Genomic DNA, 72,089 nt, shown 5'->3' with positions numbered 1-72,089 from the left:
TAGCCAATTATTTTGAATAATGGTGGTTTGTACAGTGCTCACCACTCTGGTTTCACCTCATCACAGAGACCAAGGTGTGCTCTCCAGGGAGTGTCACCTCTCCCGTTGAGCTTCTCCTTGTGGAGAACCTTGACCAACAGTTTGTACACACATTTACCATTAACCACATCAAAAAACACAACAGAAGCATCTCCCATTACTAAAAGAGGCCCTGTGCAGTTTTTAAAATCAGGCTGCAGCTTAATTGTAGGAAAAAGATCCTCATCACTGGGATGAAGAGACCCATTTTTATACTCTGTCAACATGAGACGTTCTGTCTCACTGAGTCCCTCCCTCCATTTTCCCAGCATCATGCTGACCGTCCTGAGGGACTTCACCTCCAAACGTGAAGCCAGTGTAGCAGCATCGTCCATGTTTGCCCCTGTCAAGTCCACAACATGGCCCAGTGTAGTGATCTTTGACCTGCAGAGCTGCCCGGAAGCGTGAATGCCTTCTACAACAGAACTGCGTTTCCGCGTTGCTCTGATTGGCCACTGACCCCACGTGACCCTACCCTATTACTCGCCCCCTTATCGACGCACGTTATGCGACGCTCTACAGCTCTTTCGCTGACTTCCTCGCAGAACAGCTGTTTCCGTATTTATAATATTGGAAACGCCGCGCTGTGAGCGCTGTGAAGCACCTCTGTATTAAATATAAATGCCGACTCATCAATCAATCAATAACAACATTAACGATAACGTTAACACTTTGATCGCCATGGGTTAAATTCATAATTTACCATCCCTAGCCAGCTCTATTTGTCTATGGAGAAGTTCCCCTTCTTTGCAGGGCTATAACTTTTTAAATTCTATTGCTAGATTGCCATTATTATGGCCCATTCAATGTCCTATACCCATTGTTCAGGGTGTAGCAACGATATACTTTTTCATTCACATATTCATACTAAAATATGGTCTAAAGTATAAGTATGTTTTTATCGTTTTCTGCAGCTTTCTCCAGAACTTGATTTATAGCTCCAAATGCATTATATTGATGATGAAATACAGTTTGATAGCAATCGGCGCGAGATAAAAAATTTCAACTGGACGTGGTTCTAGAAGTTACTACGTATCATCTGATATTGACCGGATGGGCAAGGGGGCGTTTATAATTCCGTGGGCAACGTTATACCATTCGTCTAGTGTGGGTCATATGGTCATCAGAGCAGTTTATATGGAATAATTTTGAAAATAACGCTGGATCTTACCGTATGTTCCTCGCGCCGTTGGACGATCAGCGTGGAGTAGACCGTTTTCGATTATGGGATGTTGATCCTGATGAACCATTTCCAGGTTGTATAATACTATATACGTCCAAATAACGTTGTTTATTGAGTTAGGGCGAGCGATTTATCATTCAGTGTGTTGAGATGGAGTCCGGCTACCGATCGCGAGTGCCCGGACGACATATGGATGAGCACTTCCTGTTTGGCGCGCCCCTCTACCGATCGGCCACCAGATGGCGCTCTCGAACCGTTAGACAGTTGAGTGGAGCTCACCAGTACATCTCATGGCTCCGGAGGAGAAATATGATTTCGATCACAGATTTTTGAATTATTGATATCAAAGACGAGTTACGGCATCTTCGGCAGAATGAGCATGGCTAGGAATGACGTCTAAACACGTCATCTGCGATTAAAGTGTTAACGTTAGCATTAGGCTAACGCCAAGCTGTAATGTTACCAGTCTCGCGTCTATCTGCTAACGTTAGCATTAGGTAATAACCGGTTTAAAATGGATGGTGATTACCTCACGTTGTGTCTATTCTGCTAGCATTAACGTTACTAGTACAAACAATCAAACCAAAACATTGACATCTAACTTATCTTTAGATATTTACTCAACCTCTAATGTCTAACTATGAATGAACACAACACTCTAACTTAACATCTTTAGCTAATAAAGTACTCAACCTCTACTGTCTTTAACTACTGTATGAACAAACACAACACTCTAACTTACCATCTTTAGATAATAAAGTACTCAACCTCTACTGTCTTTAACTATGAACAAACACAACACTCTAACTTACCATCCTTAGATAATACAAAGTCGTCCTTGGCGATTAAAGGGTTAAGTTATCAGCATATCGCTGCTGGCGGGACAAAACGAAAGGTTATGTATATAACCTAGTTATATGAGTACTGGCTAAGCGTCCCGCTCTTAAGCCTATCGAGATATACCTCATCTCATGTACCTACTGTACTCCACTAACGAAAAACAAATACGCCCACACCTGCCGGGTCCCGCCCCTATGGAGGCGTAGCCTATAAGACACTAGGCATGGTCACCAAACACTCTTCCTCGCCAAAAAAACCTGTTTCCAGGAAAAGATTCCTCAAAAAGGGACTCAGGGCCGTTAAGAGCGGGACGCTAAGCCAGTACTCATATAACTAGGTTATATACATAACCTTTCGTTATATTATTGTACTTGGCCATCGCGTCCCGCTCTTAAGCCTATCGAGATATGGGGTAGAGCGGACGCGAGGCCCGACAGATGCACCCCCTGAGGACCCGTAAGCCCACATCAAGGGGTTGGGGAGTCCCGTCACCCCATCCTTCCTAATTAAGGGGGGGGCGCAGTCAACTCCACCTGAGTGCGAGCAAGAGGGAACTAGAACCCCTTGAACACACAGCACAGGCGGAACCACGTGTGACCTAACACACTGTGGCCCATACCCACACACTCCTGCTACCCTACCAAAGGACATATTCATACTAAAATATGGTCTAAAGTATAAGTATGTTTTTATCGTTTTCTGCAGCTTTCTCCAGAACTTGATTTATAGCTCCAAATGCATTATATTGATGATGAAATACAGTTTGATAGCAATCGGCGCGAGATAAAAAATTTCAACTGGACGTGGTTCTAGAAGTTACTACGTATCATCTGATATTGACCGGATGGGCAAGGGGGCGTTTATAATTCCGTGGGCAACGTTATACCATTCGTCTAGTGTGGGTCATATGGTCATCAGAGCAGTTTATATGGAATAATTTTGAAAATAACGCTGGATCTTACCGTATGTTCCTCGCGCCGTTGGACGATCAGCGTGGAGTAGACCGTTTTCGATTATGGGATGTTGATCCTGATGAACCATTTCCAGGTTGTATAATACAGTGCGACGTACCGAAAGAGCACAGAGCTCACCCACGCGTTTAGCGGAGGTGACAGCCAGCAAGAACGCGGTCTTGAAAGACAGCTGTCCCAACGGCGCTTGCTCAAGTGGCTCAAACGGGGCCAAGGACAACCGACCGAGGACCAATTAAAGATCTCAACTCGGAGCCAAAGAGCGTTGCACCGGCTTAACGCGTCGAGCGCCAAGCAGGAAACGCTTCACAAGAGGGTGGCTGAACAAGACATCGCCCTCAAACCCCTCATGATAGGAGGATATAGCTGCCGCATATACCCAGTCTACCAAGGAGAGACTGGAGATAACTAAGGACAGCATCCAGGGGGCAGGAGACAGGGTCACGGCCCCCCGCCTTACACCACTCTTGGAACATACGCCATCTGCCCGCGTAATGCGCGACAGTGGAGGGAGCTTGCGCATTCCGGATGGTATTAACCACAGAAGGGTCCATCCGCTCCAGACCTACCCTCCCACCAGCCACACCAACAGGCGTTGGCCAAACACCGGATACTGGAACAGCGACCCGTGTTGCTGAGAGAGGGCTGTCGCCGACCAAGATATAACCCAAGGCGGAGCGAGCAGTAGCTGGATCAAGACCGGAAACCACACTGCCGTGCCCCGGTCCGGCGCGACCAGGATCACCGTCCTGCGCTCCCTCCGTATCCGCTCCAACAGCTGACCCAACAGCTGTACAGGAGGAAAGGCGTACAGAAGACCGGGCGGCCATGGAAAGATCGAGAAGGCATCCACCCCCAAGGGGGGATGATCTGCTCGACTGACCGAGAACCATAAGGGGCACTTGTGAGAGCGTCGGCTCGCAAACAGATCTACCGAGACCTCCCCGAAACGATCCCAGATCTGTCTGACTATGTCGGGGCGGAGTTCCCACTCGTCGTAACGAGGACCGCCCCGAGACATCATATCCGCGCCCACATTCTCTGCACCAGGGATGTGGAGCGCCCTCAGACTGCGCAGCCTGCGAGATGCCCATAGCCAAAGTTCGACCGCCGCCCGGTGCAGGCGGATGGAACGAGTCCCACCCTGCCTGTTGATATACGCCGCTGCCGTCATACTGTCCGTCCTGACCAAAACGTGCTTGCCTACCACCAGGTGGTCGAACCGTTTGAGGACCAGGAGGACCGCCTTCAATTCCAACACATTGATGTGCGGGGTAGATGGGCCAGCATGGACCTTCGTCCAGCTGCCCCCCACTGCGTGCGTCCGACACGTCCCTCCCCAACCCGTGAGAGAGGCGTCGGTGAAGACCGTGACGTGTGAGCGCCTGCTGCCCATGGGGACCCCAATGGTGAGGATACCCAGCCTCCTCCAATGGGCGAGATCTCCCCATATCGACAAAGGAACCGTCAACCGTTTCCATTTGTCCCTCACCGGATCTATTCCCATAGAGAAAAACCACCTCTGTATCCTCCTCATGAAGAGGAGGCCAAGAGGAACCACCGTGTGAGCAGATGCCATCATACCGAGCAGGCGCATCATTTGCAGCACCGTGACCGTCCCTCCCAGACGGAAACCCCCGAGCGCGCGAAGGATAGACACCCGCCGCTGCTCCGAGAGGGTTACAATCATGGGCCTTGACCTCAACGTCAAGCCCAAGTACTCCACCTGTTGACTGGGAAGAGGCGTACTCTTCTTCCAGTTCACAGCAAAACCCAGCCTGGTGAGGAATTCCACCACCAGCCTGGTATGAGACCTGGCAACCTCCTCTGAACGACTGAGGAGTAGAATGTCGTCGAGATAGAACAGAACCCGTATTCCCCGACGATGTAGAGGCTCCAGCGCAGTCGCTACGCACGTGGTGAATGTGCGGGGAGCCAGAGAATAGCCGAACGGCAACCTCTGGTACTCGTACGCTACGCCCTGAAACAGGAACCGCAGGAACTTCCTGTGAGGAGGGAAAATCGGGATGTGAAAATACGCATCCTTCAGGTCTATGGAGGTGAACCAGTCTCCCCTTTTGACAGCAAGCAGAAGGAGTTTGACGGTCAACATCCTGAACGGTCTCGCTACAATCAACCGATTGAACACGGACAGATCCAGTATAGGTCTGACCCCCCCCGTTTTCTTGGGCACCAGAAAATAACGGGAGTAGACGCCTGACATCGCGTCCTCTCTCGGGACCACGACTGCGACCTGCTTCGCCAACAGAGATTGGATCTCGTCGGCCAGGGCTGTCACTGCTTCTGACCCTGACAATAGGGTCGGCACCAAACCTGAGAACGGAGGTTGGGGTTGCGCGAACTGCAACACAAGCCCCTCCTTCACCGTTCACTCTATCCACCCCCCCAAACGGCATTCTTGTCGCCATATGTGAAAATAATCCCACAGCGCACCCGCCGTCAACTGACGCTGGGCCGCAAGGAACAGTAGATAGTTGGCCCGGTCCCTCCCGCTGTGCAACGCACCCAAGGGGGGACCCCGACAGAAAGGGCCGGTTTGATACGGGAGAAGCTGTCATCAAACTGGTTGACACACCGCCCCCCCTGAACACCCCTCTAGCGCATGCTGAGGAGTTGTTCTACAGCTAGACACGCAAGGCATGAGGACCCCATGGGCTCCTACACGCCGAAGCCCTGCAGTGATATTGCTATCACCCAAATCACGCTCGCCTCTTCTTTGCAGACCACTGCCGCTCTCACAGGAGTGGGAGGCATCAGCGTGATACCCCGCCTGGCGAAGGCGAGGCCGGGGTAACCCTTGCTGTGCATTCAACAGAAGAGGCCTCGAGTCCCCCTGCTGACCACTGTAGCTAGTGGCAGCCGTAACACCAGGCTCCCCCATCACACAACGTGTGGTGCAGGAGCCACGCGACAGCACAACATTCTCACGGACAGACCCAGGCTCAGCCATCAACTGGGTGTCAGCCCCTGTCCCCATGAGAAGTGAAGAATGGGGCTGCATGCGCTTCAAAGAAGGTTCGCGGCCCGCAGCCAAAGGAAAACGATCAGAGCCCCTCTTCCGTGGGTAACAGAGAGAGGATTGAACGGGGAGCGGGCTGGTCGCGCCAGAATGACAACGGCTTGTTTTATCCAAGCCGCATACACCCAAAATGGCCGATCCCTCGGCCGCCAAGGCTGTCGGCCTTGTGGATCCCTGTTGACTCTCCGCCCAGGGCACCACTGGCGGGGGAAACATGGCCGCCTGTCGAGGGCCTCGCCACAGTCGTTGACGAGGCTGTGCTCCCACCTCTGGCTGCACAGCGTGAGGCGGTGTGGGACCCAGATCAACAATCGCCTGCGCCTCCACAGAATGACCAAAAAGACTTTCCGTGGAAAAAGGAGTCGTGAGGAGAGAAAACCTATCCTCTTCCCCAAGAGGAGAGTGCTCCAACCAAACATGCCTAACAACAAACGTTGATAGCATCCTAATCCTCCCCGCAGTTATAGCTTGCGACTGAGTCAAGATCTCTATAACACCACAAACATGCAACATGTTTACAATGTCGGCTGGACCCATAGCCCCACTACCCGACGCCAATGTGGATAGGAAACTAGCCAGCTGAGCCATAACACTGGCCGCCGCTACAAACCATCCTGCAGCAGTATACCACTCATCCGTCCATACTGCCACCCTCCGAGCCGATTCGCTCTCAAGCATCGGCCGGGTGGGTCATCGTTCATCCCCGCCGGGACACAGGATCAAAGCTACCTGGCTACGCAGCCACCGTACACTCGGCCTGCACCCTGTTGTTAGCCCTTTTACCCGTAAAAAAGGTAAATAACACTCAGCGAAACCCCCCACATTAGCAACCGACTGACCTTCATCAATGAACCGGGCAAGAGGAGGGAAAAGCGGCAACGTCCCGCGGCAGGGAATATTAGAACAACGACCCATTTCAGCATCAACATTAGCATTAGCAGTAGCATTAGTAGCATTAGTGTAAGCAGCATGCTCCAGGATAGCCAGGAAATCGTCCACTGCAGTGGAACGTTCACCAAGCCACCCCGGCCCTGGCGCCGAAACACACTTCACAGCATTACTAACACCAACATCAATGCCTGATGACACAGGGCCTACCTGTGTACAATCTGGCCCGATAGCCAAACCTTGTACGCTGCTCATTGGTCTGCTGCCATCAGACGAGGAAACATCAACATAGGCCCGACGTGTCGCTGAAACATGCCCCGAAGATTCCAGGGGTAAGCAAACCTCCGGTAAGCTTTCAACATTACGCAATTTCTCTAATCTTTTCATAACAACTAGTTACATAAGGCGCACTGCGACCGTTATGATGGAAACGAAATAGAGGAAGAGTGTTTGGTGACCATGCCTAGTGTCTTATAGGCTACGCCTCCATAGGGGCGGGACCCGGCAGGTGTGGGCGTATTTGTTTTTCGTTAGTGGAGTACAGTAGGTACATGAGATGAGGTATATCTCGATAGGCTTAAGAGCGGGACGCGATGGCCAAGTACGATAATATAACCTCATAACTCCAAAAACCCAACTTTTCAGCAGATGAAAAAAACGAACACAGATTTGAGGGCGAATAGAGTTACGAGGTTTAGACAGATGATTGGCTTTCCCATTGTGTAGACTTTGTAAAACCACACACACATGGAGGATGATCTACTGAGTTGATAACAAAAAAATTTAAAAGAAATATGGAGTTAGGAAGTTTTGTCCCACCAGCAGCGATATGCTGATAACTTAACCCTTTAATCGCCAAGGACGACTTTAGACGTCATTGCTCACCATGCTTAATCTGCCAATGACGTCGTACAGCGTCTTTGAGATCAATATTTCAAAAATCTGTCATGGCAATCATATTTCACCCACGGAGACTTGAGACTTGCTGTTGATCTCCTCTCAACTCTCCAACGGTTCAAGACCGCCATCTGGTGGCCGATCGGCGAATCGCCAAAACCGGAAGTGAGCGGCCGGAAGTGGTGCTCACCCATATTTCGTCCGGCCACTTGCTATCGCTAGCGGGACTCCAGCTTGATACACTGGATAGCGATCCGTTGCCAATAACTCGATAAACAACATGATTTGGACGTATAGTATTATACAACCTGGAAATGGATCGCATATATCAACATCCCATAATAGAGATCTTTCTGCTCCACGCTGATCACCCAACGGTCAGAGGAAGCTGCGGTGAGTTTCAGCGTGTTTGATTATTATTTTCGATACAAACTTCTCTGATCAATATATGACCCATAGTACATAAATGATTTAACGTGGGCCACGGACTTATAACCCCCCCCACCCCTCCGGTCACCAGCAGATGATGAGGCATGACGTTTAGGACCTTGTACAATTGAAATTTTGTATCTGACGTCAATCGGTATCAAACTACATTTGATGATCTAATATATGTATTTATGGCTATAACTCACGTTCTGCAGAATGCTGCAGAAAACGATAAAAACATATTTATACTTTATACCGTATTTTAGTATGAATATGTGAATGAAAAAGTAGAACGTTGCTACATCCTAAACGATAGATACTTGACGTTGAATGGGCCATAGTAATGTCAATTTAGCAATACAATTAAAAAAGTTATAGCCCTGCAAAGAAGGGGAACATCTCCATAGACAAATAGAGCTGGCAGAGGATGGTATAAGGATGGATATAAGCGTGGCAGAGAAAGGGTTAAGATGCATCCATCTCCGAGATGTTTCTAAAACGTGACCTCACCAGAGCACCCTGTGCTGAAATACCTACAGTAACAGGTCAGCCAGAGCAGACTTTTTAGCTTTGAGAGCCCCAATATGGCCTCGATCTCCTGTGGATTCTGCTAGCTCTTGAAGCTCCTCCACATCAATCTACAGAGCCTTCATATATCTGGCGATATCTCTGGTAACATTTTGAGTGTACTGTTGGCAAAACTGCTTAATCTCTCACTTCCCCACATCCCACCACTGCTGTAGTAAGGTCAAATTGGCATTTGTCTGCTTATGAACCTTCCATAAGAAAGTAAAAGCGTCCCTAAAATTTTGATCAGTTAAAAGAGACGTATTAAAATGCCAGTAAGCACTTTGTTAGCCACACTTGATAAAAACAGAGCAGTAGACAAGATAATGGTCAGTAAAACCAACAGGGGTTATATAACAGTTGTTAAAAACACTAAAATGGTGTTAAAAACAATAAAACCGATCAAGTCTGGCCATTGATAATAAATTATCCCTAGTGTGAACCCATGTGTATTGCTTCTGTTTTTGATGCAATCGTCTCCACACATCACACAGCTCATATGTCTCAATCACCCTAGAGAGACGACTACGAGATGCAGAGTGAGGCTCCTGGTGGTTCCTATCTAAAACGGGGTTAACAGTGCAGTTAAAATCCCCTCCCAGAAATAGAAACTCTTCATTATCACAACCCTTAATAACATCAGCCAAATAATCTAAAAAACACACTCTTTCCAAACCAACATTTGGGGCATATACAACAATAAATACCATTTTCACCTTCTCATATAATACTCTTACTTTTAAAAGATGTCCCTTTACAACCTCCTCAATCTCACATGACTGTGGCAAAAAAATTCTGGAAAATAAAATCCCCACTCCACCACTATTACGGGTGTTGTGGCTTAAAACAATTTCTCCCTTCCATTCTCTTTTCCAAGCCACTGTGTTATCCGCAGTGCTGTGTGTCTCTTGGATAAGCATCAATATTCTTTAAATCCATTAGTTGATAAAGAGATGCCCTATTTGCATCATCTCTTGCACCATTGGTTTAGGGTACCTACTTTAAATTCTGCCATGAGAAAATATCCAAACTGCAGGACATAAAGTAATAAAAAGAGACCAGATAACTTAACCATCATTGGAGATTTTTTATCTTTACCTTTGAACATGTTTCCTTAAACAATAAATCTCCTGATCAGAGAAACCTTCTTCATTCATGTCATTGTGTTTCATTAGCCACTTAGCCGACTCAACAAATAACTTTATGTCAGGGAAAAAACTTTCCACCTTAACTGCCCTTGAACTTTTAGTATCCTGTAGAACACTTTTTATTCTAGTTAAAGAATAACCATCCCTCCTGTCAGCCTGAGACTGAGTGGGAGGCAGATACTCCACATCATCACTGAAGTCAGAGTCTTCACCTGCTCACCCTGTTCTGCCCCCTCTACCAGGTATCTCCCCTCCCCCTGCTCACCATTTCCTGTCTCCTCTGCCAGGCCTCTCCTCTCCTTCTGCACCTGCCTACCCTGTCCTACTTCCTCCACCAGACCTTCTGTGAGGATTGGCTCGTTCCCCGCCACACGCTCCTTCAAGGTACTGTGTTTATTGGTGCATTCCCCGCCACACGCTTCTGGAGCGATTACCAATTCCATCACGCACCTGTCGTAGTTTGTGATTAGCGCTCCAGAGGCTTCATATACTGGGACCTTCTTTCAATCGTTGTCGGTCGTTTTGAATACTACTGCTTCTGCCTGCCTTCCCCCCGGTGTTGTGCCTAGTCTACTTTCCCTCCAGGACATCTTTGGATCGCCGCTGGTGAATATCTTGATCATCCGTTTGGAGCTGCGCCTCGTTGCCCGCTTTATGCGTTTGCGCTTTGGTGAGTTTTGGAACCAAACCCTTTTGGATTATCTGTTTTTGTGTGTTTGGATAACACTGAAGAAGTACCGTTTTTGTTTTGCACTGGACTCAGCTAAAGTGTGTGTTTGGATAACACTGAAGAAGTACCGTTTTTGTTTTGCACTGGACTCAGCTAAATTGTGTGTTTGGATAACACTGAAAAAGTACCGTTTTGTTTTGTACTGGACTCAGCTAACTTGTGTGTAGTTTACACCGAAGATCAAGTCACTTGTATTTCATACTGGACTCAGCTAAGGGAGGACTGAACTGCACTGCCTCTGTGTACTGTTGGACTGTTGTTGATCTCTCTCTCTCTCTCTCCGTTTCCACTCCGAGTTGGAGCTGGGAGTATCTGCAGAGCCGCAACGGCGTCAACGCCGATTCCCCACCTCTAACACCGGGAGGATCTGCAGAGCCGCAGACAACTCTGCCGAAGGCATTCTCCTTTTTTGTTGTTCAGAATTGTTACTTGACTCTTTTTGATTCTGTAAATAAATACGCCCTAGTGTTTGGCTAACTCTGAACTACCTGTCTGTGCCGTGCTGTTGAGGTCGGTTTCAAACCCTAACACCTTCTCATGTCCCTTTCCTCCCAGAGGTTCTCTCTCGACCCTTGTTGGTGATTGAGCCACTTGGGCCTGCCCTGGATGATGGCAGTGTTTGGTCAGTGGGCCCAGGCCTCTTATTAGGACAGGACCTAATCATGTGACCTTCCATCCCACACCCAAAACATTTCATTGTGTCTGAAGTTATATAAATAATATAATCAAAGTTATCCACTCTAAAATTCATGGATAAATTCAGATAATTGTTTCCATTTTTCAAAATCATGAAAACCTGTCTTCTGAAAGATACCACATGCTTTAACAGAGGGGATTTACATCCCAGATAAATCATTTTCTCCTGGGAAACTATCTGACCGTGTCTAGCCAGCTCTCTTTCCAGAACCTTGTTTCTTATAAAAGGAGGAATGTTGGATATCGTTATCCTTTGTGCTGGACTTACTAGTGGAAAAACGGGGGTAAAGGTGTCCTGAATTACCACTTCCTGCTCCATAATCAAATTCATTTTATGCCCACAATCCAAAAAAATGACAACTGCATTGTTCATCCGCGATGCAGATTTCACACGGTCATGACCCACCACAGCTCTGACTGCTAAACCACACTCCTCCACACTGCAATTTAGTCCGGGAGAGAGTTTTACAGGGTGTCTGCACTAGGGTTGTCACGATACCAACATTTTTGTTTCGATACTATACCAATATGAATTTCGATACTTTGATACTTTTCCTCAAAATCAGGGAAACACTCTCAGATGTCATTATTGTTCTTTATTTTAAAACACAACAATGAACAATGACAAGAATAAATTAATTAAATTAAAAGCAATGGCATTCAAAATGCTGGAGAACTTTCTTTGCACTCAAAACAGTTGCTGTATAAGGTTTCTGAACCCAGCTTTCTCAACTGTATATTGGAACTTGGTCCATACAGATGAACTCTGTGAATGCCCTGTTGAGCCTTTTAGCATCTTTGGACTCATTTGTGTACTTAATATGCTGCTCAAAAAAAGCTGGGAGGTTAGGTTGCTTCTGAGTGGGGGGAGTCACTCTGTGAGCCAAATGCAGCAGACTTCAGTAGTTAAAAAAAATGGAAGGGGTAGAAAAAGTATGGTTGTATTATTATTATTATTATTATTATTATTATTATTATTATTATTATTATTATTATTATTATTATTATTATTATTATTATTATACATTTGTCATATCAGAGGGCCTAATTATTGAGATACCATAATCTAGAAAACATTTTGATGAGTGAGACTGATTAGATATAGCCTATCATAATCTATAACTAGGTTATGTCATATTGTATACTGTTTAACAAAAATAAAATAGATTTCCGTTGTCTTTATACAGTATGTATGAACCATTAAATGGGCAATTGTCAAATGTCTCTGTAGACATAGAGATGCGCATGTGCATCAATTCATTTCTGTTGTGGGTAGGCAACAGGGGATGCTGTGTTTACTAGCTTTCAGCACGGCAGTTTAGGCTATGTATAGCTTATTATTAGGCTTTTCAATTTATTTTCTATTCTTGCGAATAGCATTGTGGACATTTTCTAATGATCGTATAAGGAACTGTAGTCACAAGAGCTAGCATAGCCTGTCCAACGAATGTTGGCATGACTACAGTACTGATAGGAGCTACTGTAGCATTAACGTAACGTTAGTTATCATAACCATCGGCAATCGCAGTGAGGATCTTTATTAACGTTAGCTAGCTAGCACATTTTGCATAGAATAAACTTGGCTAACATTAGCTTATATAGCTAGCAAACTATGTAATTCTAGTTAAAGCTAGCTAGCTAACGTTAATCAATAAAGATCCTCACAGCGATTGCCGATGGTTATGATAACTAACGTTACGTTAATGCTATAGTAGCTCCTATGGATAGCTTGGGATGTTTGTCCTTCAAATGTTTCGCCAAGTTTGACGTGTTGCCTCCCTTGGCGAGACAGACTTTATAGCACTGCAAGTTAACTGGTTCGCCTTTTTCATCAGATTTGAAGCCGAAATACAGATATAGATATAGAGGAATCCATAAAAACAAACAACTTCTGGGAAAACTGGAACAAACTAAACAAACAACACCACAAGGAGCTACCCATCCAAAATGGAGACGTATAAACCACTTCTCCAATCTCTTTAGCCCAATACAAAATTATGAACAGCAAAAACACATACAAGATAAACTACAAAGCCTAGAGGTAACCATAAAAGACTACCAGAACCCGCTAGACTCCCCAATTACACTAAAAGAACTACAGGACAAAATAAAATCACTTAAAACCAAGAAGGCCTGCAGAGCGGATGGTATCCTAAATGAAATGATAAAATTCACAGACTCCAAATTCCAATTGGCTATACTAACACTCCTTAACACTTTCAGTGCCACGGACGACATAACTCGTTTTATTAGGCCCCCCACTGAGTGCCCACGACGACAAATATCGTTTTATTTGTTTATTAGCGATCTGATTTCATATTTCATCAACGAGTCTCCCGTTGGTACAGCAATTCCTCCAGGAGCTCAGAATGGAAAAAAGCGGCCCCTATCGTCTATCCCTGTGTAACTGCAGGTCAATCGCTTAGACTGACCTGGGATCTGTAGATATGTAGAGGCGGAGCCAGTTGGTTCCTTGTGCTGGCAAGCTGTCTGCTCTACATGGAAGTCATCGCGGCACGGGAATCAGCCTGGAATATATATTCACAGTAGCCAATACTCGAGTGATCGATATTTGGAATGGTGATCAGGAATTGGAATGGTCTTTTTAGAGAACATCTGATCTGAGGTAAGGAAACTATTTTACCAGTCTTGGGATAATCAGAGTTGTATTCGCTGAGATCTCAGCGTTTGCCCTATGTGTGTGTGTGTGTGTGTGCGCAATCGCTGATGAGGAAATAAGAGAATCGATTTTTCAGCTCGCGTCTCTAGCGTGCATAGGTACACATATACTATCGATAATCTAGCGTTTATTTGAAAACGATGCATAAATAGGCCGAAAAATGACAATGTTTTTGTGTATTCTAGAATATTCCAGTAAATGTCTTTTATCATGGAATCTTTATATTTTCCTTGAAAACGAGGGCTTTTCAAAATGCTATCAAACGAAAATGAACCGATAAAAAAACAATCCGCTTCGACAATGTTGACTGTACGGTAGTCAGTGTAGCGGGAGGCAGCACTTGATTTCCATTGGCAAGAGTTTATCTCATTCTATATCACGGCACGAAAAATCTTTTTTTTGCTACCTTATATTAGAGACCGGCCTGTGTTTGTCTAAATGCATCAACACCCCCGTCCATTATAAGAGGCCCCTCCTTTATTGGAGGTCCCTCCTCTATTTGAGGATTTACGGTACTTACTTACTGTATTATGTATCAGATGTATGTATCAGATGCTGTGTACAATAATCCTTTTGGGATGACACCTCAGAGATTGTAGGGCTGATGTGGTCCACAACAAATATCAGGAGAACATTAGAAGTCTGAGGGAAAATAAAATATATTGATCTCATGATACTGTACATCACACACACACACACACGCACACACACACACACACACACACATATAATATACACACACACATATATTATACTATACTGTTTTCACTTCCTTGCAGTCTCAGCCTGCAGTTTAAAATGAAATATTTAATTGGACTTTAATTTCTAAATTACAAAAAAGGCACTAATTTGCTCTACAAGCACACAGCGTTGACACACCAATATACAGGTTGCTTTGTTGCCTTCTGTAACGTGAATGACACAAACTATACAGTGTTAGCTAGCTTATTTAGTTAACTAACTAGTGTTAGCAAACTACTGTATTACAGACCATGATGCTATGATAACGTTAGTAGCTAAAGCTACTGCATGTCAACAACTCGATTCGACTGAGGAAGTCGAGAAGGTACCACACGCTAAACCGTCCCCGGACACCACAACCTAGTGTAGCAGCCTGAATATTCTACAAAGTATTCAGTAGTGCTAACTAACTGTTACTTTCCCTGTGTGTGCATAACGTGTGATTTAAAGTGTTCCTTTGGATAGCCTAACAGTGTTCCTTTGGATAGCTCGCCCAGTCTAACGACGAGGTGAGGTGCTACTCTTCTCCGGCTGCAGTATGGACTACTAACAATAACATTGAGCCCTTTTTCCCTTTCTGGAGCGGTCCTTGAGTGGGACCAGTGGAGGTTGCCAGCAGGGGGCGGAGTGGCAGTGGTGGCAGGCGGAGCAGTGGAGAGAAGCAAGCAACGAGGAAGAGGGAGTTACCTGGAGGCAAAGGGAGCAGGAAGCTCTCTTCAGCATTGGACTTGGCCGTGAACAGTCACAGCCACAACGGGCGTGTGCTTTGGAATAGCCCCGTTGAAGAAGTTAATGAAGGAGAGCCCCGTCGGAGCGAGCGCCGGGTGATGAGAAATACTTGCTAGTGACGGGTTATCCTAGAAGCATCAGTGATAGTGTGTGAGTAAGAGAAACCGAACCAAAGGACTAACGTCTAGAGCTAACGAGACTAACGTCTAACGTTATCGGGTTATAGTAGTTACTGTGTGCGGTATAGTAGTATGCTGCTAACGGCTCCGTCTGACTTGAGTAGACTACCAGGCGCGCGGCGCTGAAGAGACCGGTGGTATAGCCAGCCACGTTGCGTTAGCAGTGCAACCGATATAGCAGGAGGGTGCGTTGAAACCCAAAGTTTAGCTGTGTTTAGGGTAGTCACAGTATTAGCTCGCGCGACAGAAGCAAGCCAGCAACAGCAGCGGTGGACGTTTCCCAGACGGAACAGAGGACGCCTCTTCCCACCAGCAGAGGACGCCATACAGCACGCTCCTCCAGCTAACCACTGCCTGCTGTCCGCCCAGCCTGCTGGCTGTGCTCGCGGGATCGTCGACGCCATCTTGTCACCCGGACGAGCGGTGACAAGAGTGGGTCCGCCATCTTGGCTAAGTACTAACAGTACCACGTGTATCAACAGCAACATCCATTGAAGTGAACGCTAACAACCAGTGTCTAAGGGGTACCCCGAACAATTTAAGCCGGCTTAGGTTAGGTTTTCTTTTGGTAACGTGGGCCCACATTTACTTGGTTTTATTTTGTTATTTGTTTATTTGATTATTTGATTATTTGGTTCTTGAATTCCCAATGTGTCTACATTTTATGCCTGGGTTCCCCTAGTACAAGCGGGGTGTTTTAATGTATTGAGCACTCTGTGCCTATGGTGGGAAGAGCTTCCCCTACATTATGATAACAAGAGCACCCGGTGCCATGTATTAAGGAATAACATTGTAATGGATAACATGCCCAGGCTTCAGTAAAAGTAGACTTGATTGGGATCATTGTGTGTGTCTGTTTCTTCCGTTTTCCATTTGCTATTCTAACCCCTGGGTAAATATTGTGACTGCATAATTATTTAACCCTTACACCCCATTCACAGAATAGCATTTGAAGGGTCTATACAGGTGGTCAAGGAAGGGTACTGCTTACAGGGAAGCCCAATAATACTATTGAACTGACAGTCACTGGGTGTGGGAGGGCTGTCGGAGGTACTGGGGGAAGTGAGGGTGTGTGGGGAGCTACTGCTGACCGCCTTGGACGGCAAGGGAGACCAGAGTACCAGTCCCCAGGTTAGTAAATCCTGGGCCCCATCCACTCCAGCTGCAGCTGTATTGAAGCCTTGGGCAAGTTACAGATAATACTTCAGATTTATTCATACATGGCACCGGGTGCTCTCACTGATAAAGGGAAACCCCTTAGACACTGGTTGTTAGCGTTCACTTGAATGGACGTTGATGTAGATACTCGAGGTACCGTTCGTACTTAGCCAAGATGGCGGACCCACTCTTATCACCTCTCTTGAGCACACGCCCGCTGTGACTGCGACTGTTCACGGTCAAGTCCACTGCCGAAGAGAGCTTCCTGGTCCTCTCGCCCCCAGGTAACTCCCTCTTCCTCATTGCTTTCCTCTCTCCTCCGCTCCACCTGCCACCACTGCCACTCCGCCCCCTGCTGGCAACCGCCACTGATCCCACTCAAGTTGGTCATGAGCAGTAAGACTCCTGTTTTTATACATAATCAGATTGTTTTTAGTAATACTGTGCACGAGCATTACACTAGAGGTTCCAGTAGTGGGCAGCTTGAATTGCCAGGTCCTAGAACCAGCGCTCTGGGGAGATCTTTTATTTTTAGAGCATTAACTCTGTGGAATGGCCTGCCTCGGAACCTCTGCTGCATTTACAGTAGATTCACTTTTAAAAAGAATCTTAAATAGTTTTTAAATTGTTTTTAACACTGTAAAGTGTTTTTTTGTTTTTGTTTTACACTAATGTAATTTTAGCTATTAATTGTTACAGTAGGTTCATTATGCATTGTGTGTACTGACTTTTAATAATTTTGTTTTTTTGCAATGGTGATTGTTTTTGTGTTTTTTTGTGCGTGGACCCCAGGAAGACTAGCTGGTTGCTATCGCACCAGCTAATGGGGATCCCTAATAAAATCAAATCAAATCAAACCACTCTAGGACCACTCCAGAAAGGGAGAAAAGGTGCTTCAATGTTATTGTTAGTGATCCATACTGAATCCGGAGAAGAGTAGCACCTCACCTCGTCATTAGACTGGGCGAGCTATCCAAAGGAACACTGTTTATCACACTTTATACACACACAGGGAAAGTAGCAGTTAGTTAGCACTTCTGAATACTTAGTAGAATATTCAGGCTGCTACATTTCCCCCCACTTTAAACTTGCCAAGTCCTCTGCAAGTTACTCAATGAAACCAGTTTAATGACATGAAAATGGTACCTAGACCCACAGTTTCACACATTGTTCCATTAGTTTCACACACTGTTCTACAACCACCCTCTTCAGCACGTAGTCCTGGCGATACCGAGCGGGTAGCCGACCCCTGGTGCTCCTCTGGGGCCAGGTTCGTCCAACCTCTCCTGCATCTGATTCTGCGTCAGATTCGTCTGTCTCTGTTGGTAGGCCCTTGGCCACGGCCTCGCCCGCCGAGGCCTCTGAGGAGCCGCCCGCAGCGCCCTCCTTGCCCCCGTCTTCTCCACCCTCGTTTGAGGGGACTGACTTTACCTCTCCTGACGTCCTCTCGACGTTCCCATCGCCACCCTCTAGGCCCGGTTTGACACCTGCCGGTGAGCGTCTGCGCCGGTATTGAAAGTTGCGCCGGTAGCGATGCCGACGAGGCCCCTGCTCCGGGCTGTCCTCGCCTCCTTGACCTCCTGGTCGGAAACCTCGGTGGTAGCTCTGCCTCCAGAGGTCCCGGTCTCCACCGTCAAGCTCTCTCCTCTCAGGCCCTCTCCTGTTGGGCTCTCTCTGTTCAGGCCCCCTCTTATCAGGCTCTCTCCTGTCGGTCTCTCTCCTGTTGGGCTCTCTCCCCTCAGGCCCTCTCCTTTCGGGCTCTCTCCGTTCATGCCCTCTCCTGTCCGGCTCTCTCCGGTCAGGCTCTCTCCTGTCGGGCTCTCTCCTGTTGGGCTCTCTCCCGTTGGGCTCTCTCTGTTCAGGCCCCCTCTGGCCGGCCCTTCTCTTTTCAGACCCCCTCCGGTCGGGCTCTCTCTCCTGCTCTCCCTGGTCAGCCTCTTTCTCCTCAGGCCCCCTCCTTTCGGGCTCTCTCTGTTCGGGCCCCCTCTTGTCAGGCTCTCTCCTGTCGGGCTCTCTCCTGTTGGGCTCTCTCCCCTCAGGCCCTCTCCCTTCGGGCTCTCTCCGTTCAGGCCCCCTCCTGTCCGGCTCTCTCTGGTCAGGTTATCTCCTGTCGGGCTCTCTCCTGTTGGGCTCTCTCTGTTCAGGCCCCCTCTGGCCGGCCCTTCTCTTTTCAGACCCCCTCCTGTCGGGCTCAGACCCCCTCCGGTCGGGCTCTCTCTCCTGCTCTCCCTGGTCAGGCTCTTTCTCCTCAGGCCCCCTCCTTTCGGGCTCTCTCTGTTCGGGCCCCCTCTTGTCAGGCTGTCTCCTGTCGGGCTCTCTCCTGTTGGGCTCTCTCCCCACAGGCCCTCTCCTTTCGGGCTCTCTCCGTTCAGGCCCCCTCCTGTCCGGCTCTCTCTGGTCAGGTTCTCTCCTGTCGGGCTCTCTCCTGTTGGGCTCTCTCCCGTTGGGCTCTCTCTGTTCAGGCCCCCTCTGGCCGGCCCTTCTCTTTTCAGACCCCCTCCTGTCGGGTTCTCTCTGAGCAGGCTCTCTCCTGTCGGGCTCTCTCCTGTTGGGCTCTCTCTGTTCAGGCCCCCTCTGGTCGGCCCTTCTCTTTTCAGACCCCCTCCTGTCGGGCTCTCTCTCCTGCTCTCCCTGGTCAGGCTCTTTCCTCTCAGGCTCTCTCTGTTCAGGCCCCCTCTGGTCGGCCCTTCTCTTTTCAGACCCTCTCCGTTCGGGCTCTCTCTGTTCAGGCCCCCTCCTGTCAGGCTCTCTCCTGTCGGGCTCTCTCCTGTTGGGCTCTCTCCCCTCAGGCCCTCTTCTTTCGGGCTCCCTCCATTCAGACCCCCTCTGATCGGCCTCTCTCTTTTCGGACACCCTCCTGTCCGGCCCTCTCTGGTCAGGCTCTCTCCTGTCGGGCTCTCTCCCGTTGGGCTCTCTCTGTTCAGGCCCCCTCTGGCCGGCCCTTCTCTTTTCAGACCCTTTCCGGTCCGGCTCTCTCTCATGCTCTCCCTGGTCAGGCTCTTTCTCCTCAGGCCCTCTCCTTTTGGGCCCTCTCTGTTCAGGCCCCCTCTGATCAGGCTCTCTCCGTTCAGGCCCCCTCCTGTCCGGCTCTCTCTGGTCAGGCTCTCTTCTGTCGGGCTCTCTCCTGTTGGACTCTCTCCCATTGGGCTCTCTCTGTTCAGGCCCCCTCTGGCCGGCCCTTCTCTTTTCAGACCCCCTCTTGTCGGGCTCTCTCTGAGCAGGCTCTCTCCTGTCGGGCTCTCTCCTGTTGGGCTCTCTCCTGTTGGGCTCTCTCCGTTCAGGCCCCCTCTGTTCGGCCCTTCTCTTTTCAGGCTCTCTCCTGTCAGGCCCTCTCTGTTCGGTCTCTCCCTGTTCAGGCCCCCTCCTGTCAGGCTCTCTCCTGTCGGGCTCTCTCCTGTTGGGCTCTCTCCCCTCAGGCCCTCTTCTTTCGGGCTCCCTCTGTTCAGGCCCCCTCTGATCGGCCTCTCTCCTTTCGGACCCCCTCCTGTCCGGCTCTCTCTGGTCAGGCTCTCTCCTGTCGGGCTCTCTCTGTTCAGGCCCCCTCTGGCCGGCCCTTCTCTTTTCAGACCCTCTCCGGTCCGGCTCTCTCTCATGCTCTCCCTGGTCAGGCTCTTTCTCCTCAGGCCCTCTCCTTTCGGGCCCTCTCTGTTCAGGCCCCCTCTGATCAGGCTCTCTCCGTTCAGGCCCCCTCCTGTCCGGCTCTCTCTGGTCAGGCTCTCTCCTGTCGGGCTCTCTCCTGTTGGGCTCTCTCCCGTTGGGCTCTCTCCTGTTGTGCTCTCTCTGTTCAGGCCCCCTCCTGTCAGGCTCTCTCCTGTCGGGCTCTCTCCTGTTGGGCTCTCTCGCTTCGGGCTCTCTCCGTTCAGGCCCCCTCTGGTTGGCCTTTCTCCTTTCGGACCCCCTCTTGTCCGGCCCTCTCTGGCCAGGCTCTTTCCTGTCAGGCTCTCTCTGTTCGGGCCCCCTCTGGTCAGCCTTTCTCTTTTCAGACCCGCTCCGGTCGGGCTTCCTCTCATGCTCTCTCGGGTCAGGCTCTTTCTTCTCCCGTTGCCGATCGAACAGGGTCTTAGGGGGCTGGGTCCCTCGGACCATTGCCCGCCCCACTGGTTCCAGCTGGGGCCCTTCCGCCTGGATTCGCCGTATCTCCACCCGGTCGTACCCGCGGTTCCTCATCTGGATCACCATTCGTCCGGGGCCGACTGGAGAGTGCCCTTCTCTTTTCAGACCCTCTCCTGTCGGGCTCTCTCTCCTGCTCTCCCTGGTCAGGCTCTTTCCTCTCAGGCTCTCTCTGTTCAGGCCCCCTCTGGTCGGCCCTTCTCTTTTCAGACCCTCTCCGTTCGGGCTCTCTCTGTTCAGGCCCCCTCCTGTCAGGCTCTCTCCTGTCGGGCTCTCTCCTGTTGGGCTCTCTCCCCTCAGGCCCTCTTCTTTCGGGCTCCCTCCATTCAGACCCCCTCTGATCGGCCTCTCTCTTTTCGGACACCCTCCTGTCCGGCCCTCTCTGGTCAGGCTCTCTCCTGTCGGGCTCTCTCCCGTTGGGCTCTCTCTGTTCAGGCCCCCTCTGGCCGGCCCTTCTCTTTTCAGACCCTCTCCGGTCCGGCTCTCTCTCATGCTCTCCCTGGTCAGGCTCTTTCTCCTCAGGCCCTCTCCTTTCGGGCCCTCTCTGTTCAGGCCCCCTCTGATCAGGCTCTCTCCGTTCAGGCCCCCTCCTGTCCGGCTCTCTCTGGTCAGGCTCTCTCCTGTCGGGCTCTCTCCTGTTGGGCTCTCTCCCGTTGGGCTCTCTCCTGTTGTGCTCTCTCTGTTCAGGCCCCCTCCTGTCAGGCTCTCTCCTGTCGGGCTCTCTCCTGTTGGGCTCTCTCGCTTCGGGCTCTCTCCGTTCAGGCCCCCTCTGGTTGGCCTTTCTCCTTTCGGACCCCCTCTTGTCCGGCCCTCTCTGGCCAGGCTCTCTCCTGTCAGGCTCTCTCTGTTCGGGCCCCCTCTGGTCAGCCTTTCTCTTTTCAGACCCGCTCCGGTCGGGCTTCCTCTCATGCTCTCTCGGGTCAGGCTCTTTCTTCTCCCGTTGCCGATCGAACAGGGTCTTAGGGGGCTGGGTCCCTCGGACCATTGCCCGCCCCACTGGTTCCAGCTGGGGCCCTTCCGCCTGGATTCGCCGTATCTCCACCCGGTCGTACCCGGGGTTCCTCATCTGGATCACCATTCGTCCGGGGCCGACTGGAGAGTGCGGGATGGGGCCCGTGACGGTGAGGAAGCCCCTCTCGGTGTCCTCCACCTCCGGTCCTGACCTCCTCGACGTGCATAACGGGTCGTCGGCCTCTCGGCTGACCCGGCTGGGTTGGTGGTGGACTACCACAACGGGGCTAAGGGCGACATCCTCGGAGCCGGGGCGATAATTGTGGGCGGGGCGCATCCCCTTCATCCCGTTATAGAGACCGTCCACTCCGCCGAGCACATCCATCCCCAGAAATCCCTGGACCGCGTCTCTCGCGCGTCCTCGGATGGGGTCGTCCTTCACGATGAGGATACACGTTTTGGTGAACGTCATCTCTAACCCGTTGGCGGCTTCTGAGCCGTCTCTTTGCTCCCGCAGAGCCACCTGAACACACCGCCTCTCCTGGAGTGCCCTCTCGGTCAACCCCTTCACGGCCTCTTCTTGTTCCAGTCTCGTCACTGTTTCTTCCAGTGTCTCCAGTCGTGCCATCTGCGTCTGGCACTTCTCCTGCAGCTCCTCCACCTTTGCCGCCATCTCCTGCGCGGCTCGGGTCCCTTCGTCGGACGTCATGGTCTCTCTACTGGTCTGTCAAGGAAGTGGAGTAGGATGTTGATCCTGTTCGTGACGCCAAATGTAGAAGGGTGGATTATCCCTGCTTGTGGGAGTAGTAGTACACAGACACTGTGTAGTAGGATAATATAGAATTGGACCTATATGTACCCCCGTCTTTGGCCCGGAACGTCGTTCTGGAGGGCTTGCAGCAGGAGTGGATTGGGCCCAGGATTTACTAACCTGGGGACTGGTACTCTGGTCTCCCTTGCCTTCCAAAGCGGTCAGCAGTAGCTCCCCAACCACTCTCACTTCCCCCAGTACCTCCGACAGCCCTCCCACACCCAGTGACTGTCAGTTCAATGGTATTATTGGGCTTCCCTTTAAGCAGTACCCTTCCTTGACCACCTGTATAGACCTTTCAAATGCTATTCTGTGAATGAGGTGTAAGAGTTAAATAATTATGCAGTCACAATATTTACCCAGGGGTTAGATTAGCAAATGGAAGAAACAGACACACACACAGTGCTCCCAATAAGGTCTACTTTGTATTGAAGCCTGGGCAGGTTATCAGTTACAGATAATACTTCAGATTTATTCATACATGGCACCGGGTGCTCTCACTGATAATGTAGGGGAAACTATTCCCACCATAGGCACTGCGTGCTCAATACATTAATAACACCCCGCTTGTACTAGGGGAGACCGAGGCATAAAGTAGAGAAACATTGGGAATTCAAATAACAAGAATAATAAAATACCAAAAGAAAACCAAGCAAATGTGGGCCCACGTTACCAAAATAAAACCTACACTAAAGCCGGCTTAAATTGTTTGGGGTACCCCTTAGACACTGGTTGTTAGCGTTCACTTGAATGGACGTTGATGTAGATACTCAAGGTACCGTTCGTACTTAGCCAAGATGGCGGACCCACTCTTATCACCTCTCGTCCAGGTGACAAGATGGCGTCGGCGATCCCGCAAGCACAGCCAGCGGGCTGGGCGAACAGCATGAGCAGTGGTTAGCTGGAGGAGCGTGCTGTGATGGCGACCTCTGCTGGTGGGAAGAGGCGTCCTCTGTTACGTCTGGGGGACGTCCACTGCTGGCTGTTGCTTGCTGCTGTCGCGCGAACTGCTAATACTGTTGCTACCCTAAACACAGCTAAACTTCGGGTCTGGATGCACCCTCCTGCTATATCAATTGTACTACTAACGCAACGTGGCTGACTATACCACCGGTCTTCAGCGTCGCGCGCCCGGTAGTCTACTGGAGTCAGACGGAGCCGTTAGCAGCATGCTAATACACCGCACACTTACTACTATAACCCGTTAACTATAGACGTTAGTCCCGTTAACTCTAGACGTTAGTCCTTCGTTCTGTATCGCTTACTCACACACTATCGCTGGTACTTCTAGGATAACCCGTCAACTAGCAAGTACTTCTCATCACCCGTTACTCGTTCCAACGGGGCTCTCTTCTTATCACCCGTCGCTCGTTCCGACGGGGCTCTTCAACAGCTCTCCTTCAACGGGGCTCGTTTGAGCACCCGCCCGCTGTGACTGCGACTGTTCACGGTCAAGTCCACTGCCGAAGAGAGCTTCCTGGTCCTCTCGCCCCCAGGTAACTCCCTCTTCCTCGTTGCTTTCCTCTCTCCTCCGCTCCACCTGCCACCACTTCCACTCCGCCCCCTGCTGGCAACCGCCACTGATCCCACTCTAGGACCACTGCAGAAAGGGAGAAAGGGTGCTTCAATGTTATTGTTAGTGATCCATACTGAAGCCGGAGAAGAGTAGCACCTCACCTCGTCATTAGACTGGGCGAGCTATCCAAAGGAACACTGTTTATCACACTTTATACACACACAGGGAAAGTAACAGTTAGTTAGCACTTCTGAATACTTAGTAGAATATTCAGGCTGCTACATAAGCATGAGTCAAGAGTCACAAGGTAGACCACAGGACACTACACTGCCAAAGAGCGTGGACAGAAAAGAATAAAAACTAAATGGTGAAAGTTCTGGATCATCCATTTCTGTGCTTCATCGTCATTCACACGGTCCTATACAAGTCCACTGAATAAGGAACAGTGCTTCTTTTGCCAATGGCCAACAACTGTGCAGGTCAGGACTGAGAATGCTGGTAAACATATCAAAGATGCTGTGGAAAGGTCCCATAATACTGCACTGAAGACCAGGCTGAACACCTGCATCTCACCAGGTGATGCACATGCCATTTATGTCCAATACCACAAAGTTTGCTGGAGAAAAAATGTGTTCCATGCTCTTCGAGAACCTAGCACTAGCAAAACTGCCAATCTGACTGACTATCTTGCAGCCAAAATGCTAGAATACGACAGGGGATCCTCCAAGCTGATCATCACGTCAGCTTCTGGGCACACTAAGAGCAACAAAGACCTACTCTTTGAAGGAAATAACCATGAAGAAGCAGCCACACACTGCTGATCCACCAAGCTGTGCTGGCAACACACCGAAACCCAGCTGATGCACAGTTGATGTTCTTCTCACCAGATACAGATGTTCTAGTGCTAGTCACAGCAAACTATGATCTCTTGCTGAAGAACACATTGATTTCGATGGCCTCTGGTGTTGTGCAGATTGAACAACTGTGGCAAGCTCTAGGAAAAGAAAGAGCAAAGGCTTTGCCAGCTTTCCATGCATTCACTGGGGCCAACAACACAGGCAGGTTCTCCTGTATAGGCAAGGCAACCTGGCTGCAGATCTATCTCAAAGCAGATGAAGACATTATCAATGGTTTTCAGATGCTTTTGGATCACAGAAGGAATGCTGTCCACACTGGCTTCCTTTGTATGTGCAGCCTACTAACCCAAGGGTATCAACATCAAGACAATCCCTGAACTGTGATGGCATCTGTTCTGTAAACACAGGGCAGAGAGTGACAAGCTCCCTCCAACACATGGAGCTCTGAAGCAGCATATCTTGAGGGTCCATGTACAAACCAGGGTATGGGCACAGGCAGCCATTGCTCTGCTAGATCCACAGCTGCACAATGGGTACTTCAAAGATTCAGATGGCATGAAGCCAACAACCAGAGAGGTCCTCCCAGCCCCGAAGGCCATCATTGAGATGGTCCAATGCAGATGTAAAGCTAACTGTTCTTCTGGAAGATGTTCCTGCAGAGCTATGGACTTAGCATGTACTGACATGTGTCAGTGCAGTAGCCAGTGCCAGAATGACGATGATTCCTATGCCGTGATGGATGAAAGTGATGATGATGGTGATGATGGTGTATAGATGTGTATACATTCATATAATCTATCACATAATAGTCTAATGAAGAAGGTTGCTTATTTTCTGTGGTCATGATACTGAAGTTGATGTCAGTTGCCAATCAGTTAATGTCAATTATCTGTTAAGTCCTCAATACAAGTTATATTAACATGAACTTTGATGAGTTCTACCTCGTTTTTCTTGGCACCATTGGATTCCTTGACCCTGCAAATGTGGGTTTAGCAGTTCAAATCAATGTTCTAGCTCATTTAGAAGCCGAAATATTACAAAACCTACATTTTATGGTGGCCATTTTGAAAATTCACCCGGGCAAATGGAAACATGGATTTTCTGAATCCTTATACAATATCTTTTCCAAAAATGTATAGTATTGCAAATCCCCAAGAAAATCCGACGAAAGTATATAGTGAACCTGATTATATGTTTCCCATGTCAATAAAGCCCATTTGAATTGAATTTAATTGAGAGGGAGGGGGGGAATGGTGGAGATAGACAGGGAGAGAGAGTAGGATGAGTGTGTGGAAGAGGGAGTAGGAAGAGGGTGTGGAAGTACAATGTAGAGAGATCAGTAGAGAGAGAGAGACAGGCAAAGGTGGAGATAGACTGGAAGAGAGAGAGTAGGAAGAGGGTGTGGAAGGAGGTAAGATATAGTCAAGTCAAGAGTTTTATTTGTCATGGCATACAAGTATACAATGAAATGCGGGGGGTCTTGCCCGCAACGATTGTGCATAATACAATACTAATATATAATAATATAATAAGAATCCAATAGAACGACATTGTGCAATAATACAAGTAATCAAAGTAGGGCATATCGGTGTATGAGTTATTTTCAGAGCATGGTAGGACATGCTAGGTCCTGTGGTAGTGCAATACGGATGAGGCACTGGGTCTTTATGCACACTGCTATACAATGCTATATTATACAATCTCAAGTTATACTACACTATTCTTAAAGTGACCTTTCCTTTTGTAAAGTGACCATAAGTGTGAGCGTGTGCAGCATGAGTGTGTGTGTGCTCATGTTAAAGTGGCTGCTAGTGTGTGGGCGTGTACAGTGTGTGTGTTGTGTGTGTGCTCATGTGTGCTTGTGTGTGGAGATTTTAGTGTTCAAGGCTCTGATGGCCTGGGGGAAGAAGCTGAGCCGAAGTCTCTCTGTCCTAGATAGATGAGTAGAGAGAGAGAGACAGGGAGAGAGAGAGTAGGAAGAGGGTGTGGAAGGAGGTAAGATATAGAGAGATGAGTAGAGAGAGACGGGGAGAGAGAGTGGGAGCAGGGTGTGGAAGGAGGTAAGATATAGAGAGATGAGTAGAGAAAGAGAGAGACAGGTAAAGGTGGAGAGATACAGGGAGAGAGTGGGAGCAGGAGAGACAGATGGGGCCTGCTGAGAGACAGAGAGAGTTGACAGAGATGAGAGGGGGCCCAGAGAGAGACAGAGAGAGTTGACGGAGATGAGTTGACAGAGATGAGAGGGAGCCCAGAGAGAGACAGAGAGTTGACAGAGATGAGAGGGGGCCCAGAGAGAGACAGAGAGAGTTGACGGAGATGAGAGGGGGGCCAGAGAGAGACAGAGAGTTGACAGAGATGAGAGGGGGCCCAGAGAGATAGAGAGAGTTGAGAGAGATGAGAGGGGGGCCAGAGAGAGACAGAGAGAGTTGACGGAGATGAGAGGGGGGCCAGAGAGAGACAGAGAGAGTTGACAGAGATGAGAGGGGGGCCAGAGAGAGACAGAGAGAGTTGACAGAGATGAGAGGGGGGCCAGAGAGAGAGACAGAGAGTTGACGGAGATGAAAGGGGGGCCAGAGAGAGACAGAGAGAGTTGACGGAGATGAGAGGGGGGCCAGAGAGAAACAGAGGGAGTTGATGGAGATGAGAGGGGGGCGTTCGGGATGCCAGTCAGCAAGTTTTAACACACACTGGGACGCGTTCTAAACCTTGCAGCACACTATCACCTCCTCCCTAGGGTGAACTCACAGGAACCTTGATGGATCCTGTTCCAACATTATCAAGCTGGTTTACCACTTTTTTTTTTTTGTTTTACACTAGGACAGGTTCCAAGCGGAATGCTGCACACTCTCCCCGGGGAGGACACAGAGGGAAAATGATAGATTGTGGTCCAACTCTAGCTCACCTCTCATCAGTTATTTGCTGTTTTTAACAAACACTGGGACATGTCTAAACCTAAATGACCCCCCCCCCCCCTCGAGGGAGGACACAGAGGATATTATATATAGTTGGGAAGTATCTCACACTATTCTAAAAATAGAACCAGGTCATTTTTGCTTTGGTGTCGTTTTACATTAGCCTACTGGTACAGTTTTAAACAGCTAATGAGAAACCAAGGACAGACTTCAGAGATTTGTTTCAAATTAGAAGACTGGAGCACATAGTAAAACACATAATGTGTCCATTATTCCACTGTGTTTTACTGTCTGATATCCATGTCTTCTGTGTTTTACTGTCTGATATCCATGTCTTCTACTGTGTTTACTGTCTGATACCCATGTGTCCATTATTCTACTGTGTTACACTGTCTGATATCCATTTCTTCTACTGTGTTTTACTGTCTGATATCCATGTATTCTACTGTGTTTTACTGTCTGATACCCATGCCTTCTACTGTGTTTTACTGTCTGATACCCATGTGTCCATTATTCTACTGTGTTTTACGTAAGGGATAATGTATAGCTACGAGGTCATTGTCGCAAAATAATTGACCGACACTGCGTTCTGGAACACCGAGGCGCAGCCGAGGTGTTCTAAACGCAGTGAAGGTCAATTATTTTGCGACAATGACCGAGTATAGCTATACATTATCCCGCTTATTACAAGGCTAACTTACTAACAATATACGTAATTCATTTTACACCATCGACAAAACGAGATCAAATGCAGACGCGGTTGTTCTGTTTCCCCTCTGGCGTTGGAGGAAATATCACAATGGGCTTGATTACACCTGATGCAGTGCAGCTGTGCATATGGTAAAGCTGAGTCTATTTAGGTTTGAATCTCGCAGTGTCAACGTATACATTATCCCGCTTATTACAGGGTTAACTTACCAACAATATAATTCATTTTACACCATCGACAAGACGAGATCAAATGCATGGTGTACTGTCGAGACCTGCCTCGGACAGGCGCTGCACAGCCGTGCTCCGCAGGCTGTGCATGGTATAACGCTGAGAGAGTCCGGCTGCAAGGCTATCTTTCCCCTAACAGCGGTCATTATTGCACGTTGCCCATAGCAGCTGTGAATTATCGAGAAATAATTGACCGCTGCTAGGGGCAACGGAGCGCTATTGACCAATCACAATCAAGCATTTTGGCGAATGTTAAAACACCATGTAATAATGTCTGATATCCATGTCTTCTACTGTGTTTTACTGTCTGATATCCATGTATTCTACTGTGTTTTACTGTCTGATACCCATGTGTCCATTATTCTACTGTGTTTTACTGTCTGATATCCATGTTTTCTACTGTGTTTTACTGTCTGATATCCATGTCTTCTACTGTGTTTTACTGTCTGATACCCATGTTTTACTGTATGATATCCATGACTTCTACTGTATTTTACTGTCTGATATCCATGACTTCTACTGTATTTTACTGTCTGATATCAATGTCTTCTACTGTGTTTTACTTTCTGATATCCATGACTTCTACTGTGTTTTATTGTCTGTGATATTCATGTGTCCATTATTTACTGTGTTTTACTGTCTGATATCCATCTCTTCTACTGTGTTTTACTGTCTGATATCCATGTCTTCTACTGTCTGATATCCATGACTTCTACTGTGTTTTACTGTCTGATATCCATGACTTCTACTGTGTTTAATTGTCTTTGATATGCATGTGCTCCAGTTCTACTTTGGAACAACTCTCTGAGGTTTGTCCTTGATGCCAGATCACCTGTCCTTCTGTGTGGGTTGGTTGGAGGATGTGAAACTTGCGAGTGTAATCAGAAATCTTTAATTGCTGTAATTTTCAAATGAACCTTGCCAACATCAGAAATACTGTACGTATGCATGGAGATTATGATGTAACACGCTGAGTTTATGTTCCAATTATGCTGGCTGAGCTCTCATCACTTGGACATGTTCCAAACCTACATTATCGTTATGATGGAACCACATTATATGTGATCCTACATGCTTGGTTCAGATATCAATATGCAAGCTCATCTTTCATAATTGTTATCACACTGGGCCGTGTTCCAAACGAAACGATACACACTTGGACAGGTTCCAAAACTGACTTCACTTTCTCCCCTCCTCCCTAGGAAGCAAATGTATGTTCACTTTACAGGCCTTAAAGGTAGAATCTGTATTGCCATCAAACAGTGACCTGTAGGCAAAAGAGCCCCCGCTTGGTATGTCTTAACACATTCCCGGCCATTAGATTAGACAGGCCCCACTCTAGGACGCCAGCTTTTCATTACAACTTTTCACTGTGCGTGACGTTGTTTGTAGAGCGAAATCTATATTTTCTATTATAGCTATGTATCCATTGTCATTGTCAATTGACAGTATAAACCTTCCCTTCAATATGCCATAAAGAAATATTTTTTTCATCAATACGTTCCAGTTTTATAGCCTAATGAATATGAGCGTTATATGGGAATGATCTGGGATCATTTCTGCAAAGCTAGTTATAAGGCGCTAAGCTAATAACGTTAAATCGTTTGGGGTTTTGTCCCTACACAAGCTAGTTAAAAATCAAAATGCATATGATCGGTATCATGTTCCACCATGAATGCATGAAAGGGGGGGGGGGGAGTCGTTTCTGATTATTGATTACCAATAAAAGCATTCGTTATTACAACAACATACGCTGATCAGGGGGGTGGCTATGAGAAGAAGGCCCGATCAGGCTGAAATTTACGTCAAATCGCTCTTACCTGTGGCCAGATGGATTCCAAAAAGAATTTCCCAGTTATTTGATCGCCATCTGGTAGATCGATATGTCCATTGGCTGATGCTATATTCCTTTACTGCATACTGAATTTGGCGTCGCAAAAAGTATTCCAGGCGATCGTGTGAAGCCCTCGCTTCAGGCTAACAGAAAAGTCCACCCGGAGCGGAAAAAAAAGTGTCACCAGGTCTGAAACAAGGATTACTGCATTCTCGGGACACTACCAGGATCTGGACGGTACTGCACTTTCCAAGTCCCAATATGCCTTTTCCAGCCAAAATACAGCTCCATGACAGTGAATAGGATATTAAAATCGAATAAAAGAAAAAACGAGTTAAACACGTATATATACTAGTGCTGTTAGGCGATTAAAAAAATTTATCTAATTAATTACAGGATTTGTAATTAATTAATCTAATTAATCGCATTTTAATCACATAACCATTTTAGGCCTGATATTTTATATTCTATAATCATATTTCAAATTGCATGTGTCCGGATGACAGCATTCAGTACTGTATCTACAAAACCTTCTGTTTAATCATCTTCCCTTTATTTATTTGCTTAGATTTTTCAGGTCTGGTCAATTTTAGCATGGTGTTATTCACAGTAAAAATTATTAAAAAAGAATTGAATTGATATTCTCATTTGGTTCATTACAATTTACTCAAGCCTAGTAACAGACACAGTATTTCTGACACTGGGAATACATTCCCTGAGATCCATAGATGTCCCTAGAATCAGATACCAAGAACATGCAAATGGACCATTTAAAAAAAAAGTTTGTAAATGTTTATTCTGCGTTCTTATGGAATGAATGAGATAAAAAAAAATATTTAAATATTTTTATTTTTATTTTTTAATACATTTTGAGTTGATTTTCATAACACGATAATTTGCTGTGTAATTAATTAATCTAATTAATGCAATAAACTGACAGCCCTAATATATATACGTGGATGGCCGGGAATGTATTAACACTTTGAATGCCCATCACGAGATATCTCGGGTTATCAGCCCGCCCCCTGAAAGCCCATCACGAGAATTCTCGTGATTTTTTTTTAATTAGCGATCTGAATTCATTCATTCATTTTTATTTTTATTTTTTTTTACTTTATTTTTTAGCGTTTATCGCTTTTCTGGTCAAGCATGACCGACAGAAACAGGTTGAAATGGGATGTAGAGCAGGGGAAGACATTCTGAGAAATGACGGCGGGTCCGGGAATTGAACTCGTGTCCCCCAGATCCGTGACGAGCGCGGTTTTCCCCGACGCAGAAATAGCGCCGAGATATGCGGTGAGCTACGGGAGCTCCCCTGAATTCATATTTCATAAACCGAGTCTACCGTTGGTACAGCAGCCCCACCAGGCGCTCAGATGTGAAAATAGCGCCCCCTATCGTCTCCCAGATGGTAATGCACCCTTTCAGATTGGACTCAATGAAAATGGACAAGAAAAAAAAAAAACTCCGGAATACACATTTTACTTCTCACGCATGTAACCGGAGCCGATCAGATTCATTGTGGACCCTCAGCACAGCGTGTAATATGTGTTTTACAGTATACGCGTTGGATCAATAAAAGGATCGATTTTTGGAATGGTGATCAGGAATTGGAATAATCCATTTGGATACCATCTGATCTCAGGTAAGGAATCTATTTTACCAGTCTTAGGATAATCAGACCTGTTTTCACGGAGATATAAGCTTTTCCCCTATATGTGATATGGCTGTTTGACTGTGCGAGCGATCAGGAACTAAGAGAATAGATTTTCAGTTTGCGGCACTGTTACATCCCAATGTATATATTCCCCAGTGTGTGTCTCCATGTGTGTGTGTTCTCCATTTTGTTTCCTCCCTCCAGCCATTGTTCCCTTCCCCATTGGTCCCTGCCAGGCCAATCCTTCCATTATTGCAACACAGCAGTGATTGGTGGTTGGCTTTCCAGACTCTAACACTCAATCCACACCCCCCAATCATGGATCACCCCACACCTGTTAAAACATGGCTTTCTCCCTTCAGTCTTTCTCTCTCTCTGGCATGAGGCTAGGCATGTTGTGATTTTGGTAAACCTGTAACTTTGACAGTATTGCATCTTGTTTATTGGCCTTTGGTGCTTGGTAGTAATTTCCTTGTGTGTGTATGGCCACAGAGAGAGCATTGTTAAGTTATAGTTTGTTTTTGTATATATTCTGCTTTTGTTTCTGTATAATTAATGTGTTTTTCTCTCTTTCTCAGGAAGCACAGATGGGGTGAGCTGCCATTTCCTTTGGACATTGTTTTCTCCTGTTTTGGTTAGGTAAGAGTAGTTTAGGTAATGTAATCTCTTTTACCATAGATTAGATTGTGTTTATTTGGAGTATAGTGGTGTTTGTTTGTTGTTTTGGCCTGGGCTCACCCCTGAGCTACATGTGCTTCCTTTGCATTTACCAATAAATATCATTGTTGTTTACAAACGTGGTCCATCTTTTCTGTCAACCAACTGTTATGTTACAGCCCTTTACCCTTAGACACACAGGGGTCGTAACATAAATGGGGGCTCTGCCTGGATTTTGTAACCTGTGTTCAATTGTTGGTTGATGGATTTGGTGAACTGTGTTTGTTTACACTTGTATAGTTATTAATTACTTTGTGTAAAAATGGCATTTGTGTAAGAAAAAATAATGGCAGTTAGTACTTTTGATCTGGGGAAATTCTTGAGCAATCCTACTTGGGAAGCACTAGATAGCTGCCGCAAAGCAGACTTAGTGGAGATTGCCACACATTTTCAACTCTCGGTTCAACAAAAGCATCTTAAGCAGGATATCAGGTGTCTTGTGGTAGATAAGCTGTTGGAGCAGGGGACGCTTGTTTTACCTGAGGTCTCTGATGAACATGCAAGTCCTCCTGGTGAACCTACAGAAGCACCGCCCTCTGAGGAGCAAGCCCAGGGTGCTGAAAAGGCGGGTGTGAACGTCACATTGCCACATTTTCACTTGACCTCTCCTGTGTCAACTGGGTCTCGAGAAGGGGCCCAGGTCAAGGTTAGAATAGCACGTCTCCAGATGGAGGCTCAGGAGAAGGCACAAGCACGTGAGGCGGAGTATCGGCTTCGTAGAATGGAGCTTGAGGCAGAAAATGAAAGGGCTGTTAACATTCGTAGGTTGGAGCTTGAGCATGAAGTGGAAAAAGAGCTCAGACTGCGGAGGTTGGAGCTGGAAGTCCTAAGGAGTGGATCCAACTCTGCTACACCGACTCCTCCACAAGGCCCGGGTATGTCCTCCTCCACAGCTTATTCATCACACACTTTTGATATAAGTAAACACATTGCTTTGGTGCCTCCGTTCCGAGAGACAGAAGTTGATACTTATTTTAATGTGTTTGAGCGTATTGCTGCTTCATTGCGCTGGCCAAGAGAGGTCTGGCCTTTGTTGCTTCAATGCAAATTGACTGGTAAAGCCCAAGAAGTTTGTTCAACACTTTCCCTAGAAGATAGTTTACTGTATGATACTGTGAAGGCTGCCATCCTTCGTGCATATGAGCTTGTGCCCGAAGCTTATAGGCAGAGGTTTCGCAGTCACAAGAGAGCTGTCAACCAGACCTTTGTAGAGTTTGCTAGAGAGAAGGGAACTCTCTTTGATAAATGGTGTGCAGCAAGCAAGGCCTCAGATCTTAACTCTCTCAGAGAACTCATTCTATTAGAAGAGTTTAAGAATCGTTTGCCAGAGCGTATTGTAATTTACCTGAGTGAGCAGAAAGTGTCCACTCTGCAGCAAGCTGCTGTATTAGCTGATGAGTTTGCGCTAACCCATAAAACTGTGTTTGTAGATAGGCGTGACTCGTTTCCCCCCCATGATTTCTTTCAGAGACCTTCTGTCCCCAACCATTCAGAATTCACACACCCCCGACCAAAAATGTCACCTCCACGCTCAAAAGAGGAGCGGACATGTTACTACTGTCATAAATCTGGTCATGTTATTTCTGACTGTTTAACATTGAAACGTAAGCAGCAACCGTCCTCTCAGAACTTTAGACAACCCAAAGGGGTTGGTCTGATTAAAATGGCACCTGATTCCGATCAACAGATGCACAATGATCAGGATGTTCTCGATCCTTGTTTCAGGCCATTTACTTCCAAGGGTTTAGTTTCCTTGACAGGGGATCCAAAAGATCAGTGTACAGTTCAGATCTTACGAGATACTGGAGCCTCACAATCCTTTATCCTCTCTGATGTACTACCTCTGTCTGAGAAATCTTCCTGTGGTTCTAGTGTCCTGGTTCAAGGTATTGAGATGGGTTTCGTGCCAGCCCTGTTACACTGTATTCATGTACAATCTGATTTGGTCACTGGTTTCTTTAAAATAGGGGTGAGACCTTCCTTGCCAGTTAAAGGCATTTCCTTTATCATGGGAAATGATTTAGCTGGAGGACAGGTGAACGCTGTGCTGGAAGTGTTGGATCACCCAGACACAGATTCTCTGCCTGATGACTTGTCACAGAACTTCCCTGAGGTTTTTTCTGCAAGTGTTGTCACTCGGGCTCAATTGAAAAAGAGAGGTGATGAAATTAATTTGTCTGACTCTGTTTTTGCTTCAGCCTTTGTCAGGGAGGAGTTGCTGGCTCCAACTTCTGATACCGCTGACAAACCACCGACTCATAGTAAGGTACCCCCACAGACAACTGTAACTAGTTCCGACGCATTGAAGTTACCCGTTACTCGTGAAATGCTAATTACTGCCCAGAAGGCTGACCCTTCTCTTGCAAAATGTTTCTCTTCTCTTGAAACAGAACAGAGGAGAGAGTTGCATTCTTATTTTGTGGATGAAGGAGTTTTGATGCGTACATGGAGGTCCCATGGTACTAGACTGGCAGAGCATGCACAATCGGAGATAGGGCTACCAGATCAGGTACCAGACTGGAGCACTGTTTATCAGATTGTTGTCCCTGCAGTTTATCGTCAGCATGTACTGTTCTTGGCCCATGACCACCCTTGGTCTGGACACTTGGGAGTCACTAAAACGTACAACAGAATACTTCAACATTTCTTTTGGCCCGGTTTGAAGTCCGATGTAGCACAGTACTGTCGTACCTGTAGTACTTGTCAGATCACCGGAAAGCCAAACCAGGTAATTCCACCTGCTCCCCTCTGTCCTATACCAGCGGTCGGTGAACCATTTGAACATGTCATAGTTGACTGTGTTGGTCCGTTGCCAAGGACCAAAGCCGGCAATCAGTTTTTGTTGACAATAATGTGTACCGCCACCCGTTTCCCTGAGGCTATCCCTCTTCGCAGAATTACAGCGCCTGTAATAATTAAGGCTTTGACGAAGTTCTTCTCCACGTTTGGACTGCCTAAGGTAGTACAAACGGACCAAGGCACCAACTTCCTGTCTAGGTTATTTGAGCAAGTGTTACAGTCCCTGGGTATCCGACATATAGTGTCCAGTGCCTACCACCCTGAAACTCAGGGGGCTCTAGAACGTTGGCATCAGACCTTAAAGTCCATGCTGCGTAAATATTGCTTAGACACAGAGAAAGATTGGGATGAGGGTGTCCCCCTTGTTCTATTTGCTGCGCGAGAGACCATACAGGAGTCTCTTGGTTTCAGTCCTGCTGAGCTCGTTTTTGGGCACACTGTTAGAGGGCCTCTGAAAGTTCTTAAAGAACGGTTCATGTCAAAGGGTGCCAGCACACCCACTAATGTGCTAGATTTTGTTAGCCAGTTTCGAGAGCGACTGCATCAGGCGTGCTCTCTCGCAAAAGAAGCGCTCTCTTCTTCCCAGAGAACTATGAAACGGCACTATGACGAGAAAGCTGTTTCTCGATCTTTCCAGCCAGGTGATAAGGTTCTAGTCCTGTTACCTATCCTTGGTTCTGCTCTTTCCGCTCGTTTTTCCGGACCGTATGCAATAGACAAGAAGATAAGTGATACAGACTATGTGGTTCGCACCCCTGATCGTAAACGTCACTCTCGTGTTTGCCACATCAATATGCTTAAACCATATTTTTCCAGAGATAGTGTGCAGGTGAAGACCTCAGACCAGACAGCCGGACTGGCCGTCTCTGCTGTTGCCTCAACTCCAATAGTTCCGGACTCTCCTGACGTTAGTGGTGAGGACGTAGATGGCTTGGAGTTGCGCAATGCAGCCCATCAGGGTGCTAGATTGTCCAACACTGAGATGTTATTGAACCTGCCCACTCACTTAGCACACTTACCTGAGGAGCAGCGAGAGGACATCACAAATTTGATTCAGGCCTACATGGCTCTGTTTGGTGATGTTCCCTCCTGTACTTCTGTATTGGCCCATGATATTAAAGTTAACAATGCTGTGCCTATCAAGCAACATGCATACCGTGTTAACATCACCAAGAGGGCCATGATGCAACAGGAGGTTGACTATTTGTTAAAACATGGTTTAGCCAAGCCAAGTTGCAGTCCCTGGAGTTCACCTTGCTTGTTAGCTCCCAAATCGGATGGAACTCCTAGATTTTGTACTGATTTCCGAAAGGTAAATGCTGTCACCGTGCCTGATTCCTTCCCACTGCCCCGCATGGAAGATTGTATTGACAACCTTGGATCTGCCACCTATGTTAGCAAACTAGATTTGTTAAAGGGTTACTGGCAGGTCCCTTTGACCCCCCGTGCCTCGGAAATCTCTGCGTTTGTTACTCCTGACAATTTTTTGCAATATACTGTAATGCCTTTTGGAATGCGTAATGCCCCGGCCACTTTCCAGCGACTGGTGACCCTAGTCCTGGCTGGTGTTCCAAATTGTAATGCCTATCTCGATGACCTGGTTGTCTATTCGACCAACTGGCGTGACCACATGACAACCTTGCAAACTGTCTTTGACCGCTTAGCTGGAGCCTCCCTGACCCTTAACCTTGCCAAGTGTGAGTTCGGCAAGGCTACGGTTACCTATCTTGGTAAGCAGGTAGGACAAGGCCAAGTGCGTCCGGTGGATGCAAAAATATCTGCAATCACAACTTTTCCAGTGCCTACTACTAGGCGGGAATTGCGTAGATTCCTTGGGATGGCTGGGTATTACCGTGGTTTTTGCCGGAACTTTTCTTCTGTCGTCACTTCTCTCACTAGCCTGTGTAGCCCGTCCAAACCATTCATTTGGACAGCTGATTGTCAAAATGCATTTGATAGTGTTAAAGCTCTCTTATGCAGTTCCCCTGTTCTCTCTGCTCCAGATTTCTCCCTGCCGTTCCAGCTGGAGGTGGATGCCAGCGGGGTGGGAGCTGGAGGGGTGTTATTACAGGAAGATCGCGATGGTGTCAGTCACCCGGTTTGTTATTTCTCCCGGAAATTTAACAAACATCAACTAAACTATTCCACTATTGAAAAGGAGACTTTGGCAATGTTGTATGCGTTGCAACATTTTGAGGTGTATGTCGGTTCGAGCGTATTACCAGTGGTAGTATACACCGACCACAACCCATTGGTTTTTCTGTTGCGGATGTACAACCACAATCAGCGCCTCATGCGTTGGGCGCTCATAGTGCAAAATTATAACCTCAGCATAAAGCATAAGAAGGGGTCTGATAATGTGTTGGCGGATGCTCTGTCTCGTAGTTGAAATCTCTGTTGCTGTCGACTCGTTCTACTGTATATTGCTGTCGACTTGTTCTATTTTGCTGTCGACTCGTTCTACTGTATATTGCTGTCGACTTGATCTATTTTTTCTGTCTACTCGGTCTATGTTGCTGTGGACTCGTTTTATGTTGCTGCTAGTTTTTTCATAGCTCTTTGTTTTGGAGTGCATGTTATCTCGGGGATGTTATCTCGTTGTTAAAGAAGAAAAAAAAAACATGTTTAGTTGGTAGTTTATGTAGGCATGTTTTTTGTCTTATGTATGGGGGTGTTACATCCCAATGTATATATTCCCCAGTGTGTGTCTCCATGTGTGTGTGTTCTCCATTTTGTTTCCTCCCTCCAGCCATTGTTCCCTTCCCCATTGGTCCCTGCCAGGCCAATCCTTCCATTATTGCAACACAGCAGTGATTGGTGGTTGGCTTTCCAGACTCTAACACTCAATCCACACCCCCCAATCATGGATCACCCCACACCTGTTAAAACATGGCTTTCTCCCTTCAGTCTTTCTCTCTCTCTGGCATGAGGCTAGGCATGTTGTGATTTTGGTAAACCTGTAACTTTGACAGTATTGCATCTTGTTTATTGGCCTTTGGTGCTTGGTAGTAATTTCCTTGTGTGTGTATGGCCACAGAGAGAGCATTGTTAAGTTATAGTTTGTTTTTGTATATATTCTGCTTTTGTTTCTGTATAATTAATGTGTTTTTCTCTCTTTCTCAGGAAGCACAGATGGGGTGAGCTGCCATTTCCTTTGGACATTGTTTTCTCCTGTTTTGGTTAGGTAAGAGTAGTTTAGGTAATGTAATCTCTTTTACCATAGATTAGATTGTGTTTATTTGGAGTATAGTGGTGTTTGTTTGTTGTTTTGGCCTGGGCTCACCCCTGAGCTACATGTGCTTCCTTTGCATTTACCAATAAATATCATTGTTGTTTACAAACGTGGTCCATCTTTTCTGTCAACCAACTGTTATGTTACAGCCCTTTACCCTTAGACACACAGGGGTCGTAACAGGCACCAGCGTGCATACGTACACATAATACTATCGATAATCTAGCGTTTATTTGAAAACGAGTCATAAATAGGCAGAAAAATGGCAACGTTCTAGAATATTACAGTACAGGGCAGGGCGTTTATCACGGATTCTTTTTTTCCCCTTGAAAACGAGGGTTTTTCAAAATGCTATAAAAAAGGAAATGAACCGATAAAAAAACAAACTTCGACAATGTTTACTGGAAAATGAGTAATTGATAAGCGACGGGCAGATTAGACACATAGCCATAATTTAAAACATAGATTAGGCAATATTAATGCTAACATTGAAGTGGATGGTGGGCATTCAAGCACTAAATGTGCGCCCCCTGCTGGGCACTGAAAGTGTTAAAATGGTGTTGGTGTGTCTTGGTTTGTTTACATTATTTGTTTTGGTCTGATGTGTTGGTTGGAGTTTAGTAACTTATTATAGACATTTACAACGAATAACATAACGTACATGATCTACATGCTCACATTTACTACAAATAACATACATAATCTACATGCTCACATTTACTACAAATAACATAACGTACATGATCTGCATGCTCACATGTACTACAAATAACACAACGTACATGATCTACATGCTCACATTTACCACAAATAACATAATGTTGTATATTCATATATGAATATCCATTAATTACAGCACAGTAGTGAGGTTGCTAACTAGAGGAAGGGAAAGATCACAGTGTGATAGAAACAATGGTCCTCATCTGAGCTCCCAAATTTAGCCAGTAGAGAATAAGTGTGTACAGCCAGACAACCAGCAGCTATGGTCCAATATTCATTTAATTGCAGCGTGGGCCGAGTGGAATAATGCATTGGTTACACACAGGACACTTCAAGCATAATACATGATTGTACAAAAAGGATTTGATGCAGGTAAATCACAATAGCCCTCACAAGTTGGCTTTTCACATCAAAGACAGTATTGTACATAAATATTAGTCATGTTATGTTAATGAAATAAGACCATAGTACTCTTTGTCACCACATGATAAAACCTGGGTCTAAGATAGGCATCTTACTCTAATTATCACCTTATTCCATATACAGTTTCTACTCACATAGGGACAAAGTAGACCATGGTCGTGGTGGTGGTGGAGACCAGACTCAGACCCCCTTGGTAACGGTGTGTGGCGGTGTCCTGAGCTGGCCTGCCTCTCTATTCTTATTGTTCCAATACTTATAGATTTCATGACCTCACTTTTCTTAACCTAGTTCCACCAATCACCAGTATCTAAACACAGGCGGTCTCCTTGTTGGGCTGCCTGCCCCAACATCTCCTTGTCGTGTGGGTGCCTGTCGCAACCGGGGGGGGGGGCGTCTTTTTGGTGTCTTCTTGCAGTTTTCAGCATCGTGGAGGTCTGATGACGTCAGACCTTTTTAACATTTCCTTAATAGGGCTCCTTAATGTGTTGCTCTAGCATTAACCCAGTATAGTCATTGCTTCTTTAGGTTAATACTATTCAGTCCACAAGAACCAGCACCAAATCCCATCTACCAAACTGACACTTTGTATTATTCTATGAAAGGAACCAGCTTTGGCATTCCTAAAATGGTAATCTATTATTGTCACATGTCTAGAAGGTGTTTGGTTCTTGGGGGGTTGGAATGGCTCTTGTACAACTGTGTAAACAACCCTATAGGCTTGGCCTGCAGGTTTTCTCCAAAATGTGCTCTGAGAGTCTATGTAATACCTACTCTAACATTTTTGATTATGAAATTATGAAATTATGCAGTCAATGTTACCACATTCCTCCCTTTGACATTTTACTAATGTCATATTACAATTATCTTGACTTAATTTCTATACATACTAGCCATCCAATTTAACATAATAACAAAAATCATAAATTTAGAATTTTTCACAATTTTTCTTCTCAATTTTTTTCCATTCTTCTTTGGTACATCTCATCAATTTTGGCCTTCTTGTCTTCTTCTTTTCTTTCCCACATTTCCCCTGACTATGGCCCCTCCCGGGAGTCCTGGTGACCCATTCATCCAGATCCCTATTTAACCTATTCTGCCTTAAATGAAACAGTGTTTACCACTCTTTCATCAGGCCTCGTCCTCTGGGCACGTTGAATATGCTAAAAACAATTAAAACAATTTAATCTAAACATTACACAATTAAAGTCTAATCAATCACAATTTTTTTTAAATTACAGTATCCGTTTACATGATCTGGGGAGACAAGATCCATTAGTATCACAATTCTCCATTTTACATTCATTCTCTGAAATAATCCCTTCTTCCTGCTAATTTTTTCTTTAAGATAGTACAATCACGTCTGCACATTTAATTAATTGCTTCCCACCTATCCTCCCCCCTTTTATGACACATAACGGTCATAAACTTGTCACTTCCTGTTCCCTCAGCTCAGTTTTGGCAGAGGAAAGCAGAATTTCAACGAAAATTTTCTTTTACCCATACTCCTCACCCTGGCCATATCCCTACTTATGTGAATGCATCTATATCTGACCCTGCGTTGTGTAATTTATCCGCCCTTTGCCTGCGCATTCTACCAAATCAATGTGCACAAGACAAAGCCCATCAGTACCTATCCAGTCTCGTCCCCGTCCCCGCAGTCCAACCACAACTCCCCAGAGAACCTTGTTTACACACTGTCAGCTCAGTCTTCAGACTGGCCCCGCCCCCCCCAGGCCAGGTCATCCCAGGTCCAGCCATTGATTATCTCATGACAACCCGTCGTCAGACGATTATAGCGTGGAAGTTCCTCCAAACCACATCTGTTCAGTTTTTACAACCTGGCCCCACCCGCATGGGGTTTGTACAGGCAGGGGTCTCTGTGTACAAGAATTCTCTCACCTTCATTGGACTGCAGAGTAACAGGGAAAAATGAAATCCTACGTCACTGCTTCTAATGAAATGTATTCATGTGTCCCCCAGCGTTGCTCTGCCTTTCCCCTCCCTTTTCTGAGCTGTTGAAGACACAAGCACAGAGCAAATCTTTTTACACAATATGTCAACATACTCAATAATGGAAGCCATTAATTCCATATGCAAATCGTGGTGGCACTACTTAACTGTCATTGATTTGATCCAATGCATCTCTTCTTCCAACAGTCCTCTCCCCAGATCATTAACAAAAAAAACATTTGGGAAGAAAAAGAGAAAAAAAAATCAAACAATTAACCAAATATTCAAATATAACACATCCTCCGACCACATGCCTTGCAATTTCAACATGTGAGACTATCAACCACATGCCTTGCAATTATTACATGTGAGACTATCATTCATTCTAAAAATAGCAAAACAATGAAATCAACACGCTCCAAACGTCTCATCAAAAGCTATCAGAATGAAAATAAACACCATGTTTTCCAAACCCATCTATCTACCTCCATCATCAATTCTCACACACACCCTCAATTGGAACAGCATCCTGTCCCTGAGACTCGACACCTCTTAAGTCAGCACAATCACCCCTACTGGTTCCTATTCAAACACCTTTCAGTCCACACAACTATAGATCAAAACACTTAGAAAATAAATTTAAAAATGTACATTCACGCTCACTCATACATACAAAAATCAAACCTAAAATAATATGACATAAAATAAACACTTTCATCCAATTCCTCATTGTCACAACCCATTCAATCCTGAACATCAGAGTTCTTAGAAAAGAAATAAAATCCAAAGCCAATCAAACCTCACAATTCAACATCATCCACACATCCTGAGCACAGGCTGTTACCTTAACCAAAACAAACTCTCATTTAAATGATATGAACTGAAATCAAAAAAATTACATCGCTCACTCCTTCACCCCTGCATCAAAATCCCTTTTATACAAAATAATCTCTCAACCACACAAAATAACCAACATCCTCTCTCATTCTCAGCCACACAGATCATTTCAACCTCATCCTTCATACTATAAACATATACTTCCACCACACTCGTTAATCATTTCACATTCTTGACAAACAAAGGTTAGTTTGCTTCTCCCTCTTCTTCTCCCTCCTCAGGCTACACTCATTATCAGGCTAATACCATCTCTTCTTAACCTCTACACTCAAAAGGTCTAGCAGAACCTCTTTTTCAACCTGTAGACACCCCAGCCTGCTAGAACTGGTGATAACTTCAGGTTAGTCCTTCAATCAAACAGGCCGCCCTAATCAAATGTAAATAACCTCATCTGATTTGGCTCCTATTCAACAGTCTCCTACCCTCTTCTCAAATTAGCCGCTCTCTGTATCAACCTCTCCCCCGTCGTAAAAATAACTGTCATCACTTTACAACTGTCTTCTGCATCTTCACCTCTGACCTCTACTTCCCCTGCTTCTAACTGCCTAGCTCCATTCCGTCTCCCTGTTTGCAGCTGTACAACTGTACACTCCTATCTTCACCTCTGTGACCTCTCTCCTGTTGCGTCCAGTCTCACTCCCTGCTTGGCCCCCCTTGGCCGTTTACTGCTTAGTAAAGATAGCCTGGGTCACTCTTTATGAGTTTCCGTGACCTTCCCTAAATTGCTTTACCACCCATCGACCCTCCTGAAATTCAACAAAAGGTTAGTCATTACACACACAATCATTTATAATAACTGCTAAAACACAATCTTACATCAAAACAGCTACTAAACAAACCCCCTGTCACTATTATCCCACTGTGACCCAAGGATTCTGCAATCAATAAAGATATAACATTCTAACAGTATTTCAACATAGCAATGCAACAAAATACATATATCAACAAGCCTACATCTAAAGATTTGCAGCAACATTATTCCAACAGTGTACCAAAATCTAACATCTTAACATCAATGTATATCCTATACAAGCATTTTCATTTTATCAAGCTATATTTTAAACTCCAGTCAAACACAACATCATTATTCTAAGCTCACAATTGTACATGTCACACAGATTAAAACAATTACTTTTTTAACACAACATCATTTAAGTACTAAAATTACAACCTAACTTACTACCCCCCTTGGTAAGGGCATACCCTTGTGTAAAACAACCTTGCTTCCCCCACAGACTTAATGTATATATTCTGTTCCCACCGTTAAATGATACATTTACCCAGAGTAGTTAAATTGTGTGTCTAACTTGGTCACAGGTAAACGAAATCATTCCCTTAATATAGACTCACTGCAATGTTTTGCAGTATAAATCCCAAATTGATTTCCTCCCCAATGACTATCTCCCATAATCTACAACATCACACATGTACACACTTGTTTTGTGCAGTGCACACAGTATTTCCCTTCTCAATAAATAGCCACTGATAAGGTTAGTTTTGTGAAATTTTAACCTATTACCGGCAACGTCCATCAACTCATCATACATGTACATGTAAGCATCACTCATTTCATAAAAACATTATAGTGGTTAGTTCTCCTTCTTCCTCCTACCATACACACGTGACAAACCGATCCTACTGCATTCTACTTTGTAGAACATTTTTCCCATTTCAATTATTTCTCCCAAACTACCGTTTATCTGTGTATCATGTATGCAATAAAAGTTATGATGTATTTAAAACGGGTGAACAATTCCATGTTTTCCACTGTACTATTTTTAATCTATTACTCTCATTCCCCCCTGGTTAAAAATATACCCCTATGTATCAAAGACAACAACACAACCTACCCAGTTCAGCCGGTTTTATGAATCCCAGCTTAATTATGGGCATGTATATATTAAATCATCCACACTCTGACAACGTCCGCAACCTATTCTCAACTTTCTCCCTTAAACCAACCAGTGATAAGTCACCTATCTCTACCCCTGCGTACACATAAATACAATGCACAATATACAAATATAACCATAATACATAATATAGAATATCCTCTCACCCGTTATTCCTGTCCCCTGAGCGAATTACGAATTACGAATGCATTGATCCACGTTGTATCGCGCATGCGCAGTGGCCAACGTTGCCCCCCGGACGATGTATTCCGGCAAAGCATAACTACACACTGCCACGACATTCACAACATGCCACGTTCTCTACCCCTCCCCAAACATCATTCTCAAAACTCGAAACGTAACATGTCGCTCGCAAACGCCACACAACAACAGCACGCAAGCTAACTAGCTTAGCCAGCCTCCATGCGAGGTTCAAGGCCCTCACGGGAGCCGTGCCTTTCAAGATCCATTCATCCACGCAATTCGCTCAGTACCAATCAAAGCATAAACAATTTACACATGTCTAAATACCCACTCTAAAAGAACAAACTATTGTAAAAGAACTTAAAAACATTCTCATATACCAACGCCGTTACACAGATCAACATTAATCATTTCTCCTACCCGTCTCTCCGCCTGGTCGCACGCGCCGTGAACGCTACACACTCCCCATCCAACACCACGACGTCATCATCATGCGACTTCTGTCATTCACGTTACTCTTGTACACAATTTCTACCGCATCATATACAACCACTAAAACGACCCCAATCACCTCAACGAACGCCACGACTCGCTTCCTAACAACAACCGCTCACACAGCGTTTCGTAATTTTTCCCACATCGTCGCTCTAACATCTCTAGAATACCGCATCTCCTCCACCGAGCTAAACTAGTTAGCCTTAACCTCCAATATGATTCGCTCCAGATTAGTATTGATCCGATCCACGTCACAACGTAACAACCTTCGTCAAGCTTGCTACTGATCACATACAATTTACACAAATACACAAATACAAACAAACCGAGACATCGATTACATGGCGCAACGCTATCAACCTTGGATTCTTGTGTAAGCCGACTTCTCATCTAAAAAATGATCACTGAACATACACTACATTCTTTCCTTAAATATTTTACCTAAACTAAACCCTTGCTTCGTACACTGTCCCTCACTTAGGCCGCTCCCGCACGTCGCCTCCTAACTAGAGATTCCTCATCACTTTTTTCCAAAATGCGCCCCTAACCATCAGCCCTAGCCTGTCTACTTTCCCTCACTCAGGCCGCTCCTGCACGTCGCCTCCTAACTAGAGATTCCTCATCACTCTTTTCCAAAATGCGCCCCTAACCATCAGCCCTAGCTTGTCTACTTTCCCTCACTCAGGCCGCTCCTGCACGTCGCCTCCTAACTAGAGATTCCTCATCACTCTTTTCTCTTCGCGGAATCAGGATTTCCTGTACTACACCACGGTTCTCAGTACCCTACACTCCGTCCTCTGTTCTCTTTTTCTACTCTTTAAGATCTGACTACTCCTCTTTACCCTTTAATGAACCACTACGTCACGCACAGTCCGACTTCCCACTATCTGTGACTAATCTCCGTTCTACTGCTCCTACGCCGGTCCCCTCAAATATGACTAATAACTCTTCGTCGGCTGCCGCTCTTATATAATCTAAAAAAAATTCGCAAGTTTCATCCTCCTGCTCACAACGACATTGCACAAACACGCTGCTCGCATTCACTGTAATACAACTCAAAATAAGCAGGTTCAGTTTTGGACATCCTAATCTAACATCACCACCAGTCCTGTAAGCAAACAATACACATATCCACCCTGGGTCCTACTGTGGCTATACACGACCATCAATATTCCTATTCACCCTACGTCTCTCTCATCCTCCAGACAGCCTCTCACTCTGTACTGCAAATTTCCAACTTCCCGGTTCTTTTTCTGCATGCTCATTATGTGAACAAATCAGAACGGGTCTTAAAAACGGCACCAACTGTTGTATATTCATATATGAATATCCATTAATTACAGCACAGTAGTGAGGTTGCTAACTAGAGGAAGGGAAAGATCACAGTGTGATAGAAAACATGGTCCTCATCTGAGCTCCCAAATTTAGCCAGTAGAGAATAAGTGTGTACAGCCAGACAACCAGCAGCTATGGTCCAATATTCATTTAATTGCAGCGTGGGCCGAGTGGAATAATGCATTGGTTACACACAGGACACTTCAAGCATAATACATGATTGTACAAAAGGATTTGATGCAGGTAAATCACAATAGCCCTCACAAGTTGGCTTTTCACATCAAAGACAGTATTGTACATAAATATTAGTCATGTTATGTTAATGAAATAAGACCATAGTACTCTTTGTCACCACATGATAAAACCTGGGTCTAAGATAGGCATCTTACTCTAGTTATCACATTATTCCATATACAGTTTCTACTCACATAGGGACAAAGTAGACCATGGTCGTGGTGGTGGTGGAGACCAGACTCAGACCCCCTGGGTAACGGTGTGTGGCGGGTGTCCTGAGCTGGCCTGCCTCTATTCTTATTGTTCCAATACTTATAGATTTCATGACCTCACTTTTCTTAACCTAGTTCCACCAATCACCAGTATCTAAACACAGGCGGTCTCCTTGTTGGGCTGCCTGCCCCAACATCTCCTTGTCGTGTGGGTGCCTGTCGCAACCGGGGGGGGGCGTCTTTTTGGTGTCTTCTTGCAGTTTTCAGCATCGTGGAGGTCTGATGACGTCAGACCTTTTTAACATTTCCTTAATAGGGCTCCTTAATGTGTTGCTCTAGCATTAACCCAGTATAGTCATTGCTTCTTTAGGTTAATACTATTCAGTCCACAAGAGCCAGCACCAAATCCCATCTACCAAACTGACACTTTGTATTATTCTATGAAAGGAACCAGCTTTGGCATTCCTAAAATGGTAATCTATTATTGTCACATGTCTAGAAGGTGTTTGGTTCTTGGGGGGTTGGAATGGCTCTTGTACAACTGTGTAAACAACCCTATAGGCTTGGCCTGCAGGTTTTCTCCAAAATGTGCTCTGAGAGTCTATGTAATACCTACTCTAACATTTTTGATTATGAAATTATGAAATTATGCAGTCAATGTTACCACAATAACATACATGATCTACATGCTCACATTTACTACAAAATGTACAAATAACATAACGTACATGATCTGCATGCTCACATTTACTACAAATAACAAGCCCCCTCATACTTTTTTAGCACAGCAGCTCGCACAGGTAGCGGGCAACTTAGTCACGTGAGTCAGTTGGTGTTGCTGATTGGATTGAACACGGTATGGTGTAAACAGTGAACAGGTCTATGAAGAAACATAGATCAAGATCCAATACGAAAGCTAACTCACCTCTAATTAGTCTTAACATACTTGGACACATTCCAAACCTAGCTCGCTCAACTCTCATTAGTCTTTTTAACATAGGCTACTGGGACAGGTTCCAAACCGCAGACTCCACAGAGAAAATTATCATCCAACATGCTATCGTTAGGTTTGTGTTCCAATATGCTTGCTAGCTCGTCTGCCGCGTTTTGGCAACATGCCTTCATCAGGGTTCCATGACAAAAAGGAACAATGGATCTTAACACATTGAGTGCCAGCGCACTATTTATCGCTTGAATGCCAGCCTTTTGGGACTGATTTTCCGATATTTCATGATTTTCGCGGAGCTATTTCTATATTCTATATTATGGCTGTGTCTAATACGCCCGTCGCTTATCAATGACTTGCTTGCAGTCAACATGTACGAAACGGATTGTTTTTTCATCTGTACATTTCCGTTTTGAAAAACGGGAGTTTTTGGAAATTTCATTAAAAAAAAAGATTCCGCAGGAATCGCCCTTTAGTGTATTACACACAACACGTTGTCATTTCCCGGCTGATTTATGAATAGTTTTCAAATAAATGCTATATTATCGATAGTATATGTGTACTTATGCACGCTAGAGAAGCGGGCTGAAAAATCGATTATCTATGACCTGGTCAGCGCTAACATCATATACACACATACACACATATGGGACACGTTGTGAAATATGTGAAAAAAACATCTGATTAGCCCAAGCCTGGTAAAATAGATTCCTTACCTCAGATCAGATGTTCTGCAAAAAGATTATTCCAATTCCTGATCGCCATTCCAAATATCGATCGTGTTTATTGATCCAACGTTATGTACTCGAAACACATAATCCACGCGGCTCTGAGGGTCCCCAATGAATGCAGTAGTCTCGGGTTACATGCCTGAGAAGTTAAATGTGGAATCCGGAGATTTCTTTTCACATGCATTTTCATTGAGTCCATTCCAATGGGTGAAATACCATCCGGGAGACGATGTGTCTAATCTGCCCGTCGCTTATCAATGACTCATTTTCCAGTCAACATTGTCGAAGCGGATTGTTTTTTTATCGGTTCATTTCCGTTTTATAGCATTTTGAAAAGCCCTCGTTTTCAAGGAAAATTAAAAGATTCCATAATAAACGCCCTGTACTGGAATATTCTAGAATACACAAAAACGTTGTAATTTTTCGGCCTATTTATGAATCGTTTTCAAATAAACGCTAGATTATCGATAGTATATGTGTACGTATGCACGCTATATAGGCGATCTGAAAAATCGATTCTCTGATTTCCTCAAAGCCATCGCCCACACACACACACACACATAGGGCGAACGCTGAGAGCTCAGCGAATACAACTCTGATTATCCCAAGACTTGTAAAATAGATTCCTTACCTCAGATCAGATGTTCTCCAAAAAGATCATTCCAATTCCTGATCGCCATTCCAAAAATCGATCGCTTTTATTGATCCAACGCTGGGTGCTCGAAACACATATTCCACGCTGTTCTGAGGGACCAGAATGAATGCAATCGGCTCGGGTTACATGCCCGAGAAGTAAAATGTGGATTCCGGATTTTTCTTTTCTCATCCATTTTCATTGAGTCCATTCCAAAAGGGTGCATTACCATCTGGGAGACGATAGGGGGCGCTTTTTTCACATCTGAGCTCCTGATGGGGCTGGTTTCCCAACGAGAGACTCGGTTGATGAAATATGAATTCAGATCGCTAATAAAAAAATAACACGCTAATTGTCGTGGTGGGCATTCAGGGGGCGGGCTGATAACACGTCTTATGTCGTGGTGGGCACTGAAAGAGTTAACACATCCACCGCCAATCACGTTGTACGACGGGTTTCAAGGTCATGCGAATTCCGCCATTCCACGGCGTACAACCAGGGGAGGAAATTAGGCCACTTTACTCGCCAATTGCGAGTATTTTTTACGTTTGGCGAGTAATTCATGAAGAGCACTCGCCAGTCTGGCGAGTACTAGTAATTACAAAACAAAACAAAAAAATCATTCTGCAATCTGCTGATTCGCTCACTGGCACAAACCGAACTCTGACTCCCCCCTTGATTCCTCCCATTTGCGCCACATAATAATCAGACCATAACCAATGAACATCATCGTTGTACAGATGCGCTCTAAGCTCCTCCAATGAACACTCATTTTCTAGAAGATGCCGCCCATCTAGGGGAAGTGGACAGACCACTGCGCGCAGACCTACAAACTCCTGCCACCGGCAGCCGGCTTGACAACGTAGACAAACTTACAAAAACACATCAGTGGATGAAAATAATTGCATGTAGAGTCGTCGCTTTCGGATATCAGTGCGGTCTGACATGGGGGCGAACAACAGCACGCGACGCGTCTCCTTCGAGTCGGATGAGAATGACAAGTCAACCAGCATTAGCCGGCTAGCTACCTAGCATGTAACAAGCTACCATAACGCGCGTTCAACATAGTGGACTATACTGAGCGGCTTTGCTTAAATGCAGCCGAGTGACATTTTATTATCACCGGGTTTCCCCCAATATCACCACTCGCCCATATGCCCTTCACAACGGTGATGTTGTCATACTTGGCATTCAGAATACACCTGCTGAACCCCTAGCGTTGTCGATTCGGTTCCAATGTATTGTCATCTTACAGCACAAGTACAGTACAACCAGAATACACTTGGCATACAACCAGAGTGCAAATGTAACAAGTCAAGTTCAAGTTGTTTTATTAAGCTATTACATTACAGTGAAATGCTTGGTTCTTTCACTGCCCAACTCAGTCCAACCTAAACCAACCCAGTATTGATTGATTGATTGATTGATTGAAAACTTTATTAACAGATTGCAGAATGGGTACAATACAGTACAGCTCAATACACACAATTGTTAAGGGGATGCAGACCAGAGAAGGACTTTCGTCTTGTTTACATCAGGGTCCCCCATTTCAGTCCTGTTTGCTTAATGCCTTGTCCACTTCCTCCACACTCCAATATGCCCTTCAACCCTGCTCCTGTCAAACCTGCTCTTTCCATTCCCTCCATCATGTCCCCCTTGCTGATGAATATTTCCTGCACTTAAGAGTCAGACACACATTCCTAGTAGTTGAGCTGTGATGAATGAATGAATGAAAACTGTATTTAACAGATTGCAGAATGGGTACAGTACAGTACGGCTCAATACATGCAATTGTTAAGGGGATGCAGACCAGAGAAAGACTTTCGTCTTGTTTACATCAGGGTCCCCCATTTTCAATTCATATTCAATTCATCATTCAGTATAACCTAGACCAGCCCAACCCAGCATCTTTCACTGCCCAGTTCAGCCCAACCCAGTCCAGAATAGTTCCCTCTTTCATGTTAATATGTGATTTAATGATGTAATATTTTGAAGAGTAGAGACAGTGTGATTAATTTACTATGATTGAAAATCAATTTAGACGAAGACGTACAAAGAAGTAATTATCACAATTAGCGATTTTTTTTGTCTGGTAAAAAATCAGTTTGGCTGGTAAAAAAAATCAGATACTCGCCAGTTGGCTGGTAAGCCAAAAAGTTAGTTTCCTCCCCTGCGTACAACGTTATTGAGATCATATTTCATTTTTTCGCCATGGAATTCATAATTCCCTCACCCAGCCTCGGCTGAGACAGTGGGACTCGGCACAACCGTGCAATGCTTCAATACCGCCGCCTGGTGGATGATCGGGCAAGTTACAACCGGAAATGGATCTCTGGTGATCTCCGTGCATCAGGGAATTCCGTCCGGCAGTCACATATTGTTGCGGGACTCTAGACACACATCCGTGTATATGGATCGCTGCCATAACTCAATAATCGATATGATTTGGGCGTTTATTACGCCATACAAACCGGAAATTGATCTAGTCGATCGACGTCAAATAAGTGGGATCTTTTTCCTCCAGTCTCATCGGCGAACGGTAAGAGGACAGTAACGTTACTTTCAGCGTGATTGTTTATTATTATTAATGCAAACCGCTCTGATCAATATATCACCCATACTACATAAAGCATTTACTGATGGTCACGGAATTATAAATGACCCCCCCCCCCCCCCCTTTCATCCGCGCATGATGAGTCATAACGTTTAGGATCGTATTCAGTTGGATTTTTTAATATAGCGTGGATCGCAAATAAACTGCAATCGATAATCTATATTATACGTTTAGGCCTATAACTAGCGTTCTAGGAATTACTGCAGAAAACGATAAAAACATACTTATATATTCTAGACGGTATTTTCGTATGAATATATGAATGAGAAAGTATAACGTTCCTACATCCTGAACGATAGCTAATTGATGTTGAATGGGCCATAGTAATGTCAATTTAGCAATACAATTTAAAATGTTATAGCCCTGCAAAGAAGGTGAACATCTCCATAGGCTTAGACTGGTGGCAGTGATCATACATTGATGGATATAAGCGTGGCAGTTAATGTGTTAAATACCCATGTAAACGGGCCACCCACCACAGGTCAAATGGACCCCCAGTAGACAGCAGACCAGTCAGAAAACTGGTATATCCACATCGAAGTCCATGACAACTGGACAGCCAGTTCAGATACAAAACATAAAAACAAAACACTAAAAGCTTAAACAAAAACGTATACAAATTATTTCACATTGAACTCACTCATCCCATTAGGGTACAGACTTTTAAAATTAAATGTCCAAAAAGCCTCTGTTCTGAGGGGGCATAAAAGGGGAGATGAATTGTTGAACAATATGAGCCTAGTTTGTTTGTTGTGTACCTTGGGTAAGACAGGGTCCTGTTACGACGGTGCCAGGTAAGAGAGTGAAGTTCCAATAGTGGTGGCAATAAGGAGACGGAGAGTAGGTTTTGCTCTTCACAATACGTGTATCCTCTTTATTCAGGAACACACTATAGAGCAGCCAGGTAAACAAGAATACTAAATAATAGAGAACAATCGAAGAGAGTACAAGTAACAGCAGCACTTGTTCTTGGTACCGCCGCGTACTGGTTCTTGAGAGTGTGAAGAGCCGACGGGGAACAGAGAAGACAAGAGTTATTTAAAGGTCAGCATACCAGACATCCACACATTCCACAGAGTAATGTCAATTTAGCAATACAATTTAAAAAGTTATAGCCCTGCAAAGAAGGTGAACATCTCCATAGGCTTAGAGTGGTGGCAGAGAGTGGTATGAGAGGGGCAAACTGCATGGCAGTTAATGTGTTAATGGATACAGTATTAATTATTATTATTGTTATTATTATTATTATTATTATTACCAAGTAAATTTTCTGGGAACCCCCTGGACCCCCCGAAGAACCCCTGGAGGTCCCTGGACCCCATATTGAACCACTGCCTCAGGTCAAAGCAGATGGAGCGTAACTTGTTTGCAAGGCTGGGAATCGTTCCAACCCTAACCACGTACTGACACATGAGCCAGGAGTGGAATTTAATTTGAGTTCTATAAATCAAGATTAGTTATATGAAATTAAATGCAGTCTATCTATTACTGAAAGCATTTTGGTGTAGTCATGACCGAAATACAATTTTGTAATAAAATGTAAAAAGATTTTAAATGGGCTTCAGTGAGAGGAGCATGAATATTTCTTGGCTCTGCCATTTGGTAGTTGGTCAAATCCACTTACGCTCTCTGGCTACAAGCCTATAATATTGTATATATATATAATTCACCCCTGAGAGAAAAGGAGGACAATGGCAGAAAGATTGTCCAATTCATCGACAATCTGATCTGAGAATAGTTCAGACACACACACACACACTCAGAGAGGGTAGTTACACACACACACACATTAGACAGTTCAGAGTGGACAGATATATATCTTGCTTTTCACCTTTCTTTTCTATTACCTGGTATTTTTCATTGTCAGTGAGTGAATACTCCAAACAAACTGCACAGTCAATATTATGTTCAGTAAGATTACAGCAACATTGTATGATGATGACCTGTGCAGTGTTGTAGGACTCGACTGATTATTTTGATTAATTGGAAATAATTCCACTACTTTTCCACTTTATACTCTAGGTGTTTAAGCATAGCAAAGCTCTTTCAAGATCTAAGTAAATGTTCTCTTTTTTTTGAGGTTCTCTATTCAGTTCAATACCTCTCTATTATTCTTGGGTTGTTTTAACTTACACAAGTTCGTATAAAATGTAAGTGATTATAGTATGATATTTGAAGCTTATTTTTATTTTTATTTTTTATTTTTTTTTATTTTTATTTAGCGGGAGAGTGGCCAAGCCACAGTTGACATTCTACTTATGGTAGAATTTAGAATGTTAGATCCTATGACATACATAGGAAAGTTAAGGATGAATAGCTCGGTATGGGCAGACTGGTCGTGTAAGGGGGGGAGGGTCGAAATCCTATGGGGTTTTAGGGGGATAAGGGATTATATGTATGGGTGTTTTTTATGTTTGTTATTTTGCTCAAACTCTGCTCTCAACAGGACCTCAATAATTGGATATATATATCTATTGTGAATCGCTTCTCCAGATGACTTGCACACAAGAATACAGCAACATATTTAGATGGTTGTGGCTAGTCTGAATATAATGATTTGGAATACTAGGGGACTGAACAAACAACATAAACGCAAAAGCGTGCTTACATTGTTGAAAAGCAAACAGGGTGATGTGGCTCTTTTAAACGAAACGCACCTTTTAGAGCAGACCTGGGCATTGTACGGCCCGCGGGATGATTCTGACCGGCCCGCGAAAGATTACATGATAATATTTTCTTTTTATATTTAGAGTTTTTATTTTTCACAAACAAGACAATACATACATGACAAGACAAGACAATAAATAATAATAATAATAATAATAATAATAATAATAATAATAATAATAATAATAATAATAATAATAATAATAATAATAATAATAATAACAACAAGGGGCGAGGGGGGGGGGGGTTGCAGAGCGTTACAAAGGTTCAGTACACAGTGATCTAATAAAGTTCAGGGGGCCTTGAAGGCCATCGGGCCTATCACTCTCTTGAAGAGACAGAGCAGCCTGTTCCATTGATAGCAAGTCCATGAAGTCCTTGCGCCAGTTCTCCAAACTGAAGCAGTTCGGTTTGCGTTCTTTCCAGTTCATTAAAATAATCCGTTTGCATGCTAGAAAAGCCAGTGCTACAATATTATTTACAATCCTTGCTTGAGCAGTGTCCATTTTTACACCCAATATACACATTATAGGGCAAGGATTAATGTCAATTTGGAGAGTAACTGACAGGTCCTCAGCAATGTCCAACCAAAATGTCCTAACAAGCGGGCAGTGCCACAGCAAGTGCATGAGCGTACCCTCTACTCCACACCCATGCCAGCACAATTTGGGTAGGGTGTGATTCATTTTATTCAATGTACAGGGTGTTATATAGGCCCTGTGTAGTATCTTTAATTGTATAATTTTATATCTAACACGTTTTGATATTTTAGTACTATTCCTAAGTGCTGCTTCCCATTGTGTTTCAGATATGGGTATACCCATGTCTCGCTCCCATTGGACTTTAGTTTGGGTATTGGTATCAGGGGTGGTTGAACATGATAGTTTATACATTGCAGAAACAATGCCTTTCCTGCCTGTAATTCCCCTTAATGTCTCTTCCAAGACTCTGTTTGTTCCTATAGCTATGCCTTTAGACAACAATGATTTAATAACTGATTGTATTTGTAAATAAGATAAAAATTCTGTGTCTTTCAGCCCAAACTGTGTTTTAAGTTCATTAAAAGGTATCATATTTCCCCTTTCGATCACTTGGCCCACCTGTGTTATATTATGTTGTTGCCATACTTTATTTTTAAGGATTTTACCTCCTACAGACAGCAACAGGTTTTTCCATAATGGACATGATGGTAAGGAATATCCACTAAAGGTCAGGCGTTTATGTAAGATTTTCACTATTTCACATGAAAATTCTAAAAGCGGATTGTCCAGTCTGGGAGTGATTTTTGGGTTATACCACAACATTGGAAGAGATAGATCTTTGTTATGTTCTTCTATAATTTGTTCTTCAAGCCATTCCCCGCTGCCAATCTGTCTCACACTATTGTAAGCCCACTGCAAGGGGTATCTTGAGTTATATGCTATGTAATACTGGTGGATATCTGGTAGTCCTATTCCTCCTCTACTTCTTGGTTTTATAAGTTTTTTATGGCTGATTCTAGGTTTTCTGTTGTTCCATAGGAAGCCAGAAAATAATTTGTTTATTTCTTTGAACCAACTAGGAGGGAACTTTAACGGTATAGAGGACATCAAAAAAGCTAGTCTTGGTAACAAATTCATTTTTATAATATCAGATCTGCCCCATAGGGATAAAGGCAAGACTGTCCATCTTTTGATGTCCTCCTTTATATTCTTTAAAAGGTCAGATGTATTTAACTCAACCATTTTTTCAATGGGAGATCGGATTTTAATTCCCAGGTATTTAATTCCTTTTGGCTTCCAATTGAAAGGAGCAGAACCCAGATGTGATTGAAAAGTTAGGTTGTTAAGTGGAATAGCTTCACTTTTACTATAGTTCACTTTATAGCCCGAACATTTACCAAATGTATCTATAAGCTTTAGCACTTGAGAGATGGAATGGCTAGGATTTGTTAGTGTTAATAATATGTCATCAGCAAACAGGCTGGCCTTATACTCACAACTACCAATACGAATACCATTGATTTCCTTATGAGCACGTATAGCACAGGCAAGTGGTTCGAGGGAAAGAATAAAAATGTGCGGTGAAAACGGACATCCTTGGCGGGTAGATCGATAGAGATGGAATGGATCAGACCTTATACCATTTGTTCGGACTGAAGTAACCGGTTCATGGTAAAGTGCATTTATCCAGTTCATGAGAACCGGACCAAATCCGTATTTAGGAAGTACATAAAACAGATATTTCCACTCCACTCGATCAAAGGCTTTCTCAGCATCCAGCGATATTGCCATCGCTGGATGATGGGAGGTCCCCGCCCTTGACATAACATGCATTAGCCTCCTCATGTTGTTTGAAGCTAGACGACCCTGTACAAAGCCAGCCTGATCAATATGAATCAATGAGGCTATAACATTTTCCAATCGCCCTGCAAGGACCTTCGCAAACAACTTATAATCATTATTTAAAATACTCAAAGGTCTGAAATTACACATTTGCAAGTGATCCTTGCCAGGTTTTGGAATCAATGAAATAGTAGCTTGCCGCATGGTTAGCGGCATGGATTGATTGGCCACTATATCATTAAACAGCAATATTAGAAGTGGTGTAAGAGTGACTTGGAAACATTTAAGAAATTCACTTGTATAGCCATCATCACCCGGTGTTTTACCGGTTGAGAGGGATTTGATAGCCGATTTAATTTCATTGTCCGTGATAGGTGTATCCAGTGATTCCCTTTCTTCTTCAGAGAGGGTTGGGAGATTTATATCTCTGAATGTTTTTCATTTCCTCTTCACTCGTACAACATTCTGATGTATACAGTGTGCTATAAAATTTTGTGAATGCTTGATTGATTTGAAGTTGATCACAAATCAAAGAGCCATCTTCATCATATATGCTAGAGATTGATTGACGATTTTCTTGCTGCTTCAGTCTGAGAGCAAGCATTTTACCAGCCTTATCGCCAGATTCATAATATTTTCGACGCAACTGAAAGAGGGCAATGCATTTTCCTCATGTAGAATTGCTTGTAATTCTGTTTTTATAACCAACACTGCTTTTTTCAATTCTAAATTGCTAGGGTCCAACATATGACTAGTTTCCAAGGACTTAAGTTCATTAATCAGACCATGTTTCCTTGCCATTTTTTCCTTTTTCTTAGCTGTTGAGTAGTTTATAATCCAGCCCCTAGAGGTTGCCTTATAAGCCTCCCATACAGTCTGCACTGACTGGACTGATGTAAGATTAATACTAATGTACTCCTGTGTTTTCTCCTCAATCATAGACACAAAAACTTGATCTTTCAATAAGGAGTTATTAAATCTCCATTGTTTGGTTTTATTGTTAATTACAGCAGGAGTAAAAAGGACTGACAGGGGCGCATGGTCTGATAAAAGTATGTTATGAATTTTGCAATCAATTACATTACCCACCAAGGATTGTGAGAAGAGAAAATAGTCAATCCTGGAATATGAATTATGAGCGTGAGAGTAAAAAGTATATTCACGTGTGTCAGGGTTGACAACACGCCAAATATCAGTTAATGCAAGTGAGTTTTGCATTTCTTTAAGTGCACTTGACAATGCTCCGTCTAGTGGGAGGGGGCGCCCAGACCTATCAATCGAGGCATTGCTAACCAAATTTAGATCCCCACCCATCAGAATGGGATAATCTGCAAATTCTGCCAGCACCAGATTCAGCTTTGACAAAAAAGTATTCTGTCCCGTATTAGGGGCATATACATTTACTAAAGTACATTTTTCATTTAGTAAAATACCTGACAAAATTATATATCTACCATCTTTATCAACTATTTGTTTTGAAAGTTTAAATGATATTTTCTTTGAAATCAGGATGCTTACCCCTCTGGAGGCTCCACTGCCTGGTGCTGAGAAAACTTGACCTACCCATCTTTGTTTCAATTTAACTGATTCTATTTCATTAAGATGAGTCTCCTGGAGCATTGCCAAATCACATGATAGGGATTTAAAATCTGTAATAATTTTATATCTTTTCGTTTTGTTTGAAATACCTTTCACATTCCAGCTAATCAAATTTACATGATTAGGTCCCATTATTTTTATCAAGCAACTTTATAGCTTCCTTCCTCCTTGTAAACTATGCAACAACATGTATGGATAGACAAAGACATAAAAAGTACAAGACATACACATACATAAATTAAGCCATTAGGCAAAGGAAAAACAGTAAACAAAACAGAGATAGACTTAATGTCCAATCCCTTTTCCGCGAGCAGAGCAGGCGCGGCCGTGCTGCATCCTACACAGCTCCGTTCTCAAAGTTCAATCAACTTGCGCAATTAAAAAAAAATATGCGATTGCGGGCACCAGCGTTATGTTTATGAGGGAGAGAGTGTGATTAGTTCATTTTTCACTTGTTCATTGTGTAACATAAAAAATATCTCAATTCCATCAGTCCAACTCCCAGCCGTAAGCATAATGAATGAAGGTATAGAAGAAAAATAAAACAGGGGGGCTTACAGTGACGCTGGTGCAGTTATGCCTCTGGTCCTCTCACTCATGTCAACCAAAGATCTTGGGTAATCGTTTCTTAAAAATCTTCAACAGCCTCCAGTGCGTTGTTGTATATATATTTCACCTCATCAATGGTGATGATGAGCCTCGCTGGGTAAAGTATTCCATAGCGCAGGGACGTTTCTCTGCGGAGTTTCCCTCTGATGTCATCATATTCTGCACGCTTTCTTTTAATCTCCGTTGGTAGATCCTGGAAGACTCTCAGTGGTTGTCCTAGCCAGGATAGTTGCCTTTTCTCCGCCACGACCTGGAGGATCCTCTGTCTGTCGCTCCATCTCCGTATGCGCACCAGATACGGCCGCGGTGGCTCACCTGGAGCCGGGCGGGGACATGGGCTACGGTGCTGTCTTTCAATTTCTGGTGTTGGCTCGTCGTCTTTACCATCCAGAATATATTTTAATATGTCGCTTTTTTTTTTTTATATATATATATATATATATATATATATATATATATATATATATTTTTTTTTTTTTTAACTATTTTTTTTCATGTCAACGTTCACACGCACAATATACGCTTACCTAGGATTTGACTTGATTCAACAACAAAGCAGTCGGGGCAAGCCGAAAACAGTGGAAAGTGTGGTTATTTGATGTTTGGATTTCTTTTTTCACAACTGAGATTAAATTTTTAGAGACTAAAGTACAGAAAAAAGGTACCGTTGGGTACCGGTATCAATTCACAGGTACCGGTACCGTATCAGTTCAAATGTGAACGGTACCCATCCCTACTGAACACACAACTGCAGGGCAAGGGCATTTTTGCTCATGAAATGCATAGCCATGTGAAAGCCTTCATGACAAAGTTGCAATTAATTTCAAGGCAACTAGGCAGCAACAATCTCAAACACATGAAAACCCTGAAAGAAGTCAAACCATCAGCTGATCACCGGCACAGGTACTCATCCATGTTGGGAGCACTGCATGATGAATTTTCAAGGCGTTTTCAAGATTTCAAAAAGGTTGAGGATGAGTCTGCTAGGATCACTGCTAGAGTTCTACTCTGCTCTCAAGGAGGAGAACTTTCCAAACATGAGGAGACATGCTCAGAAGATGTTGGTTCTCTTTGGATCCACCTATATGTGAACAGACATTCTCAGTCATGACGTTTACCAAGTCCAGGTACAGATCCTCTCTCACTGATGAACATCTGGCAGCTGTGCTTCGCATCTCCACCTCAGACATGCAACCTGACTTTGATGGACTTGTTAAAGCTCAACAGAGACTGGATTTATCACACTGAATGAAAAAAATAAATAAAAATAGCTGAAGAACACTAAAATGTGGAAATATAACAAGTGAAATGGGACACTTGATCTTTTTTTTTCTTTTTTTTTGCACAGTTGTGAAAACATTAAATGTTTAATATAGGCATGTAAAGTAAAAAAGGCTACTGGGACACTTTTCTTTACACAGTTCAGTGACATGTCTTGTTTATTTTGGCTATAAGATGATGTGATGTCTTTAGAAAGCTAAGAAAATCCTTGTTTCAATAGTATATGAAACTCAAAATAATAACTTTATTTGTATAGCACTTTTTCATACATGCCCTTTGTTATTAATGTTTCACATTTTGTTTATCATTTTGGAAATAAATTATATTTGAATAAATTATATTTTTGAAAGCTAACCTCACATTTTAATTGCCAAATAATAACATACACTCTTACCAGGGGTCAAAACAATGCCATTTACTGCTTTTTATATAGAAATAAAATGTATATTATGCATAATTGAGTTTGGAATTTTGGCCCGGCCCTCCAACATATTTTCAGTTGCTCATTCGGCCCCCCGGGAAAAATAATTGCCCACCCCTGTTTTAGAGGCTGAAAATGTAAAGCTGGCGGACAAAATATATCATAACATTAGCTACTCATCTTTTGGAACTAGATCCCGTGGGGTAGCTATAGTCGTGAAACGGAACTTGAATATTAAATTGTTGGACGTATGGTCTGATACAGACGGCCGAATAACTATTGCTAAAATAGAATACAGTAACAGGAAAATCGCGTTGGTAGCGGCTTATGCCCCTAATCTTCACGACGCCAACTTCTACGCAACACTCACTAATGCAATGTTGGACATCCCTGAGTACTCATTTATAATTGGTGCAGATTTTAATGCCATCTGGGATCCTTTGATTGATAAATCTAATACCACCACTACCAATGACCAGAAACATGCATCTAATGCACTAAAGGATTGGGCCAAGAATACAGGTGTAAATGATCTATGGCGATTACTCAACCCAACGGTCAGAGAGTATTCTTTTTTCTCAGCAAGACACAAGTCATTCTCCAGAATAGATTGTTTTTGCATCCCCTAGTCTATTTGATAGATTTGACGGGGAATTGGAACCTAGTGCATTATCAGATCACAGATATTTACTCCTGAAGGGCTCATTTGGTAGACTGACATCCCGAGCCCCAAGATGGCGCTTCAACTCGACACTGCTGAAAAACACTGAATACCTTTTACAACTCAAAGATAAACAAATAAATTCCTGGAGACTAATGCGGGTTCGGTAAAGGACCCCAGAATGTTATGGATTTCGGTAAAGAGTTTTATCAAGGACAACACTACGGTCTTTGCATCCATCCTCCGTAAGAAACGGCATTCCAAATGGGTAGAGCTGGAAACGCTTCACTCGTTGTTATTCTCTTCTTTACAACACAACTACTCGGGTCAATTGGAGTCTCAAATTAATGTGTTAAAAAAAGAGATTAACTCCATTTTAAGACAACAATCTGAATTTCAAATACGCAGTACAAGACAACATTATTACTTTCATGGCTCTAAACCAAGTCACCTACTAACTATGAAGATACGATCCAATGCACAATTTGCTGATATCCCTACTATTAAGGACCAACAAGGACTTGTTACAGACCCCAAAAAGATCAACGGGACTTTCAGAGAGTTTTACTCCAACTTGTACAAGTCAGAAGTGGTTTTTGATCATAATAAAATGGATACATTTCTTGATCAAATAATCAAATTAACCTACCTAAACTCTCAGAGGAAGACGCTAAACAGTTAGAAACACCTATTACACTAGAGGAACTTGTTGTGTAAACCTCGTACTCTTTGGTTCACATATAATAACGAGACGGAGAGCGTGTGTTCACGTTGACTGTTTACTAGCCTCCCCACCAGGAAGTACTGTGCCACATATATACCTGTCCGTGTAGCAACACGAGCCAATACCTTACATGACATCTTCCCCTTTTAGTAAGAAACATCTCCCAGTTCCTTAATAACAAATAATAATAATAATAATAATAATAATAATAATAATAATAATAATAATAATAATAATAATAATAATAATAATAATAATAATAATAATAAATCTTACACCACAATAGGCATCCAATATTTGCATAACATTTTCAAACAATAAATCTTACTGAACTTATGAACACCTACAAATCACATCATCTTTACAAATCACATCATCTTTCCTTTCTCTTCCCATCTTTTTTTTTCTCTTTTTTTTCAGAAACAATTCACATTCTCCGATCATCACAATACTTCATTTACTGTTTTTTTTTTTTTTTTCCAAACAGTCTTTCACATATCCAATCTAACTGGAGGATGTGACACCCTGCCAGAGAAAGTCACATAGGGCATTTTGGTGTTATCAGAATGTCTGTAATTTCTAATGTCACTGCCACATTGCTGGCTGGCATGTGTGTGTGTCTGAGTTACCTTGTTCCACAGTCGGCTCAGGTACCTCAGGTGTTGTTGTCTGTGGAGCCGGTTGTTGAAGAGTGCACAGGTGAGCACGATTTCTTCTCAACTGTCCTTCGTCCGTCTGTACGCTGTACGACAGACCCTCCTCCGTCCGTTTTGGAGAGCCACACCTTTTGGCCACACTGCAGCGTAGGTAAGGGACGGGCTCCCTGACACAGATTGTAGCGACGTCGTCGCTCTTTTGCCTGCATCTCCGACTCCCCGAAGTCCCTGAGGTTTGGCCCGTGAGGGAGTAGAGACTTTGGGAGTTGTGGTATGTTGGAGCGAATCTGTCTCCCCATGAGGAGCTGTGCAGGGGAATAACCGCTCTCCAGGGGCGTGGCGCGGTATACCAGCAGCGCCTTTGCCTTGTCGCCTCCCCCTTTCCACAGTATTTTCACCGTAGCCACGGCCCGCTCAGCCTCTCCGTTTGCCTGCGGACACCGTGGACTGCTGGTCACATGGGTGAAACCATACTCACTAGCAAAGTTCCGGAAGGGCAACCCACTGTATTGGGCCCGATTGTCCGAAACCAGGGTCTGTGGGGTCCCGTTACGGCTGAATACGTCCTTCAATGCAGCCACAACCGTCTCAGCTGAAGCTACCTTAAGATGGGCAACCTCCATGTAATGTGAGAAAAAATCCACAACCACCATATAAGTATTTTTCTCCCATAAGAACAAGTCTGTAGCGACCCGCTGCCAGGGCCTTTCTCGCACTGGTGTGGGGACTAAGGGCTCTCTGCGTTCTGCCCTGTGTTGTGAACATGTGCCACACAGTTCCGCCTTCACCGTCTCTCGCAGGGGCTAGGGACGTGGACTTGACAGGCCGTATGGGACAGCATCGGGCTCTAGCCCAATTTTGTAGGGCCCGTTTAGCTTCCCTAAGCCTGAGAATACTTTGGGGTATTGAACCTTGACATCACCTCGCTGGGCTGATACTGTGTGCAGCCGCTTTATGAGTCCAAGCGCCTCTATTGCAGGAAGGCCTAGAAGGGGCCTGGTTATCTCTTCTACAACATAGATTAATTGTGCTGTTGTTCTCTTCCTAATGGTTAGTTCACCACTGAAGCAGCCTCTTGTATTTAACTTGTATTTTCCTGGTCCATACAGTACTTTTTGTGGTGGCTGTAGATGACCATGTTTTTCAACTGAGTGCATGCTACTTGGCACCGCTGTGACCTGGGCACCTGTATCCAGCTTGAATATGGCCTCCTGTCCATTCAGCTCTAACAGTTCCAGCCATTCATCTTCAGGTTCCTCTAGGTTTACTACATTCAGGAACGCAAAGTCCTCCTCTTCATCTTGAGAAGGCACATCTGGAGAAGCCCCTGTGTGTGCCAGTGTGATGTCATGGACCCGTTTCTCTGTTCTGCATGTCTTTGCAAAGTGGCCTATTTTATGACACACCCTACACACAGCATCACGGGCAGGGCATTCTCTCTACATATGTCTTCTAACATTTCCACATCTGCCACATCCAAGAGACTGTGTGTCAGTTCTGTACTGTTGTACCTTCTGCCATTCATATTTTTGTATGGCCTCTACATGTGCAGCTGCCTGCTGCTCCGTGCCTCTTAAGACGGGCTGTTGTTCCTTTATTGCTGCACTCTGCTTCACCTTAGTCATTGCCCTTTCCAGAGTCAAATCTGCATCCATTTGCAGGTTTTCTGATAGCTTGGCATCTCTTATGCCTACTACAATTCTGTCCCTTATCAAGTCTTCTCTCAGGGTTCCAAATTGACAATGTTCAGCCAGTGTGTGTACAGCAGTGATAAAGGATTCAACATTCTCACCCGGTTCTTGGTTCCGTCTGTTGAAACATGCTCTATCAAATATGACGTTCCTCTTACTGACACAATGTGCATTGAAAGCATCCGTGACATCCTTGTATTTATTTTTCTGTTCCTCTGTGACCGGCAAAACACTTAATATGTCTTCGGCGTCGTCTCCCGCCGCATACATGAAGGCATTTACTTGGAATTCTTCTGACTGTCTATCCAATCCAGACGCTATTCTATAACGTCCAAATCGCTTCATCCATTTTGGCCAGTCATTAATATTATTGTTAAAATCAAACCTGCCTGGCCGAGCCAGCTGTGGCAGCGACGGCAACTGGGCTGCTTCGTCTTCCATCCTGTCGTCGTCTTTTACTTTCTTCTTGGCCGCTGGCTTCTTTGCTGGTTTTCTTGCTTTAACCTCAGCCTTCTTGTTGATCCTGAAAGAGCCGGAGGCTCCGGTACCCGTGACTTGGACCAAGGTTCCCTTTTTCACCAGACACTTGACAGCAGTCCTCACACGCGTCTTGTTTTTATCCACGTCGTAGCCACCGGCAGCGAGAGCCTTCTTTATGGCAGCGAGTGACACCCCGCTCCTCTTTTTAGAAGCAGATACTGCCTCGACGACCAGGTCACTGACACTGAGACCTGCTTTCTTGAGTCTGGGAGCTGCCTTCTTCTTGGCGGCCGGCGCGGCGGGAGCTGGATCGACTGCTCCATTATCCTCTCGTTCCCTGCTGCGACACATCTTTTTTTTCTTCTCTCGTCTCCTTATATTAAGTTATCCCACTTCTGACACCATGTTGTGTAAACCTCGTACTCTTTGGTTCACATATAATAACGAGACGGAGAGCGTGTGTTCACGTTGACTGTTTACTAGCCTCCCCACCAGGAAGTACTGTGCCACATATATACCTGTCCGTGTAGCAACATGAGCCAATACCTTACATGACAGAACTTAGGGAGGCTATATCTGAATTGCAAAGTGGTAAGGCTCCTGGATGGGATGGTATCCCACCAGAGCTGTACCTCTCATGTTGGGATGTAATCGGACCCCTATTACTTGATATGATTTTATACTCAATCAAAGAGGGGAACTTCCCCAGGGACGTCAATATGGCACTCATATCTGTCCTCCTTAAAAAAGACAAAGACCCCACCGAATGTGGTAGTTATAGACCCTTAAGCCTCCTCGGAACCGATCTCAAGCTGTATGCAAAGGTACTAGCCATCAGACTTCAAAAGCATATGACATCTTTAGTTCATCCTGATCAGACAGGCTTCATAAGAGGCTGACTGATCACGGATAATATTAGACGGTTACTACATGTGATAGACGCCAGCAAGGATGCCGTGCCTCCTACAGCTATATTATCCTTGGATGCGATGAAAGCCTTTGATAGGTTGGAATGGTCTTATTTATGGGCAGTACTCGGAAGGATGGGGTTAGGAGTAGGATTCATTAATATGATTAAAGTACTATACACAGAGCCATCGGCCATGGTTATAACAGGTCAATTCACCTCCCCTCTCTTTCCTGTCTCACGCTCGTCCAGACAGGGTTGTCCTCTTAGTCCCGGACTATTTGCTCTATCCTTAGAACCTTTAGCACAGTATATAAGACAATCCCAATCCATAGAGCCGATCTCAATTAGGGGCACACAGCATCATATTAGTTTATATGCGGACAACGTAATATTGTTCATGCAAAACCCTACCACCTCACTGCCTCATCTTCTCAAACTGATAGATGATTTTGGCAATCTATCGGGATTTAGGATAAACTGGCCAAAATCGGCCTTCCTTCCACTTAATGTCACTGCAAAGGCTACCTTCCTTCCAGAAAATATACAAATGGTAGAATGCTTTAGATGTCTTGGAGTTGAAATATTCCCCACTATATGCCAAACAGTGAAGTATAATTATACCGGAATCCAAGATAGGATCACAAATTACTTTGACAGGTGGTCAAAACTTAAAAACTCAGTACAGGCCCGAGTATCAATAGTTAAGATGGATATTTTACCTAGAATCAACTTCTTCAGTTCAATGCTACCGTTACCACCACCCCCCCCCCCCCCCCCCCCTTGCTGGTTACTGGAAAAAATTACATTCCGCCGCATATACATTTATTTGGAACAACAAACCTCCACGAATAAAAAGATCCACTGCACAGAGAAATAAAGCAGACGGAGGTCTAGCATTTCCAGACTTCTACTACTACTTTAAAGCGTACTCTTTAAGACCACTGATCACCTGGTTTGATTCTCAAGCATCCGTATCCTGGAGAACATTAGAAGAAAACATTGTGGCACCACATAGGTTGGTGTATACTACATCCTGCAGTCTATCAATTAAGCAATGCAACATGAAATTTGGCTCTATTATTACACATATGATCCGGATATGGCGTGAAACACAATTATTTTTTACTAACCAACATAAATGGCATAGACACTCTCCTATATTTAATAACAATACACTCCTTATTGCACAACAACCTATCATATTTCCCAAATGGGAAAATAATGGCATACATACATTGGGAGATATTTTCAACGAACGGGGTTTCTGTAGCTATCAAGATATACATAACAAATTGAACCTCACCAGTTCCACATACTATTTCTACAGACAGTTATTAGCATGTTTGAAGGCTCATGGAGTCCCATTAAAGGTACCACTGGAGCACCACAGATATCACAAATTCTTTTATGAAAGGGAGACATCGAGAGGTTTTGTCTCGGACTTTTACCATCACTTACTTACATCTTCGTATGAAATCCTTCCCCTAGACTCAGTTTGGAGGAGGGATATACCAGACTTGGAAGTAGATTTTGATTGGGCTGAAGTCTGGGCAAACGTTCGGCTATCGTCACGTAACCCGGATCATCAACAGATTAATCTTAATTTTATTCATAGGACTTACCTAACTCCTATTCGACTGAACCGTATGGGGCTTAAACAAGACTCTCGATGTCAAGTTTGTTCTTAATTTCCCCACTTGAAGGGCTCAGGCAACGGGATAAAGGAAGGATATAACTCTGTGACTTCTTTGACCTTTGTTTGTCATTTATTTGGTTGACAAATGGTTGTCTCAATAGCAGTCACAATAGCAGGTTATAAACCTGAAAGGGTATGAAAGGAAATGTTTCAACATCAACATAAATACATAGGCTATAATAATACCATAAACTATAGTTTAACATTAATACATTTAGCCTATATTATCAGTTCATTCAAATAAACAATTACCAAATGCATTTTCATTAAGAACATTCATTCAGCATTTACCAATACATTTGACATTTTGTATTATTCTTATTTTATATATATATATACCATATAACCTATATTATATATATATATTTATCTATTTATTTATTATTTATTTATATATATATATATTTATCTATTTATTTATTATTTATTTATATATATATATATACCACATATAACCTATATTATATATATATGTATCTATTTATTTATTTATTTATTTATTTATATATATATATATATATATATATATATATATATATATACAACATACGATATATAACCTATATTATATATATAGTATTTACTTATTTATTTATTACACCAATCAACATTGTTCTTTAAACTTAACCATGTCATGAATGTCATGCATCAAAATGTTCAAACAATATATTCAAACTGTTGTAATGCCAGACATTACAGGCCTACAGAAACACCATTTCCCAGGGTGCACTGGGGCTGCATGTCAAACATAGCATGTTGAGCAAAGCTAACATGCTACAAACATTTCATGATGAGCAAAGCTGACATGCTAGTTAATATGCTAGGGAGCTAACAGCTAACACAAGCAAAGCACATGAACAGAGCAAGCAGAGCACATATCATAAAGCAAGCAGGGCACATGCACATTAAGCAAGCAGGGAAGGTAAAAGTGAACATACCATTGGGTCATCACGTTCCTGGTTTGATTGCAGCTTAACTCACTGAGCACAATGAGCTGACTCAATGACTGACTGAATCATGGACTGAATGAGCTGGGGTTTTAATGCAAGTCCTCTGGGCTGCCCCCATAGATGCCAGATGGTAAACCAGTCAAGCCCTCCCATGCTGCCCGCATAGATGCCTGATGTAAATTATTCTCTTTTTACCCCTAAAGTTCATTTAATTTCAATTTACTTTGAAAATAGTTGCAAGGAGTACATTTGATCATTTAGGGGACATTTAAATTGTACCATTTGTTTTGGATAAATAATATATGTAATTTTGAGTCAATAAAATACATTTGGCTCTCTTTTCTCCTAAAGAGTTCGACACCTCCCACTTAAGTTCCTGATCGCTTGGCTTGATCAGAAACTTACTTCACATCAGAGATTGACCCCTCTTAATGACACCTTTTTTTTTTATATATTTTTTTAATGTCTTTTTTATTTATATATTTTTTTGGTTTACGAGTGTGTATGGACGAGCAAGCATAGTCCAAAGCCAGCTACGTCTCTTGGCAGGTGTGTGTGGTGCCAAGATCGATGTGGGAATGGGGTATGAATGCACTTAGTCTTTTTGTATGACGAGTGTGTGTAGACGAGCAAGCATAGTCCAAAGTCAGCTACGTCTCTTGGCAGATCGATGGGGCATGGGGTATGAATGCTCTTAGTCTTCATGTATGTGCAGAGTGTGGGGTATGGTGCATGCGCATGGCGTCCACCAACCAGCCGACGGGGGGTTAGGGATGGTGACCAGTTCCAGGGGCTTGGGCGATGAACTGGGCGAGGGGTGTGGGCAGGGAACTGCATCAGGGCGGCTCGGGCAGACGAGTTTGGACCTCCACGGGGAGGAGGACCACCAATCTTCTTACGTCTCTCCTGATGACGGTCTTGGGCAGTGGAGAGCTCCTCTTCTTCTGTCGACCTGCAGGGGAGACGATGAGGCCGGCACATGTCTTGATATCAGCGTCCCTGACGATCCCTTTTCTGTCTGGGTATACTGACAAGATTCTTCCCAGACGGAACTGGCCTCTCAGCGCGTTCTGGTCGGCGATCCAGACAAGATCCCCGACCTTGACGTTCCGCTCTGTCCGATGCCATTCGTTGCGGACAAACAGATTTGGGCTAGCTAGCTCACTCCATTTTGCCCAGAATCTGTCCATCCCGATTTGAATCACTCTCAGTCGGCGCCAGGGATGGGTGCACAGGTCGAGTCCACGTGTATCACCTACAACGGAGGCACAGCCCAGGATGAGGGAGTTAGGCGTTAAATACTCGACTACATCCTCTTGGCTTTGGGCTCTAGCGTCAATAGGGCGTTGATTTCTCAGGTTGGCCGCCTGGTAGACCAGGGTTTGAAGTTCTACCCACGTGAGCGCCTCTGTTGCGTCTGAGGTTGGTGAGCGCTCTTTTCAAAAGCTTCACTGCAGCCTCCGCTGCCCCATTCCGATGGGGAGCATCTGCAGGGTGGAACTTCCACTCCCATTCTTGGCCTTTTCTTCATGCGCTTCTCTGACCAGTAGGAAAGTGACAATAGTGTCACGGAACTCAACACCGTCTTGGGCCACGAGAGCCAAATCCTGAAAAGCTGCTGCTCTTTCTTTTGCAGATTGGGCCTGCCTCCCACTTTGCTGTTCCGGGAGCCTGGCCGTTGCCACCCAGCCAGGTTTCCACTGCTCGTCTGGTCCAGGCGACAATTCCGCACAACTTCGCGTCGCTCTGGCCTGACAGCTGTTTCGGGTTCGTATCCAACCCCCACCGCCTTATTCTCCTCGTCCTGCATCTGGTTGGGGAGAATCAGGGTTCTGGGCGAGGTTGAGCGGCTTCTATTGGGGTCAGTGGAGTCCTCACTTCTCCCACTTTGACCCGTCCAGACCCACGGTTTGAGGGAGAAGCCGCTAGCTCTCAGGATATTTTCCACTCCTTTGGTCGTCTCAATCAGAGGAGTGTTGCTGTGTTTGTCTGCCAGCACATAGGTGAGGCAGTCCTCTATTTTCTCGAGGTCCCTTTCTTCTCCAAGGGTCATCTCTTTGCCTTCTGGGGGACACTTTCTGCTCTTGCAGCTCCCGCACTTCGGATCACAAGCCGCTCCGATGCTGTCCCACTTGAAATACTCAAACAACTCCTTGTTGGTGGCAGTGGTGTTGCTGAGGACCACATCCTTTGTTGCTAGGTCTTCAGCCAGGCCTCTTGAGTCCACAAGGACCTCCCTTGTCCATCCTTGAGGATGTTCTCATGGATCTTGCGAAGTGAGTGTCGGACTGGTGCATGGTTAGATCGACCATTTCAAAGAGGTCAGGGTGTGTTCCGCCGACAGTATTCCCCAGTGGTCCATCCCAGAGGACTAGATCTCCCTGCATTTTGACTGGCTGTGGGACCAATCGACCTTCCCTGTGGCTAATCAGGAGGTCGATACTTTCAGGACGGACCAGGTCTTCCGTGGCGACGTCAGGAAAGATTTTCCGCAGCTGTTGTGGAGTGACAGACTGGCTTATCTCTGCGATGCTCTCCAGGCCATAGCAGAGCAGTTTGTGTTCTGCCACGGTCCCCTTGGAGGTTTTCACCCTCAGCCGTAGGGTATACCGCTTGGTTGTCACTGTCTTTTCCATCCCTCCAATACCGTGGACAATCAGCTTGATGTTCACACCAGTCAGTCCGAGGCGTTTTGGCCGCATCGTTCGCAATGTAATTGGTATCCGATGCGAGGTCGATGAGGGCACCGATCAACTGGCCAGAATTCGTTGTTACTTCCAGTAACATCATAACCACTGGGTATTCCTGTTCAACGCCAGTATTGGTGCACATTGTAGCGAGGCT

The sequence above is a fragment of the Notolepis coatsorum genome (genome assembly GCF_963971535.1).
Source record: "Notolepis coatsorum genome assembly, chromosome: 7".
NCBI classification, from domain to species: Eukaryota; Metazoa; Chordata; class Actinopteri; order Aulopiformes; family Paralepididae; genus Notolepis; species Notolepis coatsorum.
Note: the sequence above shows the minus strand (reverse complement) of the source record.